Source organism: Cajanus cajan, chromosome 4 (assembly GCF_000230855.2).
Source record: "Cajanus cajan strain Asha chromosome 4, NIPB_CcT2T_4, whole genome shotgun sequence".
Classification (NCBI taxonomy): domain Eukaryota; kingdom Viridiplantae; phylum Streptophyta; class Magnoliopsida; order Fabales; family Fabaceae; genus Cajanus; species Cajanus cajan.
This window is the reverse complement of record NC_138520.1, coordinates 79192044-79252991: the sequence shown is the minus strand read 5'-3', so window position 1 is coordinate 79252991 and position 60948 is coordinate 79192044. Positions and strand designations below refer to the sequence as shown.

The following is a 60948-nucleotide window of genomic DNA, read 5'->3' as shown; positions in this document are numbered from 1 at the left end:
TAATTATTATTACATTTTATTTTCTAAAGTGCAATTCCTTAGAAACTAGATCCTTAATTTTGTCATAGACGAGTGAAATTATTTATTTTATCATCTAAAATGAATCGCTCATTTAAATGTTTTACATGGCTCTATACCCCATAAAAAGCTCAAGCAATATCTAATTCAAAGGTTGATTTCTTGATCAACTTCACTCATAACTATAGAACACTTCATAGTACTCTCTCTAAGTCTCTTTCTCTATTTCATTTTCACGAAAAAAGGAGCAAAAATCCAGCATATAATAAACTCGTTGAGAATTTTATCCAATACAATGATTTTACATGTTTCTAGGTGTTAGTGCAGATCAAAACCAAGGTCAGAAGCAGGGGTGATATCACGTAGATGGCTCAATTCCACATGATTCTCCGCTATCATAACTATGTAAATAAATAATTTCTATGAGGAACTACAAATAAAGGGAAGCTGCAAATACAATGTCCCTTTTGATTTTGGACACGGCTTCTTCAAACTTTGCCTCAAGTTGAGTTTCCCCAATTGACTTTGCTGCTTCTATTAATTGTTGAAGAACTTCCTCAAGTCGTCTAATTGCTCTGATCAAGCTACCTTCAAAGACTTGTGTGATTTCCATGATCTCATAGAACTTTGAACCTTTCGCCCACGCATACACAGCCTCCATAATGTCAGGCCTAAACGACTTAACAAAACTCTCAACATCAACTTGCACCTGATTAAGTAGATGAAAGAAAAAAGAACTCGTTAATGCATTGTACAACTAAAATAATGAAGACACTTCAAAAAGCTACGGAAAACGAACAGATAAACTGAAAAAGGCTCTAGGTTGAGCAAACTCTACGGGCTTCAAGGAAATGAAATCAATTGGACACTAAGTAGGGCAAAAAGAATGTACTCCTATTCCTTTTAAGTCACATTCTCAAAACTTTAGTCTATCCTCCATGTAAGTCACTTTTTAAAATCTATGAAGCAATTTTTTTTTCCAAGCCTAGCCTTAATCTCTAATTACATCATTTTTAATTACTCTACTCTTTCCTCCAAGTTATTTCACTTTTCCAAGCAATGGACTATATCGATAGTTACTAGTATATTGAAATTAATGGTATATTAGAAAGATAATTAAGGTGGAGAGAGACATTAATAGAATTGATGCATTTTTAAATAAAGGTAATTTTGGAAAGTTTAGATTTTTTTAAAAAAAGTCAAGAATCAAGACTATTAACTAATTTAAACAAACTTAATCTATATGAATTAGTTTAAAATGATTTATAATAATTAATGCAGGGTGTATATAGAACGGCAAAGACATGAAAAATGATTCGTTAGTTAAATATGCTGCAGTTAGGAGGGTGATTTTGTAAATTTTAAATGAAATGTCAGATTTTAGATCAGATTTTGTGGACATAAGTGGTTTGGAAAGCATACACCTGAAGGATAGTGATGATGAGGTCGAGGATGACCTAAGAGAACAAGAGGAGTTGACCAACATTTTCCCAAAATAAACTTTCAACACAATATGTGCAGTTAGATGCCAGATATCCAATGAATCGGTATTCTGTCATTACCTTGCACTCCAGCTGAAGTTGGGCCACTCTTCTAGCCGTGTCTTGTAATTGCATAAAAAGCAGATCAAGTTCTTCCCGTGGTTTGGCAGCATCATGAATTTTTTCTTGCCAGACAAAACAAGAAAGGAGAGAAACCATCTCCTCCACCTTTATGTCCTTTAAGACACCATTGAACATGAGTTCTGTTAGGGTCAATTCATCTGCACTACTAATTTCACTAGCAACCTTCCCCTTTAATTCCACCACATTGTCACTTGTAGCATATCTGCAATGAAGATCTGACGTGAATATTATTTCCATCAACAAAAGTCAATCAACTGGGGCCACTGAAATTATCTGATAGAAAGAATATACAAAAGCCATAAAAAATTTTGATAAATCCACAAATTGGACATCAAATGTTGGTTCTAGTTGATTAAGATCTATTAGATGGTTCTGAAAACTGCATAAGAGTATTCTGACACCAAACACATGGAACAGTGGATATAAAGATGATTTGATCTCTTTAACTTAATGGGGGTTAAAGCAAAAAAAAAGTACAAACAAAAAAACAGTAAACCATTATGTACCGATTTAAACATCCACTCTGCTGCACTTCTTTAGGAAGGAAAAGTAAAATGATATTAGAAAAAATAAAGAAAACACAAAAGTAGAGGATGACTAATCCACCATAACAAAGGCAGATAGAACTTCAAAATGACAAAGGAAAAGGACCAAACAGTATTTTGACGCATTTGTGCACAAAATCTAAGATGATATTTCAAGGAAACAATTAATTCCTTTCAGGATTACGTAGGTAGAAACTTATGATATATAGCAGCTCAAAACAGAACAAGAATAGTTATCCAAGTCAAAACTTCAAGGTCTTGTGAAACATAAAAAAAAAAGGGATGGGGGAAAGAACAGATGAACTAAAGAAGATTCATTACCCAAGCCTCCGAAGAACCCTTTTTCTAGCCTTAAGTTCATCCTTGAAAGCTAAAGCAGAAGAAGATCTTAATGTTTTCTTAACAGACTTTATCTTTGCAGTCAATTCTTGCTTCCTCTGTAAAACTTTCAACTTCTGCTTTATAAGTGGTGACTTTGCAATTTCATGCTTTTCAAATAGGCTCTCTAAAGCCTCTATCCTACGAGATGCTTTTTTATATGAGCTGCTTTGAATCTGATAAAAAAATAATCAAAATGGTGACTGTAAAAAGGAAAGATTCAAAAGGAAAATATGAATAAATAGATGAGCACAATACTTTCATGTCTTCTTCAGGATCTAGAAGTGGCAATCCTTTCTCACCAAATCTAGAGAAAGTTTCCAACACTTTCTTCAGTGTGTTTTCTCGAGCTTCCAATGGCAAAAGATCCTTTGGTATATATAGACGCAGACTACTTATTGTATTGATCTGAGTTAAACAAAAACAATTACCAATCATCATTGAACTTAAAAGACCTATACAATTCCATCAAAATCAACATTTTAACAGATTGAATAGAGCCTTCAATATCAGATCACAAATACTTAATATAAATCCTATGTGAGCTTCAAAGGAGCTAAAAAATAAAACTTAAGAATCTACTGTCAAATGTGTGGTTTGTTATGATATATTTATTTATAGTGCAAGTAAAATGATAGAACAACACAAAGTTACTGTCCTAATTGTGTTTATTTTTATTATATAACTCTTTCAGTATAACACAAAAAATTGTCCGCCTTTCAGCTTCCCCCAAAACTCCACTTTCAAACATACCCAATAAGAAATATTCAAGAATAAAATGCACTGTTAAACTACTAATTAAATAGGAAACTTCTGTTGGCTGAGAGAAACTGGCTATGTTTAATGCAACCCAAGAAGTGAATGGCATAAAAGTCACAGAAAGTGTCCCAGTATTGTTATTAGAGGTATAAGATCAGTTTTGAACTGAAACATTATGAGTAATAGGCACTCCTCTCTGCATAAAAAAGTTGAGTTGTGGTTACAGCTGTGACACGTGGAGTCACAGGGGTGGTGGCTGGTAGTTAGGCATCATGAACTGCATAATTTACTGAAGCTAAGGAAGCCCATAGAAGTTTCTGGAAATTTTACATGTCATTGTTATTCCACTTCTTATATAGGGGTATGATCCATTCTGCATTCACATTGTTCTGAAAGTGCTACTACTAGAGTACAAATAAGGTGGGGCAGTTTAATGGTTTTTCTCTTCATTGGTTTTTATTGTTGTGAAAGATGAGCTAATTTGGCCTTTGCTGTAATCTGATTCTGTTTACCATAGAGATTTCTATTCCAAGTCATTGATGAAACATTATGATCTCTCTATCTCACGTTTCTTCCATTATCCATTTCTCTGACATTCTTGTTTGTCAAACATAACTAAACCCCATAACAGACTTGGAAAAATCATATTCTGTTGAATATCAAAATGGAGTCCCAACTTTGCAGATATATTACATCATTTAACAGTTTAGAAGACTTTACCTGAGAGAGAGGAACTGAAACCACTATAGGTTCTCCAATTTCTTTCAGAGGAACAATCTTAATAGATTTTTTTCCAATTTTATCTTTCCTCACCACACATCTTGTAAGAACATCAACATTGTAAGATGCGTCTTCTGGTTTTATTCTTGTATCATCTGAAATTTTTGTTGACATTTTTTATAAAGAAACTAAAAATTTAATACACAAAATTATTTATAAATCACCAGAAGCAATCAAGTGTTCTCACCTTCAGAAGCACTCTTAACCCTATCAAAGTTAATGACCAACCCCCAAGTCAACTGGTCCTCAATAAAAATGGGGGGCAAGTCTTCATCACTTGAAGGGCATTCAATAGAAACAAGCCTCCCAGGCTGTAAAAAAGGTAAACAGTGCCTTGGAGATAGCACAATGTCACGAACCTCCTTATTCAAACTTTTATGCTGCTCCAGTAGATTGAAATAATCCTTCAGACTGTTTTCTTCTTCAATAACAATTGATTCCCTCTCTTCTTCAAGAGCCTTTATTTGTTTCTGTATATGCAAAAAAGAAAAAAGAAAGAAAAATTATACCTTTCTTGATATAATTTCCAAATCAACAATACAAGGAAAATTTATTTTTATAGAAATTCCGAGAAGCAACTTAACATAGAGGGTTTACAATCATGCAATTTCACAATAGCTCTTCAGATATGAAGCATGGACAAAGCAAGCGCTATCAAGATTGGAGGAGGCAAGGATAAAGCTCTGACCATTTGATCAAAGAGGCCACCAAGATACCAGGTCAAGGACTTAATCAACATCAGGGATCAATTCAATCAATAAGCTTAACAAAAACAGACTTATATCAACTCAATCTAAAAGCTTAACTCTGATAGGTTTAAAGAACAATAGCAAAGGAATATACTACACAGATTGCTATCACAGAAACCCCTTATCTTTAAGATGAGAAGCTCATTTGTTCATGGTGTATAGCTCACTTTTTTTTTGACAAGGGCTTTTGGAGAACCATGTATCACATCACATCACATCCTAGGGTGCATAAGATTATAGAGATAGAAAATGGTCTGCGTTCATCCAATTATAGATTCCCCTCCCCCCTCCCAAAAATCAAACTACTCATTTTTAGCCTTCATAAATTTAAACAAACCTCAAGATCAGGAATGGCACGATCAGCTTGGAACTGAAAAAAAGAATTACGGAGCAAATTTTCAGGATCACCATCTTCACACCGCATTTGGTTCAAAATCATGTTGTAGCTTAAATGAAAGGCACTGAAATGCAAGGGGAAGGCAAATGTAAATTATGTAACAGAGATAACAATTTATTTATGCAAGCTACAATATGAAAAACAGAGAACATATTTCTTTTGGAGGATGAATATCATCATACTATCGAAAGCCAACCCAGCATAAGACAGCTATCACGTTATCATGCATTAGATTTTGAACAGTCTCCCTTATGGGATCGTTTATTATGTCACAAGTTACATTATCATCACCAATCAGATACTCACATGTATGATTTCCCAATTCCTGATAAAACCTATATTACACTACACATAGTTTCATTTACCAAAGAAAGTCACTCTATAAGCTGTCAGTGAAGAGTAAATCTTGGCATCTACAATACAGTGTCAGATATTTAGGTATGTTTCCATAATTTTAGTTTTTCATCTATAACTTTAAGTGTTATTATTTTAATTATTTTGAATATCAGTAAAAGCTTATAAAAAAAAACTCTCTAGATATAATTCAGAGCAAGGTCTGAATAACATGAAAATAAATGATTAACAAAATATAAGACATCAGCAATGATTTAGAATTTCCCTGCATTTATTTAAAAATGCATAAAACAAACATAATTTGTTTTATGTAAGAAAAAAATCTTCAATACAGAAGAGAAGATGATTACAAAGAATTTGGAGGATATGAGACTCTCCTTAAAAAAGAGAAGGAAATAAACAATAAGAACAAAGTAAACATCAAAACTTTACTCAAATCCAGTATTAACCAGAAACACCAAAAGAGCTGTGCCACTAATAAATACTGGATAGTCAAGAATGTCAAGAAGAATTATGTTTGCAAAGTTTCACAATCATTAAGACTCCCCAAGTCTCTAACAAAATGGCAAGTCAACCATAATCTAGCAAAACCTTGTATGATATGAAACTCTTCAAAATCAAATTAAACCAACATTTTACCTATTTAAACTATCAGCTGCCCCTTTAACCATATTTTTAGCAGTAGAAGGCTCCATCTTCTCATCAACCATGAGGATACATATTCCACGTTCATCAATGCCACGTCGACCAGCACGACCACTCATTTGAATATACTCTCCGCTGGAAATCCACCTAAACTTGTCCCCATCAAATTTCCGGACATTTGTGAAAACGACAGTTTTTGCAGGCATGTTCAAACCAATGCTGAATGTCTCTGTGGCAAACAAACACTAAAGAAAAATATTTCAGTAGTTTGAATTGCAAGAATTTATAACTTCAATCAATAAGGATTGTTAACTGTGTCAGTATTAAGATAATATTATGAGATATATTTGCTCCAAAAATATAATAGTAATCTCAGTAGGTTAAAAAATAAGAACAAAATGATTGAGCAAAAAAGAAGACAAGGAACCCCTGACTAATGAGATTTTAAAGTAATAAAATAGCTCAATGAGAAAAACAATAATTCTAAAAAATGCTCTGTTTTAAGTGGGGCCTCGGATTTATATAATATAGGGGTGGATTGAATATGACTCCTGCAAGCAAATTGCTATAATTGCCACTAACTAACCAATTATTATTGCTAATAAACTCCTTTACCAGCATGTTAACATAGGGGTGGTAAGTAATTTATACTTTTAACAAAGGTGTGAGCATCCAGACACATCACAGGTTCACGGCTTATATACAGATCAGAAGAAGTATCTTTTCTCATGATTTCTTTCCACATACCTTGATTAGCCCTTCTTGAAATAATATCTCAATCACTTCCTTTAGAATTGGGAGTAAACCAGAGTGATGTACTCCTATTCCACGTTTCAGCAAGGGCAGCATGTTGGAAACCTGAAAAAAAAAATCAACAAAATAAAAGTCACCTTAAAAGTGTCACAAATGCAACTAAAACAAATCAGAGTATTTCTAGACAGTTAGTCAGAAATCAATGCAATAGCATTAAGATATGACAAGCTTAAAGGTCAAACAATTGAAACAAGTTTTGGGAGGATTCCAATGCAGGCAATGTCTGTTGCTAGAGGCTTTCCCCGACTACACAATCTTTCTACTATCAGCATAGTTCCCCCAAAAACAATTTTCAATAATCTCATTCAAATAGGAATATTCATTTCAGTAGCAAGAGGTAGATGAGTTACAATCTTTACTCGAGTCCAACACTTGTCTGCTTGCCCGGACAATATCTCAGGGCCTGGACTCTTCTGAATTTGTTCTTAAACACTTCACCAGATCCTCACTTCCCTAACCAGAAAAATATCCTTCTTGATAAAACTATCAAGATAGAAGTCCAAAGCTCCAAGGCAGTGGCACTGTCTGGACAGCAGTTTTAACAGGACTGAAACAACAATTTGCTACAGACTAGGTGTGTGTTTGGTTCAACTTCTTTTTGAAGAAATAATCACTTATTTTGAGAGTTTTTGAAAGCATAACCAAACATGCTAAAGCACTGACACCTTTTTGTGAAGTAACCCTTTCTGGATTTTCCATGAGCACTAGACAAGTCTGCCTACCTTTGAGCAGTTCTACTTCTAGCTATTTTGGCAAAACCAAGAAGGTATTTTTTTGACAACATGAAATCTTTGCCTTTTTTGGTGCTTTTGGTTAGAACTGAAGAAAGGACCAAAAAGGGAACAATATCCTTGCACTGAAATTTAATTTAGTATTGAATTGTGTTCTTAGCTTCTCCTAGGTGCTCAGAAGATGATTATTTCAAGTGTGTTGTCATATCCAATTTCAGAAAGGGAAGGAGCTGATTTACTGGCAATGTTGCCCCTGACTTCATTGCTTCCTTTGTTTTATTTTCTTCTGTTTTCATTTTTTTCTGTTCTTCACTCTTGAGGATGTAGGGATATCACATCCTCACCCTGGCATACTTCTTTGTTCTGTTGAGAAAACAGAAATTGCAGTTTAATTATAGGAACAGGGGTTAAGGACTGAACACTGGCCACTTGGTCATAGGAGGCTTTGATACAATATATAAGGTTTGAAAAGAAAGCTGGAAACAGGTTACAATGTTACATTGCTTTTAGCGCAGGTATGTATAGATAGATTTACATCTTTTTGATTTGAATCAACAATTTATCCACACTATGCAGTATGCACAATCTGAATATATGATCTTAAATTTAGGAACATCATTGTCCAATATATTCTTTTGATAGAACACATTTTTTTTAACAGATAAAAAGGAAGAAAGCACAACTACAACAACAAGTCTTATCCTACTAGGTGAGTTCAACTACATGGACCACATGACACCATTGAGCTCAGTCAAAGACCAAATTCTCAGGGAGGAAAGTGCAACTACAAAGGGATATATCCTTGAAACAACCATGATCAGAGCACCAAAGGGAAGCCAAAATTAAAATGCTTAAATTGAAATATAATCCGATATCATAAATGAGAAATAAAATGGTTGAATTTTGAAACACAACTACAGCAAAGCTTGTCCAGCGGAGATTAGGTAAAGTTTCCTAATAACCCAAGCCCAATAAATCTTAACCCCACCACTAGTTCTGTGGAATTCTTGTTTTCTTCAATAGTAGGGTGCAACAGAACTGACATGGAAATTGAGTTTGGCTTCAAATCTTTCCTCCCCAAATAAGAAGGAACTTAAGTTAAATCAATAAGAACCACTACTTATTTTGTAGAATAATTTGAGAAACAAGAAGCACTAAAACTCAGTAATCTGCAAAAGCAGAGTGAGGAGGGAGGGGGAACCAAAGTTAAGGAAGTATCTTGCCTGGGGCAGTTTCTTATCATCGTCTGAAAGCATGTCCATAGCACTACAAAATATTTGTTCTATGTTGTCCTTCTCATTGTCCCCATTAAGATCCATTTTTGCCATCTACGGAAACAACAAATAGCATTACAGATACAATATCATACACGAAAGAATGAATGAAAATAAATAGATACTTTTAACAATAAGCAGCCATTTGGACGTTACCTGCATTGCAAGAAGCTCACACTCCCTTTTGCTAAAGCTGAACAGTATCACAGGATCATATTGACGCTGAATGATCATTTTCACCATCTTGAATATATCACTTTCTTCACCAGCTCGACCCAGCACCAAACCCTTTTGCCGCTTTCCATTTTCTTTTTTCTTATCACCCTCAGTGGCAGGAACAAGAGCATTCAAAGCTTTCTGAAAACTGTCTTCACGAAACTTTCCCCTTTCATCCACAACCAAAAATAGACCATCACCTCCAGAAGGGAAAATATAATGCTGAAGGGGAGTTGGTCGGTAATCAGTATAAACGACATGACAAGGTTGTTGGTGAACCTGCAAGTAAGCTAAAGCATTAGAGCAGCGGTAGCAGCAAATAATAATCCCTCCCTTCTACCCACACCCCACAAATTTAAGGTAATAAAGAGCAACTGAATCAATGAACGACCTTTGCCACCCAATCAGCGAATTCCTTGGCATTAGGGACAGTGGCAGAGAGAAAGACGAAGCGCGAATTCTTGGGCGACAAAACAATGCTCTCTTCCCAAACCACGCCTCTCTCACGATCACGCATGTAATGCACCTCATCAAAAACAATCCAAGCCACCTCCCTGGTGATCTCAGACCCTTTGTACTGCATGCTACGCCAGATTTCTGTAGTCATGACCTGAATCAAACATATTTGAGTTTCGAGACAAGACATGACTCATTACGAAGGAAGCTAAAAAGAGCAGAGTGGCATAAGGTTCTAAAAGACATTCGAGGAGTGCCTCGGGAAGGGCATACCTACCAAGCAAGAAGCATTGGGATCAATTGTGACGTCTCCGGTCATCAAACCGACGTCAGAGAACTCCTCCTTGAATTCCCTATACTTCTGGTTGCTGAGAGCCTTGATAGGGGAAGTGTAGATGACGCGCTGGCCGTTTCGGAGGGACATAGCAATTGCATACAACGCCACCACGGTTTTCCCAGCAGAAGTGTGTGCAGACACCATGACGGACTCGCCGTTTTCGAGACAAGTAATAGCCTGAGACTGAAAGGGGTCGAGAGTGAAGGGAAAGGTCTTGGCAGGTTCCGCCTGAGTTCGATTGGGAGGAGAAGAAGGGTGGACGTAACCATCTGGATACGAGACGTGGTGCACGCAATCGTGCAGTGGTTGCCAAGTTGAAGAAGCCTCTTCTGCCAACTTCCTCTTCATTGTTGCTTAGTATTATGGGTAGAGAAGAATAAGCAACCAAAACCCTAAACCCTAACCAACAGAAGCAGTAGCAGAGAGAGGAAGTAGCACCTGGACTCGACAGCGATTAGTGAATCATACTATACCCTCATCACTCTTCAACTATTTCTGCCTTAATATAATATTTATTTATATATATAATTTATTATAAATTTAATTATATAATAAATAGTTAATTTATAAAATGTTTAGAATAAAATATTAGTGCTTTTTTTAATATTCATATTTTTATGCCAAAAATATATATCATTATTTTTATAATAAAAAAGCCATTAAAATTTAATTTATCAAAATTTATAAATAAAAAATATATATTAAAAGACTAAGATAATTATTTTAACTTATATATAGAGAATACATTTCTATTTATTTATGTCGAATGTTTTCTATCGGTATTTGTTAATTTAAGCGATAAAAAATTCCATTGTCTTTATTGTATGAGTAGTTGTACCTCCTTGATACTATTTTTTTCATGATGAAAAAATCTAATAGAAATTTCTAGTAATAATTCAATTATACATTTAAGACAATCAAAGACTTATATTTTTAATAAAAACAAATAAAATATAAGACTATATGTGTATAACACAAGACTAATATTTTTTTTCTTTTACTAATCATAGTAATAAAACACCTTATAAAAACAACTATCAAAGTATTTAAAGTTTTGTCTATTAAGTGATTCACCGGTGAAAATGTCTTCAAACTTCATTCTAGATGGTCTACTAATACAACAACAAAATATGTAAAACTTAAAAAATTAAATAATAAAAATTGTAAAATAGTAAGATATGAGTGAAAAAAAAAAAAGTAATTAAATCTAATACAAATGAAGAGATGAAGTACCGTATCAATCATTTTCTTTTTTTATTTTTTTCCATTTTTTTTCTTCTTCGACACCCCACCTATTAGTTCACTAATTGTTTGGCTTATATCTCGTAATCCTCTTTGTTTGATAATCAACTATCTTCTATAAAAGAACATTTTTTTTATAATTTTTTTGATCATCAAAATCAAATTTAATGCAAAAAATTTAAAAACAGCCAAAGTATTTTGTTCAATCAACTAATCAACTTAGTGAACTTTAAAACTCAACTAAGATGACGACAAACAAGATTTAGTTTCCCTTTCATCCATGTATCTTTCTCTACCTTTAAGAAAAGTGAATAAATAATATTTATACAATATTTTGTATAATATTATTTTATAATATTACACAAATTATTGTAACGTGTATCATTTAAAAAAAATATATTAAAAACTGCATAAATAATGAGACAGCAAAATTGAACTATCCAAATATAAACATTGTAATAAATTCAGTCGGTATTAATAATCATAATCTTTTCTGAATGAAAAGCTCCATCCTCATGACCAGCCACTAGTACTCCTTTCCATCTTATTTTATCAGTAATTTCTTTTACTTTAAGAATTACATCTTCCTCATCTCTAATGATAACAGTTCCTTTGGGACGAAGAATGCGATGTATCTCCACAACAATATCACTAATATCACACCTACAAGAAGCATTATTATATATTAATATAACATAAATAGCTATATATATTACATACATAAAAAACACTTATCATTTAAGAATGCAAGAAAGAATTGTAAATCTAGATCACATATTTATATATTAATAATCAAAATGAAAAGTTAACTACAAGACATATAACTACTTAAAAAGTCATGTTCATTTATTTATTTTTATTAAAATACTTTTTTAGTTCGTATGTTTTTACTTATTTTATCTTTTAAATTTTATAGTTTAAAATAATATTTTTAGTTCCTATATTTATTTTATTCAATTTTTTAAAATTTTTATAGTTTTAGATAGATTTTTTAGTTTATATACTTATAATTTTTTAATTTTTTTAAAATTTTTAACGTTGTGTACGTATTTTGTGTTAGCATGATAGATGTCTTTAATTTTATGAGGGCAAAAAAGGACATTTAACATCACAAGTAAAGATATAAAAAAGATATGAAACATCAAAAAATCCAATTTAAAATAACTCTTACAAAATAAATTCAACATACAATATATATTGACACAAAATTGAATTAATACTTCTGACACATTAATTTAAAAAGACAACATTAAAAAAAATTAATAACAAGAATTAAAAGGATTAAAAAATTAAAAAGACTTAAAAAGATCTATCTTAAACTATATAGATTAAAAATGATTGAAAAATATATAAAAACTAAAAAAAAATATTTTAAATTATATAGATTAAAAGGTAAAATAAATAAAAGTATAACATATAAAAACTAAAAAAATATTTTAACCTTTATTTTTTAATCTTGATCATCTAAAAGCATTGATAAGAAAATAATGTATACTGGTATGATTAAGCTTACTTGTCCTTGTACATGGTGAATATACCACTAGCATGTATCAAGTCATATGTTCGTGGGTATGTCGAGAAGGGCTCACACCTGTAACCAAGGAAATGTTGTTCCTTCATTATTTCAACCTCAAAATTACATACTCAAATGCAGACAAAGACCAAGTATATGCATAGTAAAAACGAATCACCTGTCGAGATGTCCAAATTGGGAGATACTAAAGGATTGAAAGGACAATATGCAAGTAACTTTAGATTGAAGAAAAAGAGGGAAATGAAATAAAAACAGAAAAATCCAATTTAGTTTAGAAGTCTTTGTAGCTTATTATTAAATATATATCACACATTAGTAATCATGCCACATCACAAAGTAAATGCATTTTATTTTAACTTTACTCCAATTTACTTTACATCTTCAAAACCTTATAGCAAATCAGACCAGTATAGATATTTTTAAAGCAGAAAGTAAAAATAAAACCAAAATTGAAAAGATTTTTCAGAAGTTAAAAAGGAGAAAGTAAAGATGAGAAGCTGTGCATACCAATCCATGTATGTTCCTATAAGGCCTCGTTCATAGATAATGCCAAGATTGTTGTATTTTGCATCAAATGGAACAACATTCATGACCCAAACAGGATATTTAACCATTGCAGCCGCAAATCCTCCAAAGCCAGCATTCATATCCATAACATTTCTATATTTACCTGAAGAGAGGGAATTAAGCATGACCCCATAATTGGACACTCTCCTTTTCCATGTCCGATTATCTTCAATATAGGTTTGGAGTGTCAAGCCATCATTATTTTCATTTCTAACCCTTGGTGGAACAGTGTTCAACCTCATAGGCCATTTCTCAAGAACACCACCAGATGTATTATGGACATATTTCACGTCTGGAAGAGGAAAAATGCATGCAGTCATTTTGGTATACCTGTTGAATAGTTTATACCTATGAAACATGAATATAATACAAGGGAAAATGATCTAGACTATAAACAGATTATGAAAAAACAAATCACATGATGCCATTCACCTCAGTTAAAGACCAACTCTCTAGAAATATAGTATCCCTTTTAACAACTTTTTCTAATGTCCTTCTAAGTCCTCTTTTTACAGGAGTTAAAATCATGTAATCTACTTTTTTAACAACAATGGTAATTTAAAATGGGAAAAAAGTTACACCATCATTCAATCAGAAACCATTATATATAAGATATTTGTTGACTTTTATGATAAGTACTTTAACAGTTATAACTTTTGAGTAATTAACAATGTAAAACTTTCTATACAGAGTACAAATAATGCATGACTATTAAACCTAATTAAAATAAAGAAAAATACCATCCAGCGTCAGGGTCAGATGAGTTGCAGAACGTGGGGGATGGCAAAGTCTTCAGCTTCTGTATGCAGCTACTATGATCTATGGGTTTTTGCCAGACAGCAATGTTGTCTCTCTCAGCAACTTTTTCCCAGCACAGTTGCATGGCAAGGTCTTCTAAAACATTTTGCTCCTTTTCCAACACCTGAGGCTCTGTTTGCCACGCATTGTAGTTTACCTTCCAATTTATGGGTGGCCCAGACAGTACCCAAAATCCACCAGGACGCAAAACCCGGTCAATTTCCCTTAGGTAAAGCCCATCTTTAAAAAATTAAGCAAATATCAAATAGTAGAATCATAAGTTGAAACCAAGTTCTCTACAATGAATATGCTGAATAAATTTGTGACATTAAATGAAGCCGAGAGTTGTTTCTTATATTGAAACACTTGATTGTGGCATTAAATGAAGTTCCCAACTGATTTATATTTATATAATATAAACCACATGGGGGTATCTGTATTACCATCTTAGTTCATTTTAAAATCAATTAAGTAAAAAAATGTGCAATAGTTATAAATACTGCACCTCATTAATTGAGATGTCAATAGGTGATGTAGTGAAGAGATTAAAGTGATTAAAGTAATACCATAAGCAGTCCATGGGACGAGGCATCTAGAGCAATGAGCCATATCAAATGATCTTGAGGGGAATGTTAGTCTATGAGTGCTTAGTACGCCAAGCATTGCTGGAAGTCCCCTTTCTAAGGCAAACTGTACTTGAGCATCGTGTTCATCACTTGGTGCAATTGACATTGTCAAGATATCATAGTCCATCAGAGAAGCTCCAAAGCTTGCAACCTACAATTATGCAACAACATGAAAGGACAATCAAATCCTAGGTTCTCGGTTGCAGAAGGGGAACTTTAATCAAACAAAGTGTAGTCTAAGGGAGACATGGCAACCCAGAGTCCATACAATTACATAAAGAAGAATAATAACAATATATGCACGGATAGTAAAAAATATTTTATACCGTCATTTAATCACAAATTGTTAATATGGTTATTGATTTTTATATTAGTTAATCTTAAAAGTTATATCAGTAAAAAAATATACTGATAGTACATACTAATTAAACTCTAAAAAGAAGGCAGTCCAAGGGGTTTTTTTTTTGTTTTTTCTTTATTTTTTTTTTAAGTTGTTTTAATAAACTAAAAGTTGTGGCGAAGATTTATGTAGCAACAAATCCATGTTGGATATCTGTTGTATGTGTAAAAATACTTTGGGTGGATAGGAATTTCAGTGCTGCAAATGAGATTAGTTTCTCAGCCATTAGTATTGGGTCAGGAATACTAGCTTGTGGCTGGAGAAAAAAAAAACTCTTCATTATACATAAGCTTTCATCTTATAAGAGCTTATTTATCGAATACTTAATTAAGCTATTTAACAAAAGACATCCTAAAAAGCCTCTCTGTTTTTCTTCCACGAGAAACTCCTCAAATGGTCATTTGCAATTGCATTGACCGCTAAGTCTGCAAGCTAAAAAAGGACGAATGACCAACTTTATTTTTCACAATGATAACAGGCCAAACGGGAAAGGACAAGAAAAAAAATAAAGATAAGGCACTGAAACAGTTCAAAGAAAGAGAAGAGAAGAGAAGGAAAGATAGAACATAGCTAAACCAAGCTCACCCCACAACCAACATCAAGAACGGTTCTAACATCCCCAGATTCCAAAGGCACAGGAAGAAGATGGTTTAGAGCATCAACATAAGCCTTAACTCCTTCCGGAAACGAAGTGCCACCACCGGGAAACACAAAACGCTCACCCTCCAACCTAACCCAGTTCTGCGACTTCTTATACTCCACAAGCTTGGGAAAAGGCACGTTGCTGAACCATGCACTGTCCTTACTCTGAGGCCAAGGAAACGTGGTTTTGTACCCCAATGGGGTTGGAACGAGGCACCTCAGCCTCTCACTGGTTTTGGGACAGTGACGCTCTTTGCGGAACAATTTGGCTTTGGGAAAACGTTTCTGTCTTCTGGGGTCTTGACATGGACAATGGTTGGTGTAGTTACTTGGACACAACTCAAAGGGTGGTTGCAGGTGCAAGTGCAAATGTTGGTGGAGATGAGGTGAGGTGAAGAAAGAGGAGGCAATGAGGATGTAGAAGAGAGAGGCTAGGAAGAGAATTGAGAAGATTTTGAGGCATGGAGTGGTCATCATCATCATCAACTTTGAGGTGAGATGTTTTGCTTTGTGTTGTTGACTTTTGTGAACTTGCAAAGTGTGCTTCTGAGATAAGTCTAGTATTTATGGATAGATATTATAGAAGAGGATCATCCTATGTTTTTGTTTGTGTTGTGTGTGTGTGAATGAGGGAAGAATCTTGGTGTTAATATTTTAGTAGAGAAAATAACACAGCAGAAGGCACGCAATGGAAAGCGCTGTGATGAAAAAAATAAATTAGGATTAGGAAGGAATCATTGGTGGAACTACCTGCTAGGTTTTTGGATGCCTATTATGCCACGTGAAGTGCTAAACATTACAATTAAGTGTTTTGGTATAGTTATGTATTGGATTTAGGGTTTAGGTCAATAACTAAATATGTTCATGTATTTAAGCACGAGAGAGAAGGAGAGATTTTGGGAAAGAAAAATTCGTTTACATTTGAGTTAAGAATACACTTTTTATAAAAATTCACACAAAAATGTTTCTAAGTAACCCTCTTTCTGATCTCATATATAAGAAAAATACATAAATTTATACATATCGAAGAAAGTTGTTAAGTTTATTTAATTTTATTTAAAAATTAAATATTTTTTTTAAGCTATTCTTAATAATATTTATAAGGAACAGTAATTATATTTAATTCAAAAAGTATTTTTGAAATGATAATATTGAATAAAATTAAGTTAGTTAGAATTTATTTATATTTAAGTAAAAAAAAATTAAGTACTTTTTTATTATTTATATATGATTTCAGAGAAAGTAAATGTTACACCAAATTAAACATGCAGTTTGATTTGGTGGAGGATGCCGTAAAGTTTCTCTTAATTATATGTTAATTTTGATTAGATATATATAAAGCTTTTATTTAGATATTCTTTTATCAGTAAAATATTATAATGATAGTAAAAGAATTTGAATTTAAATTTTGTATATATTACTTTAACTCTTATCACTATATTAATATGTAATAGTTATTTTTTTAAAATGTAAAATCATCTTAATATTATATTTTTATACTATCAACAAATCAAATTTTCTTATATATTTGTTAAACTTGTGTATTTTAAACATTTGAGGTATATTTATAAATTCATGTAAATATATAAATTTTACTAATTATTACATTGTTTAATATTTTGATTATAAGAATGAGATATTAAATTATTTTATATTAATATAAAATTTTGTATATATAATTTTAGAATAAGAAATATTTAATTTAACGACAAATTTTAAAAAAATCACATTTATTATAAAATTATTAAATAGTATAATAATTGATATAAATTATACTAGTATTATTTAAGCTTTTATAATATATATATATATATATATATATATATATTATATATTATAGATATAATTCTGTTTGAATCCAATACAATAAAAGATTTTATAAATAATAAAACAAATTTTTATGTATTAAATTAATATAATTACATATTTAAAATTCGAGAATATTAATAGTTTTTCTTAAAATAGTTGTAATTATAGAATTTGTCGGAATAATCTGTTTTGGGCTTGGATGGGCATTATGTCATGTGGATTGGCAAATATATATAACAAGGGGACATTTATTTTTATGGTAGTGTCATGCCATAAGAAACTTATGCTCGAACCAGAGATGTAAAACCTTCTTAATTATTGCATAACTCACAAATTATATAACTATTCTAAGAAAGAAAGGTGGTAAGTCATAACTGTAACATTATCTCGTGCATCGCATGAGTTTATAATTGAGATATTGAAATATACAAATTTAAAAAATATCTAAGGAAAATTGATTTGTTGATAATAAAAAAACTTTAAAAAGTATAAGTTTTTAAAACATTTTATATTAAATAAAGTGATAATTATATTAAAGACCCAAGAAAAAATAATTTAATTATAATTTCTCTATAAATTATAATGAGTTGCGTTATTGTTTAAAAATAATAATACAATCATTCTTTATAATACGCCATTCTCTAAAGCTGGAGTCAATAAGACAGATGGGATTTTGATTTACTCTATATTATTTTATAGATTTAATATTTTATGAAAATATAAAACTTGATTATAGTGTGTTAGTAGACTTTGATTATCACAAAAAGTAATGTGACATTTACCATCAGTTTAATTATGCATTATTTTTAAGTAATTTATATTATTATTGGACTAATCCATTAGAATAATTTAATAAACTATTACATTTAAAAATTTACTTTCCTTTTATTGCAAAAAAATATAATTTTAAGGAAAATAAAATTTTACTCATCACTCAATAAAGATGTAGCATTCAGTGTAACTGATACGAAAAAAGTAACATTTAAACTTGAAAGTACCTGGTTGTAAAAGTTATTAGATGAAATAAATAACATTTAGAGATAAGAGATAAATAAAACTAAAAAAGAAGTGACTTTTGAATGGAAGTAGCATGGTTATTAACTTATGATTCAAGGCTTGGTTGGGCCTATCTGGGCCTGAGAGAGACAAATCATGTTTGGGCCCTTTCAACTTGCGGAAGAGGCTATGACCATTCATGCTGTGACATATTGTTCAGGAAAGTGTGTTTATATTGTTTAACAAATTTATAATATCATAAACTAATTTTAATGCTCATCTTCGATAATGATTTACTACTACGAGTGAATATATTAGTGTTTTTTTCCCTCATTCAATAACTGTTTTGACTCTTAAAACTATTTTAATTTAGATTCAGATCTGGCATTGGGAATTGAGTCTCCACTATCATTCTATCACGGCACACAAGTCGCCAAATCCTAAAAATTTGGATTATTTCCATGAATTTTATATCCAAATTTAATTATCCTCGTAATAAATAAATATTAAAAAAATTAAGTATTTTTTTCTTCAAATTTTTACTTTTAATTATTGAATAAATTTTATTTAATTTTAGACTATAAAATCTTCTTTATCAATAAAAATTTTGACGTCAAAAATAAAAAATGCTAACATAAAAAAATCATATTTAAAAAGAGTATGTAATAAAATAAGTGGCGCGAAAAGAAAAAAAAAATTAGCAAGAATAATATTATTTATATATTAGTTATTACTTGTGTAAAACTAATAATTTTTTTTTTACTAATAAGTCAATTGTTCGATTGAGACTTAAACTCAATCATTTTAAATAGAATATCATATTTAAATAATGTAGATAAAAAATAATATGACAAAGAGGAGAGATTCTATTAAAAAGAATAGTTAACATATATTAATCATTGAGGAAATTGTTATACATTTTACTATTATACAAAAATAATTAATTAAGCATATTGTATGATGGTCCAACATCTTTTGGATGTGGAATTTTGCCCCATTAAGAGAGAACCTGAAATGAAGAAATAAAAAGTAAAGTGAAAAAACAGCGGAAAAGAAAAGGGAAAGCACGTTACGCGGCTGAAAGGGGATGTTAACCATTTAGAGTAAAGGAGAGCATAACTTTGTGTACACCACTTTCTTCTATTAAATTCAAAAGCAACCTCACATACCCCTTTTTTGACTACATAAGTCAAAAAGAAAACCTATCTTATATCAATGCAAAATTATTTTTCACAATAAAATCTTTTTTTTTTTAATTTAAGAGTGTATTTTTGACATGTGTAAAAAAATGTACAAATAAAATATAGAGTTAAACAATGAAGTATCAATAATATAAAATAGTTTTATAATAATTATTTTAAAAGTTACATAAATTATGAATTTTGATTAATTGGTTGTGTCAATTTTTTTTAATAATAACAGTGTATCATTATTAAATTAGGAAAAGTATATGAAAAATTAAAGATACTATCTTATGTAATTTTTTAATGGTCAAATTAATAGCATAATAAATACATATTTTGGACAATGATGGTTTACCATAGAGACAAAAGGAAGTTGATAATTAGGGACCTTAGGAGGTGATCCACAAAATCGGTCCCACTAAGAACAAAAGAACAAAACGCAATGTTGATCCCCTATAATAATAGTAAGTGTAAAGTGTTATTTAAATTTATTCCATTCAAATAGTTAAGAAACAAAATATGATTTTTAATAAATATAATATTTAGTGTTATTTAAATTTTGTTCAATCCAACAGTAATGATAGTCAACTGTCAAGGTTCTATTTTCAGAAGGGTACCAAAAAAATAGCCTATATAATATATTAAAATAAAATTAACATAATTAAATTAGAAAGATATTCTGAAAATAAAGTAATTAGGAATAATCAATTAATTGTTAGAGAATGTTATAACTTATCAACAAAGATCTTTTTATAATTTTGGAAAATTCTATCCATAATAGGAAAATATAAATCAATAATATAAGATGTATAGAGAAAATATGATATATTCTTAATTTATTTATTTTATATCTTTTAACGTGAAACTTTTTGATAAATAAAAATTGTCTTAAATTTACTATCTTTTATTTTATTTCAAAATTTTCTAATTTTCTAAATTATAGTCTCTTTTACTTTGTTGAAATCTTGAAATCAAACTACCATTAAAGACTTTTTTTCTTATTACATAATGGTCTCCAAAAAGAACTAATAACCTCATACAGTATGTTTAATCAATTTTTTTACAGACAAGTGTGTTTTTAGTTAATTGTTGTTTACACTTTTGAGTTTAAGAATTATAGTCATGTGATACTTAAATAATCATGAGCAAATCATTTTTTTTTTCAATTCATGTAAATCAACGAAATAAAATACTCAAGGTCGACTCTGCTTATCGTTTTGAAAAATTTGATTAATCATTTTTTATGAAATTTTTTGTTCTAATAATATTTTATTTATTTATTTAATAAGTTCAATGGGAGACGTTAGTCAAATGATTAAAATCAAGAGCCACGCATGCCAACAGTAAGCATAACCTGTTTTGTTAATTAAATATTAAGTTCAAAGCTGGATAATTAAATTATGTGAAATTATTTGTGTTTAAGTACGTGTGAATAGGCTGATTCACAAACTTTAAAAAGTACTACTATTTATTTTATACAAGGAAAAAGAAGAGAAGGTGCAACACTCCTTACCAACCCATCTAAGAAGAAGAGGGAATCCACAGCTGGAGAAGGAGAGTTCAAGATAAGCACTCTTGCTGAGTGAAAATGTCAATGAAACTTCTAAATTCTTTTTATTGTAGAAGCAGATAATTTAAATATTATATTACTTTTCATAAAATGAAAAAAATGGCTATTAATAATTTTGTTTTTTTATTTTATTAAAGTATAAATAAAGAGAATTTACAACTGATTTGAATGATTATTTTATTGGATACAGTGATATCTAAAGGTCAATGGTGCAATCACGCAAGAAGTGAAAGTGATTGATTGGACTATGCAGTGAGTGTCAGCAATAATTGACGGCTGAAACTCAAGACGACATTGCTTCATATGCTGTTTAGTTTCTGCTCTTTCACTTTCTCAACCACCCAACACAACACAACACACATTCCCTCCCTTTCTTCTAATCTAATTAGAACAAACACAACAAACACCCTTTCAGTTGCCAAACCAAATACCATGTTCCATTTTCGCAGGATTTGTACCCCAAAAACGTTAATAGGCCTTGGCTTGGGACAGTTTCTTTCTCTTCTCATAACTTCCACCGCTTTCACTTCTTCTGAATTGGCTAAAAAAGGTTTCATCTATCTCCTCTTTTGGTTTCATAATTCTATATGCAACTATTGTTATTTTGACTCATTATAAGTGCTGGCCAATTTCTCAGATTGCAAGTGTGCCTTTTGATTTATACTTTTATAGATTTGGCTGCTAAGTTTCATAGTAGTATTTTTGTACCTCCTTGTGTGTTTTTGGACCAACCTCTACATGCTTATTAATGACTCAGACGATTTTTCATTCTTTTTCTTTCATTATCGTAGGAATTAATGCTCCAACTTCACAGTCGTTTCTGAACTATGTGTTCTTGGCGGTTGTCTATGGAAGTACTCTCCTATACCGAAGGGAAACACTCAAGGTTGTACTATATAGTTGCTTCACATATTTGTGCTCATGAATTATGATGCTACTTATTGTCAATAGGATTTTTATTATATGCAAAATATGATGAAAAGTTACTCTTTTTTTTTTTTTTTTAAGATTAATTTCGTTATTGGACTGAAAGAGATTGGTGGCTAGAATATTTCCTCAGTTTCTGTAATATCACTGTATTTTATTAAACTTCTGATGCCTCTTTGGCATTGTAAAACTGGTGCTGTTCATTGAATGAATGAACGAATATCAGTTGAGATTGACAGACTGTTCTCCAGATGGAAAGAAAAGATTCTTTAGATGCCTTATTGGGAAAAATCCAAGTCCCACATCGACTAGAGATTAGGCAATTAAATAGTATATAAGTGGAAAGCAACCCTCACCATACAAGCCGGTTTTGTAGGGTTGAGTTAGGCTTAATCCACTATTCTAAGATGGTATCAGAGCTATCCTAGATTCTTAAAAATGGGCCACCCACCATTCATTGTTACATGCACCATGGGCATGAGGGGTGTATTTCAAGTCCCGCCAATCCTAGATCATTGAAAAAGGGCCACCTACCATTTATCCACGTACCAAGCCTAATAGTGCTGGACGTGAGGGGGGTGTATTGGGAAAAACCCAAGTCCCACATCGACTAGAGATTAGGCAATTAAATAGTATATAAGTGGAAAGCAACCCTCACCATACAAGCCGGTTTTGTAGGGTTGAGTTAGGCTTAATCCACTATTCTAAGATGCCTGGATAAGATTCTAATGTTAGATGCGCCAAATATTTAACCAATCTGCAAATTTTTACAATATTTTTGGGTTGGGTAGCAATTCATAAAAGTTTGTAATGCATTTTTATATTGACCTTTTGCTTCCTTTTTTTTTTTTTTTTTTTTTTTTCCAGCAAAAGTGTTGATATTCTTTTGTTTCTACTTTAAGGAGAGAGTGTGAGAGTGCTTCCTTTCACAAAGATCATCTGTTCTATTTTTTCTCTGTTTCCATCGCAACTAAAACATTTAATGTCAGCTTCACTCACTTCATTTGGTTCTAACACAGGCAAAATGGTACTATTATATAGTTCTCGGATTGGTTGATGTAGAAGCAAATTTTCTTGGTAAGTGTTTCATGATGCTGGAGACATAGTATTACATATAGAAAACATTGGTGCAATTAATATATTTATACACGGTCTGCTCAAACATTCATAGGTCAGAGCACAATTAAAGTATAATGACTAACCTATATGTCCCAAATTTAAATTACTCGAGTGTGAACTTTCCTTGTATATTTATTGGACTCTTAGTATTAAAATGAAGCAAGTCATATGTTTACTTGCAATTATATCTAAACTAATTCTTATCTACTGAACAGTTGTGAAGGCGTACCAATACACCTCACTTACAAGTGTGATGCTGCTTGACTGCTGGTCAATCCCATCCGTTATGCTTCTTACATGGCTTTTCTTGAAAACAAAATATAGGTTCAAAAAGATTACTGGTGTAGTTGTTTGTGTTGCTGGCCTTGTCCTGGTTGTGTTTTCTGACGTCCATGCAGGTGACCGTGCAGGTAGGGGACTTTTTATGTACTGCATACTGCCTGGGATCAATATCTTTTATTTTTTACTTGCACACATATATACACCCACTCAAGCACCATGTGTTACATCCATAGTGCATTTTTATCCTATTTTTAATATCATCCATAACATGCACAATTCCATTTATGGTAGTTTTCTGATGTCATGTTCACTTGTTATAGGTGGAAGCAATCCTCGTAAAGGGGACATTCTTGTTATCGCTGGTGCTACCTTGTATGCAATCAGTAATGTCAGTGAGGTAAGCTGATTATACTTCTGCTTTAAAGTATTTTGCAGCACTCTTGCAGTTGATAGCGTGGCACAACACAATAAATACATATGATATACTCACTAATTACTATTCAAACATTGCACTTTCTGTCCTAAATGTAAATTGATTAAATTCTTATTAGGTTAGTATTTCACAGTTTGCTTTCCACTAGTTTGGGCTAGTGCCTGCTTAACTAACTGCTTACATTGGTGTTTCGTTATGTGTAATCTTCCTTTTGTTGCTGTTATTTCTTTTGCATTGCAGGAATTTCTGGTGAAAAATGCTGATAGAGTAGAGCTCATGGCAATGTTGGGTCTCTCTGGTGGCATTATCAGTGCTATTCAAATGTATCCTTCAAAATTCAAATTGTTCTTATTATGAGGAACATGGGATCTTTCTGTTTTGAATCTTTTCCCTAGCTTACTTATGTCTGAATATTTACCACAAGGCTCTCCAATTAAATTTGCACAGAGGAATCTATTTGGCAGCAGGCGCCACTTGCCAAGGCTCAAACATTCATAGCTTAAGCATCTAATTTCAATCTTTGTGCCAAATAATATTGGTTTGCTCAATGGTTAACAAATTGTTCTGTGTCATAATCATGTTGTACCAAGGGTTTTGATTTGGGAATTTACTTCGAAATGTTAAATTGATTGAGGAGTTGTTACAGGTGAACGAAATGCAATTTTAATTAATAACTTATTTTTTGAGTGTGGTGAGATTTTTTTTTTTGTTGAATGAAGAAATAGTGATTTTTATATGTAGTTACATTAATTTAGTCAAGGAAAAACAAAAACTTATGCCCATTGATTAGAATTATTACATTTCTTTTTCCTGTTGTATCCTTAATAATTATTACAGAAGCATACTTGAGCGCAATGAACTTAAATCGATTCATTGGTCGGCTGAGGCAGTAAGCTCTCTTTATCACTCTCTACTATGATTGATTAAGTGACAGAATTCACTTTTACTAAGATGCCTGCATTGCAAGGCTAGAAGTTTATGTGAAACATATATGATATACCTTTAGTCGACATTTTTCTGTAGATTTAAGATGGATAGTTATTTGTGTTCCCTTCCTCTTTGCCCCTCAAGAACGAAGTCAGTGCTTATAATTGTGATTACATACAGAAAGATGTGAATTTAATAATGTTGGACTATTATAATATCTGCCTGATATCAAGTCATATATGTTTTCACAACATGTCAATTAGTGCGATGTGAGACCTGTAACCATTATTGTTTATATTAATTTCTTTCAATGTTGGTTTCAGGCGCTTCCTTTCGTTGGATTTGCAGTGGCCATGTTTATGTTCTACTCTTTAGTCCCTGTTCTGCTTAAGGTGTGGATTCAAACCATAGCAATTCTGAATATATTTTTTAAGAAATTATATTCGATATTGAATAAAATGATTGAATAAATGGACCAAAAATAAAATAGATGGAACTAATCAAAATAATTGGGTAAAAAGACTCTAGGATGCAGTCCTTTGGTTTTAATCTCTCTCTCTGAATGTTTATCATTTTGGACACTGATGTTTATTTCTGGACCCAAACAATTTAATAATTGTGTGGCACTGAAAAATTTATCACGATCACCCATTGAAGTTCTTGAAATTCTTTCCTAGCACTGGAGAAATTTAACTTATTCTATAGTCTATAAATGTCCAACCGGCAATAGCATCTTTATCTTTCTCATGCCACTCTTAAAACATTTTTAGTATAGTTTAGCTTAACAATAGAGACGTATGATAATATCCATTATCCACTATCCAGCTTTCGCTTAGATGTAGTATTTTTAAATGTGCTGTGTTCTTTTGTCACAGATCAATGGTTCTACCATGCTAAATCTGTCTCTGTTGACCTCAGACATGTGGGCTGTCTTAATTCGCATTTTTGCTTACCATGAGAAGGTCTGATACTAATGTTGCATCCTTTTATTTTTTTCCCTCATAGAATTTCCTGCTAGGTGCTAACATCTCTAGGGCTAATTATGCTTTCCAGGTTGATTGGATGTACTTTGTGGCCTTTGGTGCCGTAACCGTTGGACTTATCATCTATTCTGGGTATGTATTGTTGCACTTTCTTCACATATAATTGATGAGTAATGTTATATGTACAACACCACTTTTGTGACTATTTTTCTCTCCATCATTTATAATATTTCTCCATAATTAATAAGTGATGGAGAGAGATGACATTGTACAATTTTTGTTATACATGTAGTATTACTCAATTAATATTTGGAATAAACTTATGTACAACACCATGTGTACTGTTATTGTTGTTTTTCAATCAAAATTGGAGTTCTACCTCGTTAATATGCATGAATGTATATTATTAAGCCTACATTTAATATAAATGCATATTATCAAGATAAAACATTAATTTTGATGAGAGATGGTGATGGTATTGTATTTGAGTTTTATCTTTGATATTTTGTTGGGATGTTGTTTCATGAATTTTCTAAAATTGAATGATTTCTAAATTCATTTATTTGATTCTAGCATCAGTAGCATGTTAAATTGAGTACTCCTATCAATGAGCATGAATCCCATTTAAATCAGAAGCATGTGTATCCTTTAATATTTCTAATAGACTATGGTGTTTCTTTTTATTGCAGAGGGGACAGAGATGAGGATCAGCACCCTCCAAATGCTGCTGATGATCTTCACCCTGCAGTCAAACAAGATGAGGAAGCCAATTCAGGAAATCATAGCAAAGGAACTGTGGCTGGAAGCTCAAAAACATGGGTAGCTTAGTATAGACCTACAGGCTCATACACCAAAAACCAAGAGGAAGAGTCTCCATCAAGAAAATGGAGACTCTTCTAAATTTATTTTGTATTGGTAGCTCCTCCAAGAGCAAGAGGAAAAAGTTCCTTCAGATGCTACTCTTGTTCACACGTCTTGTAATTTAAAGGATGCTCTAATTTTCGTTAGATGGAGTTTTGAGAAACTCTTCATTATGTAGAGATCAATAGGCAGTTTTTTAGCCAGTGTGTTGCTAATTTTATGTTATTTGCCGAAAGAAAAATAATCTAAAGAAATAGAAAACTTTTGGAGACAATTTAGTAGTAATTCTATGTCCTCAATTAAGGTTGCCTTCGATTATTGGAAACTGTGAACTGAACAAAGAATGAAGAGAAATGGATGGAAATATGCGGGCTTTCTTTTTTCATGTTTGGATGGGCGAAAGAAAAAGAAATGGAAAAACAATTACACAACTATAAAAAAAAATCCCTGAACATTTGATCTATAATAAGGTAAAAGAATAGGAAAGTATGAAGATATAATAGAAATTCCTGAAAATACAGTGGCGGATATAGTTGTTTGTATATAACAAGGGTGGGTTTGTTGTTTAACTTTTGAAAAGAAAAAAAAATAATATACATATTTTTTTTTTATCTTTTATATTATTTATTAGTGTCAATTTAATTTAATTTTAATTAATTTTAATTTTATATTTTTAAAATTTATCTTGATCTTTGCACTTTTTTCGTTTAAATACTTAACAGATCTGACACGTGTTATGATACGACATGACACGTGTTATGATATTGAGATACATTTTAAAGATATGAAATTAAATTAATTCAATTAATTAAAATTATACTAAATTGACACTAATAAATAATATAAGAGATGAAAATATTTTTACCTTAATTATTTATATCGAAAGAGATATAATTAATTAAGTAAAGTAAAGGGCATGCGTCCCACGCGAAAGGTGTGGTATATATTATCCTTCATCCTTGGGTAAGGAGAATGTGTGCATAGTGAAGTAAAGGAAGATGGAGAAAGTGAAGGTGCTCCGGCGACTATTGGAGACTCCGGGGGTTCACCAGGGCCCTGCATGTTACGACGCTCTCGGCGCCAAGCTCATAGAAGCCGCCGGCTTCCCTTACTGCATCACCAGTGGCTTCTCCATTGCCGCTTCCAGGTTGGCTCTTCCCGACACTGGACTCCTCTCCTACGCCGAAATGCTCGATCAGGGCCGACTCATCACCCAAGCCGTCTCCATTCCCGTCATTGGCGACGCCGACAACGGCTACGGCAACGCCATGAACCTCAAGCGAACCGTCAAGGGTTTCATCGCCGCCGGTTTCGCCGGTATCCTTCTCGAAGACCAGGTCACCTTTCTTTTTCTTACAAACACACAATTGTGTTAGATTCCATATCCTATAAATCTTGTAGTATCAGTGTGTATGTTGTTAATTGTTGTTGGACGGTGATTGAATTAGGTTGTGATGTTATTTGTGTGAATTGGATGGATAGGTGGCGCCGAAAGCGTGTGGACACACGCGAGGAAGGAAGGTGTTGCCGAGAGATGAGGCGGTGATGAAGATTAGGGCGGCGATTGATGCAAGAAATGAGAGCGGTTGTGATATTGTGATTGTGGCGCGTACGGATGCTCGGCAAGCTGTGTCGTTGGAGGAAGCGTTGATCCGATGCAGGGCCTTTGCGGATGCTGGAGCCGATGTTCTTTTCATCGATGCACTTGCTTCCGTGGAAGAGATGAAGGCTTTATGTCAAGTTTCTCCCCATGTTCCAAAACTGGTATCAATATCATGAGCAATAGCATCATTGCATTTGCATTCACTAATGCCCCTTTCATTTCCTAATTACTCATCATTTGTATATTGTTGAGTTGTGTAGGCTAATATGCTTGAAGGAGGAGGCAAAACGCCTTTACTTAATCCCAAGGAGCTTCAAGAAGTTGGTTATAAACTTGCTGTTTATCCACTTTCTTTGGTTGGGGTTTCCATACGGGCAATGCAGGTTACTTTTCTTTGCTTTCATCTCTTAATTTCCTTCACTTTCATTCTTAACTAACTCGTAAATAATATCTGTAGGATGCACTTTCTGCTATTAAAGGAGGCGGTATCCCTCCTCCAGGAAGCATGCCATCTTTTGAAGAAATTAAGGACATCGTAGGTTTCAACTCTTATTATGAAGAAGAGGAGCGTTATTCTACAAGCACCAATAAGTAAACAGCAACCAACCCTTTTACCCAGTTCATTGTATTCTAGTGTCATCAGATGCTTCTCCAACTACTTTTATTTTTGCTGTCTTTAGAATGGAACTTCTAATCTTAAGGATATGTTCCAGTTCGATATCTATCTGGTTAGTATTTTATCAAAATAATCTAAATCCGTCTAAGTAATCATGCATTATATTCACAAAATTTGGTAAGGCCGTCTTTGGAATGACCTCTGTGATGTGCGTCAACCACCATAATTATGCCCAATAACTAGTTTGCCATTTAACTGAAAAAGAAGCTACAAAATGTTTTTGAAAAATCACTAAAGAATCATTTTTTTTTGGTGAGAAGTCTGTGTATAGTTTATTTTCATTTGGTTTTGTAAAGAAATAAAATGGTGTAAAATTCATGTTTAGTATATATAATTAAAAATAAATTATTATATAAATGAATATTATGTTTGAATATGTGAATTTTATTTAAAATTTGAACAAGTAGATATTTTTATATTAATTATTTTATATTCATGATAAATAATTTATACTATAGTTTAATTTTTTTTTGTAAAGATAGAAAAGATTACAAAGATGGTCGCAATGAGGATTGAATCTTGGTCCTTATGTTTCTAACTATCCTAACCATTAAACTAATTTTAGTGGTTAGTTTAATTTTTTTCCTGAATAATTATTATAAAAATAGTAAAATTTAACTTATAAATTATTGTTATAAATAAAAATTAAATCAGATATGAAGTTGAAAGAATTTTTAAAATAATTTTCATAAAGAAAAGTTTGTAAAAACACAAGATATTTGTTATCTTATTTTATATATAGGAGTTTGTACTTTATATATTGGACAATGTTACTATAACAAATTGAACAAATCAAATTTAATTCACACAATTGTACATAATGTAGAATTGGATTGCTGAGGATAATGTTGTTTACTGTACAAATTTAATAATTTCAATTTAATAATAATATACATTTCAAGACTAAAAGATGATAAAAATAATTATATATATATATATATATATTAATAATAATAATAACAATTTTCTAAAGACATAATAATAACGTTAAATTTTTGTGAAAAAAATAATAACATTGAATATTATAGTAGTAGTTTTATAAAAAAGTTACATACATTTCAAAAAATTATTTATTTTTATAAATATGAAATATTAGAATGACTTATAGTCTTTTTGATTAATTAAGGATAGAAATTAATAATTGTATTTTTATATAATAATAATAATATATATTACTATGCTAAAATATGATAAAAAAAATATAGATGACCTATCTATTTTGGCATTCACCATACCTGGTATTTCATAATTATATAAACCACATGCATCTTTACTTGTATAGTAACATAAATCAAAATTTGATATCACTGATTATGTAAATTTGAAAAATTATTTTATAAAATTGAACTTGAATTTCAGAGTTAATGTATTCACAATGGAAAATGTCGGAAATTGAGGTGAAAGAAGCTGAGGTATTTTTATTTTTTATTGTAAAGAAAGAAATTGAGGTATCAATAAAGATTTAAAGGTTATTATCAATTTTTTGTTTTAAAAATAATATAGGATGGTGTGTACCAAAAATAAACAAATTATTATATACCGTGATATTGTACAACACACACACATACACATATATATATATATATATATATATATATATATATATATATATATATATGAGTATTCATTCTTTTCAAAGATAATATTGTCGATTTTCTTATAAGTAAAATTACATGAAAAGTTAAACAGATAGACATTTAATTTTTTGAAATTCAAATCAATGGATGTAAGACATTTTTACACTGTTATTTAATTATAATTCACTATAAATAATAAATGTGTTAATTTTTATATTAATTATCTAAAATATCATCTAAATCATAACTTTTGATTGATGGATTGTGAAAATTTTTTTTAGATGGACAATGTCACCATAAACTCTATTAATATATACTTACAATATGAAGTGTTTCAATAATATTTAGAGATTAGTCATTGTTTTAAGATAGATATTTCATACTATAGTTAAAAAAAGAACTAATATACTTCTTTTAAATACTATTTCAAGTTTGAATTTTATGTAAAAAGAAAATAAATGTTGAGAGACATTTTTTTTTCTATCTGTCTTTAAATGGATTCACCAATTTGAATTAATTGAAACTCAAAGCATTTGAATATTAAGAGTTACTAATAAAGAAATGAGTTGAGTGACTGAGAGGTGGTGTTTCAAATAATCTTCATAATGACTTCTGTGACAAGTGCATTCAATAAACATTTAATTTTTAAAAAGTTATATTAATACATGTGCATTTAATAATATTTAATTATCCAAGCGTCAAGTATTATTCTTCTTTTAAGTACGATTTTAAGCTTGGTTTTATGTACAGAGAAAATAAATGTTGAATCCTTTTTCCCCTTTTTAAATGGAATCGCTTATTTAAATTTGAAAACCAAAACAATTGAATATTAAGATAAAAGATAAGATATATAAGATTTTTTTGACGTTGAGGGAAGGTAGTGTTTCATATGATATTTGTGCTGACTCATAACTATATCTAAATTTTACATTATACAAGTTTCACTTATAATTTTAAAATTTAATTACCTTTTCGCTACTTATAATCTTATGAACTTTATTTTCGGTTCTATAATTAAAAATGTTTCATTATAATTTTTATACTTGTCATTTATGTTTTTTTTAGATGCATAAATTTTATATTTTAATGTGACCAATAAAAATAAGTAATAGATAATACAAGAGAATAATGATGGTTGTTTATAAGTAATTTATTAATATTTAATTTTACTTTAAATAAAATATATTATGTGATATAATTTAAATTTTTAAAAAAATAATACTACATTTTTATAATTTATATTTACACTATATTTTTAAAAATTTTAAAAAATAATGTAATTATTATAATTAAATATTAATTTAACTAAACATAATAAATAATATATATTTAAAAAAGAATTTGTGAGAATGATATGAAGGATTGGAGAAGTGCAGTTGAGTTGGAGAAGACAGCAATGAAGGTTTCAGCGGTTAGCAGTCCCAGCTTCACTGTTGGTGTTACCCGCGTCCCTCACCGATCCCAATCGCTCTCACCAACGTTCAAATCATCACTCGCCATAAGATGCTCCTCCGCCGCTCCTTCCGCCAAGCTCCTCCGCCGAATCCTGGACTCCCCGGGGCTCCACCAAGGCCCCGCCTGCTTCGACGCTCTCAGCGCCAAGCTCGTCCAGGACGCCGGCTTCCAGTTCTGCTTCACCAGCGGCTTCTCTATCTCCGCCGCCAAACTCGCTCTTCCCGACACCGGCCTCATCTCCTACGCCGAAATGCTCCAGCAAGGCCACCTCATCACGCAAGCCGTCTCCATTCCCGTCATCGGCGACGCCGACAACGGCTACGGCAACGCCATGAACGTCAAGCGAACTCTCAAGGGATACATCGCCGCCGGTTTCGCCGGAATCATTCTCGAAGATCAGGCAAATAGATCTCGATGTCTCAAGTGAAAATGATTGTCGATTACATATTAGTAATTAGTAGTTAGTTACGTTTGTTGTTGGATACGAATTGGATAGGTGTCGCCGAAGGCGTGTGGACACACGCGCGGGAGGAGAGTGGTGTCGAGAGAAGAGGCGGTGATGAAGATTAAGGCTGCGGTTGATGCGAGAAGAGAGAGTGGTTCTGATATTGTGATTGTGGCGCGTACGGATTCTCGCCAGGCTTTGTCGTTGGAGGAAGCGCTGGTTAGGTCGAGGGCTTTTGTGGATGCTGGAGCTGATGTTCTTTTCATTGACGCGCTGGCTTCCAGAGAAGAGATGAAGGCTTTCTGTGAGGTTTCTCCGCTTGTTCCCAAAATGGTATGTTTTTTCTTTCTTATTTTTGGGAAATGCATTGGTGCTGCTTGGGATGATTTGTTGCGTTGTGTAGGCTAATATGCTTGAGGGAGGGGGCAAGACGCCCATACTTAATCCTATGGAGCTTCAGGAGATTGGGTTTAAGATCGTTGCGTATCCGCTTTCATTGATTGGGGTTTCTATACGAGCAATGCAGGTACTTGCATTTCTTCTTTTCCCCCTTCGTGTTCATTGCTTGATATTATATGTGCTCATAAGTTCAGGATTGAGATCGGACATGTTATTAAGTTCTTGTTTCTGATTTTGTTTTTATATTCACCTCCCAATTCCAACTCACAATTGCGGCTCATGCTAAGTTAACCAAAATGGCTCACAATCCTATCTGTCGCAATAATATGTTTAGCAAAATGGTATCCCAAAACAACTTGTACTTTTCTCATATAATAATGTACCGTAATATCAGAATGCCTGAAGCTTTAAAGGAAATAAATGAAAGCAACCTGTATAATGGGTCCCTACCAAAGACAAAGCTACTAGGAAAGAGTGCAACTCCTGATAACCAGTTACTACTCAACTGCCTGTAGATTTGGATGAAAAATATGAGAGGGGTGAGTTACACAAACTGAGTGAGGTCATTAGATGAATTATACCTTTACCTTTTTAACTCCTTTATAACAAGCCATGATGTTGAACTCATTATTCTTAAAAGTTATTTCACCCTTTTCTGATGCTTATTTGAAGTATTGTTTACATTTTATTATTTGTGGATAAGTAATATCTATGATTGCATTTGTAGGATTCACTCACTGCCATTAGAGGAGGTCGTATTCCTCCTCCAGGAAGCATGCCATCTTTTGAAGAAATTAAGGATATCTTAGGTTTCAATGCGTACTATGAAGAAGAGAAGCGTTATGCTACAAGTACCAATCAGCAGCTTTCGAAGAGTGGTAGGATAGACAGATCTTAACTCATAAATAAGTAAATAGTAACCCACCTATAAAGAGACATTGTTGCGTAATGGCAGTAGTTTTCTCAAAATCATATGCAATCTATGCCTACTTTTGTCTTCTTGTTAGCTGCCAATTCATTATCTTTAACAAATTAATTCTTAATGGTTGACTTCAACACTTTACTTTCATAAACATGTGTTGGGCTTGGGAGGGGTTGGTTGATGATGAATAATAACCTTATCATATGAATTCAACTGCACGTGGAGAGAAGCTTTTGAGCTCTATTAAGGTCTATTAATGTGAAATGGATATGTTCAACACTGAATATCAAGTTAAATATTGCTTTAGTGTTTTATCAAAAGATAAAGAAAAGCAATCTAATTAATCATAGATGGCAATGACTTTGGGTTCTGTTACCGTCAATGTAATTCCGATGGATTATAAAAAGATAGTCATGACTCAAGATTAAATTAGACATCTATCTTTTCATCTGGGATTTTCTATGTTTTCTATGTTTCAGCTCTAGGGGAGAATCAAAGACACAAGTAAAGGCCTCATGTTGATATTCACATTGTAAATTGTGCATTTCATTCTTGCATTCTCATAGTAATTAGTTATTTGTCAGATATCAGTAGCCTATACAGTTTGCAACGGAGAGACCAAGTTGATAGAGAGCAGACAAGTCAAAGTTTCAAAGATCCTGTTGTGGAAGTTATAACACCTGATGATGTGTACAATAAATATGGTGCAGATAGTTCAAGGAACCCTTTTTCTGGTATCTGGTCTCGCACCCTGAGAGTAAAAATAACTGGCAGAGATGGATTTGAGAAACTCGATCTTAGGATTCCTGTAAGTGATCACAACTTTCAGGTGCACTGAAAAGCAAAAATAATTTATTTGTATTATCTGGTCAAACCTCATGAACTCCTCTAGTCTAATTGAACGATTAGTCTTGAGAAGCAGAACTATCAGATATATTGAATTCAAGTTAATAATTGAACTAATCCATTTGGAGGATGTCCCAGTTTCCTGAATTAAACACCTTTCCTCCATCACTTTGTGTTTGCCCTTCTTGCCTGTTATTTGGAAAAAGAAAAAGAGACACGGAATGTACACATGATATTTGTTTTGTGAATGCCAATCTGCAACTTGTTTCTTTTGTACTGCATTCCCAAGCTGCGGTTATGCATATTTTCTCTGGGGTAACCCCTCCCTTTGTTAATCAGTTATTCATCTTTAAATTATGTGTATGTTCAGTTGAATATTGCTCCAATTAAGATTTCGTGTTTCCTTTTCTTATAATACATGTAATTTGTTATATACAGGCTGGATTTCTGGATGGAATTACAAACATAGTTCCTGGTAATATTACTAAACAGAAATCATTATAGTGTATAAATAGATGTCTATTCCAAATTTGTGACTCAAGGTTTCTTTTTCACAATTTCTGTTGGTTAATTTTGTCATAACTCTACAGCTTTGGGTGGCGTAAACATCAAAGAACTGTTGGATGATGCAACTGAGGAAGTTGGGGGAAAACTCTTGTTAGACTTTCAAGACAGGATGGGTGACAGGATTCAAGTATTTCTGGAGTGATTCCACATTACTTTTCTCAAGTCCAACGGTAACTTGTTCTGGAATACTGTTGTTTTATTTGAGATAAAAGTACGTTACAGAGAGATTGGAGAATAATAGATCCTACTAAAAAGGAAATCAAACTAAAGATAAAAAAAATCAGTCGAGCAAAGATACTCACTCCCTAAACATAAATATATGTTAAGGGGAACCTTTTAAAAAGTTCACGAGCTTTACACCAACTAGAAGCCAAATGCCGTATCCTACAGAAGCTGCTCACTCAGATCACTTTAAAGACATGAGAATCATACTCCAACCATATATATGATCAGTTACTGAGCGAATGAAAAGATTTAAAAGTGTTACCTTTTCCTACTAGTAGGTTTTCTGAAACCTATTATGCAATGCTAATAAATCATCTAGTTCAGTTTTGTGCTTCTGATATCTATTGACACAGTGGAATCTTTATTTTGGCCATGAATCGATATAGCAGATCAGAAAAGATAAATCCTCTATTCATATTTCTTATTGACCCACTATCCAACAACTTCCCTTACCATAAATTTTTACATTCATCTCTTAGAGATTTTCTTCTATATTGTACATTGATATAATGCTTGAAAAAGCAGAATCCAACAAGAAAACTAGATTGGCGCTTCCTGGTTACTATTGCATTTTCCAATTTTTAATTTCTTTTCTCCCTTTTACTGTGGTACCAATTAAAAATATATTTGTTCTCTGTAAAGAAATAAAAAAAATTCAGGCTGCGTGTGGATAATATATAGTTTTTTGTTCTTTTGCTTCCTATGTTTTTTGTTTATTCTCGTCTTTGGCATAACATAAAGAATTTAACAAATAGAAGGATTCATGATTGTCTTTTCTTTCATGTTTAAGTAATTCCGAATTTATGAATTGTATTATATGACAATTGGCCATCATAATTATTTTACTTTCAAATTTCTTTACTTTAGTGGTATAGTAATAATATTTAGTTGTTTAGATTTTTGTGCACAAATTTAACTGTTATTTATATTCAAGTACAATGTTGGAATAAGTTGGCTTGTTTAATCGCATTTCTGAACAACCATTAACTATTGGGATGCCATACCCTAATCTAAAGTAGGGAGTTTGAGGCCAGTAGTGATGGGATGAAGGAATTTCCTACAGTAACATGTGAGGAACAGTTGGATGAGAAAGCTTTGTTTCTTACATTCGTTGATGATGATGTTCCAGGAAGTTGATGGTTCATATTGATGAAGGTGATAACATGAAGCTAAGGGTTAAACCCACAACAGCATGGTGGTTGTTCCAAAGGGCGGAAGCCGGACGTGGTACAAACATGGTCCTTTTTGTTCGTGTCGTCGGGAACTGGTAGTTTAAAATATCACATGGATTTATTATCCAAATACTGTAAAAAAAAAAAAAAAAGTTGTTACAACTATAGTCAGAAATGGGAAATTTCTTGAAAAATAATATTTCAATATTAGTGGTAATTTTGCCCCTTGTTAACCCATTTTTATATTTCTTTGTTCTGGTAGGGAGAAAATTTTTCATGCTTATGTGTTGAAACTCCCAGTATCATGCAAAACGTCATGTATATGGCTAGCTATTTACACTTACACCGACTACTTTCACTCCACCTAATACCAAAAATTCTGATAAATGCCATAAGATTGGATTCCCATTATAATAAATTATATTTGACTGACCTTAAATTTTCAAAACGCAGTTACGTAATTGAAGCATAGTATCGACGCCTATTATACAAACTTGGTGTTAAATAATTTTGAAAAAGGAGATCAAAGTTGAAATTTGGTAAAAGGAAATGTCGGACACAAGATTCTGGTGTCAACACGAAAAGCATGGCATCGGATTCGTCACCCGAAGTCCAGTGTCCAATATCTAAAGCAATTAAAGCAAACAATATGACGAATGTCCAACACCAAAAGCATGGTGTCAACACCATTCACCTAAAGCAACAAGAATCAGATAACTTTAAACGAAAGTATACAGCACCTAATGCATGTATGCACTCTGCATCTTATTTTACGTGACTTGTTAATGTTTCCTTTTAGCAAAGCTTGATTTCCTGTGAGCATACTGGCATTCAGATTATCCAAATGAATATATGCTTAAATGGGTCTAATAGAGAATATTAAGAAAAACACTAGGAAGCCACTAACAAACTCGGGTAGTTAAGAACACTCGCACTCACGGAGATGGATTCCGCTACAGTGTCCAGTAGACTTTAGTTACAGTTGGGTTAAAAGCACTCTAAAATAGGAAAAGGTATAACACTATTTAACAGGGTCAAAAGCGGCATAATTCAGAGTTCAGCAATAAATTAAAAAGCTTAAAAGAAAAACCGTTGAACCTGACAAACATAAAAGTACCATGGAAAAAATATATTAATATCAAACCACCTGTCGGTGTTCAAAAAATGAGGAACAAGCAAAATAAAGCAATAACCCAAGTAAGGTTATTCTATCCAGTCACTGGTACACGACATTGATGCTCAAAGCACCTATAGAAGGAGGGTGACCCGAAAAAGAATGGTAACAGCATATTTATAACAAGATTACACATACATCACACTGGATCACTTTACAGAAAATTGCATCTTTAACGATGTAGACTACTAATAGTAGCACTGGTATTGGCCTTTCTTTTTCTCAACTTGTAGCAAAACAATCAGTAATAATTCACCTTGCTATCCAAGGCAGTGTTCAATCTCATCGGTAGCCACCATATGGCTGTTGACCATAACTACCTAGACCCATCATGGAGTTGTTATAATTACCTGGCATGTTGGAACCAGGCGGCATTCCAGTTGGGGGTTGCATTTGGTATCCTTGTCCCATACTCATTCCTCCCATCCCACCCATTCCCATACCCATACCCATACCCATTGATGGATTCATACCTCCATAGCCTCCCATACCCATACCAACACCAGGACCATTACCCATACCCATACCAACACCTGGACCATTGCCCATACCCATACCCATACCCATTCCCATACCAGAACCCATCATCGTGTTTTGAGGAGGCCTGAGAGAACCAGCACCGGTCCGACCCATACCTGAGCCGGATCCCATAGCTTTACCCATAGTTATAGTTGATGTTACTGCTTGGGTAGTGGGCTTCTCCATTCTCTTTTCCTTCCTATTAATGGCATCAAAGTCCACCCCAATATCTGCTAATGGATTTGTTTTAGCTGCATAAAAAAAAAAGTACTTGTTAAAAATTTGTCCATATAAGATCATCATTCTAACTAAAGTATGCTGTAGAAACTGAAATGCTACAAACAGCTGAGTTTGAGGAGATCTAAGCACTCACGTCCGGATATATTCAAATTAACAAGTCCCCTACTCAGAGTATCCGCCCAAACTGTTGATTTTGTGTCAAACTTGTCCTTGGATGGTTGAGAAACTAAAGCAGTTGTTCCTGTTGAAACAGCATACGGTGAAGCATTAGAAGCGAGTGATTGATTGGTAATTGGTGAGTTGAAGGGGGCTCCATTCCCTTGTCCCATAAAGCTCTGACTGTTAAACTGTGATGGTTGATGTGTTGGAGAGGGAGAAGACATATGATGGGGAAAGTTGGAGCCCTGTGACAACTGCCCTGTTGGAGCTTGGGGAGCCATGTGTGAAGCAAAAGCTGCCGTAGATCCTTGGGGCAGGAAGTTCCCACTGTTCATATGCCCATTATATCCATTTTGGGATTGAGGAGACATGGTTGAAGCTCCTGAAGTAAGAGATCCATCCTGGGAGTGAAATCCACCATACATACCAGGTTGTGCAGGTTGGCCACCTTGAGAAGCAAAAGGTGATTGGGCAGGTTGGCCACCTTGAGAAGCAAAAGGTGATTGGGCAGGTTGGCCACCTTGAGAAGCAAAAGGTGATTGGGCAGGTTGGCCACCTTGAGAAGCAAAAGGTGATTGGGCAGGTTGGCCACCTTGAGAAGCAAAAGGTGATTGGGCAGGTTGGCCACCTTGAGAAGCAAAAGGTGATTGCGCAGGTTGGCCACCTTGAGAAGCGAAAGGTGACTGTGCAGGTTGGCCACCTTGAGAAGAGAAAGGTGACTGTACAGGTTGGCCACCTTGAGAAGCAAAAGGTGATTGTGCAGGTTGGCCACCTGGAGAAGCAAAAGGTGACTGCATATGCTGGCTAGTTGGCGATGAAAATGCATGCAAACCAGGTTGACCAGCGTGAGATGAAAAGGGTTGTTGTGCATATTGACTGGTGGGAGATGAAAAGGATGCTTGTACTTGTCCTGGTTGGCCATTAGGAGCAGAAAAGGATTGTTGAGAAAGTTGATCTGTAGGACCTGGAAAGGTTTGTGCAGGTTGACTGGTTGCAGCTGAGAAACCTTTCTGGTTATATTGGCCTGTCTGTTCAGAAAATGGTTGTGAAGCCATTTGACCAGATGAAGCTGGAAAGGAAGGTGAAGATGGATGGGCAAAAGCAGGTGCTGAAATGTTCTGCTGCGAAGTCATCTCAGGCAAGGGTGCAGGAGGAAGAATGTCTGCAAGAATATCTGTTTCCTGCTGCTGCGATGACAAATCTTGAGACAAAAACTGGGAGTTTGTAGAGAAAGGTTGAGTGTCAGAGGCAACAGGTGCAGAGTATGGTACAACAGAAAATGAGTCCCCAAACCCAAAGTTAGAGATCGTTTCTGCATTATGGCCATTTGATTGGGATGGTTCAGTATTCTGATACGCCAGGGGTTGAGCCGGAGCAGTTTCAGCGGAAGTAAAAGCCTTGAACGGCGAGTCACCAAATGGATCTTCAAAAGACTGCCAAAAGTCAAGCCAACAAATATATTATTTTAACAAAGATTAACACAAAGAGGAACTGTTTTATACATGAAGATAAAGATGTATTTAAAAGATTACTCGATGATAAAATCTGAGATAGATATGCCCTTTCTAGAAATAGAAAATAATTTTCAGAATTCTGTCCAATCATTTTGGTCCACAAACAGGGTTAATATAAGCAATATTGTACAATTCTTAAAAACTCTCCCACCTACTAGTTACAGTTACACATGCTAGATAAAAAAGGACAAAGATACAACATAAAGCTGACAACTATAAGAATTTCAAGTCAAGTACAAATCCGTTCTTTTTAGTACAATGTCAAAACATAGAGAGAAAAGAGGTCAAAACTTCTTTTCACTAAAAAAGTAAAAGCAATGGAACAAATTCCTACCTGATTGAAATTATTGGACCCAGATGATGGTGCTTCAAAGGAAGCTGTTGATCCAGCATTTGCAACAGGGGCTGCAGTTGCTGATTCAACTGGTACAAGAGACAATGCATTTGATGAAAATGAGTCTGAGAGGGAACCAAGCAAGTCCACTTCAACGTTATTGGTGGCAGCTGGGGTGGCTGGGACAGCTGGGGCGGCTGGGGCAGCTGAGAAGAAATATAAAGATATCATGAGTAAAGGGCTGAGTAAACATTTTTTTCAAAGAAAGCAGTCTTCGGCATAAATGCAAGCTCTTCAAGACCACTAATGTTATGTTTGTTTAAGCATACTTTTTGGGAAACCATTATTTTTTTAAAAGCTCTCTCAGGTAGCTAACAAGAAAAACAATTATTTCTCCAAAGTAAGCTAGTCCAAACAATTATTTGTAATGAGAGGCATGTAAATCAAATTACAAATGAGGCATATATTAATATTCCAACATTCCAACCCAACAATTAAAATAGCAAACCCCACCTCCACATATGAAATTGAGAGAGGATCAACTGAATAATAATTTGAATTTTCACATGTAAATAAAAGTATATATTAAAAAAAAATCAACTCAAACATGTAAAAATTCTTCAAAAATAGAAACAAGGAAGAGCTGTTACAAGCATACAGATTACAGAAGACCAAGTGACCAAAATAATACTATAAATAAAGACCTGATGAAGGACCACGTGGGTCAAAAAAATCATCAGTTGCCTCAGTTTCCTTAGCTCCAGATGCAGCAGTAGTTGCTTCAGTTGGATTATTGTTTACAGGAGAAGATTCTGTATGAGCAGAGGTTTGACTAGGATTATCATTTACGGGAGAGGGGTCTCTTGGAGCAGATACTGCTGAAGTTTCCACATCTCTGCAATCAAAATAATATAAGTAACAGATTCTGCGGTGAATAAGTGCTGTCTGTAGTATAAAAGTTCATACCTTTCACTGTGTACAGGGCTGCGAGATTCGCCAACAGCTTCTTCATAGCTAGGAGGAGCAGCTGCATTTTGCTCAGATAGTTTCCGCTCAAGCCTGCCCATTTGCATTGTGCATTATCAACCTTAAAAATGCCTACCAGCAAAATGCATACATGTGAGAGAAAAGGTGTATTTCTATGACAAATTTACCTTGCTTCCAGCGATTGGTCTTCAGCTTTAGCATTGCTTCCTCTAAGAGATCATTGCATAAAAAGATTAAGTTAGAAGATGATTCTCATCAGAAATAAATAACATCACATTACTCCCCGTCTTCTCGTGATAAATGGGAAGAAAAACTGAGTAAAAAAGGACTCGCAGCTTCAAGCAAACTTCATTACTGCTACTGAAAGATATAAAACAATAATACTTACATTCTTTGGTTCATTATTAGAGCCCCAAGTAAAAGTTTAGTTCCCAACTCTCTCTCTAGCATTTGAGTACAAGAATCAAACTAAAGCCATATTTTTATTCTGACAATTAAATAGCCAAGGACAAGCAAATGTAGAGCTTTTTTGAATCATTCATAAATTCTTATGCATAAGAAGATAAGACTTCATTCCATTATCTATATCACCAGTTTCAAAATCACATGCCATTTTTTTTACCACTGTAAAATATAGTACTTCTATACACCTTACTCTTTCAATGACAGTTATTGGAAATGCTACAAGTAAGATCCCCAATTCACAAATTAATAACCAAGTCAAGTTTCAAATATAATCAAACATTCTTAAAGGTCTGTCTTCATTGGTAATTAGAGTTTGCAACTGAACAGTAAACTATTTAATGATTTAAATTAAAAGCAACAAATTTAAGCAAGATGGAACAGCATAAGAATAAGAACAACAACAAATTACTCAATCTATATTTTACATTTTAAACTAATTAGAACAAAGATCAAAACCACATAGGTCTTAATAGTTTAGGTTCTCCACAACATCTGCCAAAATTTCAAACTGAAAAACTTGAAAATGTAGACCTGTTTTCTCACTGAAAATTATTAGTCACTAATGAACAACCTACAATTTATCAACTTGAAGCAATAACGTCAAAACAAACATGATGAGTGAGGACAAGAAGATCATGCTGCCAGAACTAAACAAACTTCTAGACCTAAATATTAAACAAAGGATCATGCTTGATGCCCAAGATACATGTGCATTTCAAGTAACAAATTAGGGTAAAAACCTTAACACTACATTAGACACTTACTGTATAAAAGGAGGTTGACACTACATGTGCATTTTATCTTTTTCAGAATTTGTAGATAAAATAATAATTAATTACAGGTATTATATCATATAAGTTCATACCGAGATGAGTGTTGTCCATCATCATCATAACGATCTCTATCAGAGCTCCTGCTTCTTGACTCCTGTTGGTAATCAACACTTCTACTTCTTCCCCTATAGTCATCATCTCTGTAACCATCCCTGCCATAACGTTCTTCATAATCTCTGCCATAACGATCTCCATCACGACTATTGCGATCATCATCTCTATAACCCCATTCTTTTTCTCTTCCATAACCATAGCCATTTCTATCTTCCTCTCTGCTCCCATAACGATCATCATCATATCTGTCACCATAGGCTCCACTACTTGAATAAGAACCAGGTCTATACATTCCACCTGGTGCATTGTTGCGAAACCTGGTGAATCATATAAGACAGTTAACATCATCTAGAGATTCAGATACCCACCCATACATACACACAAATCTCACATACTCTACTATCTATTTTAGATCTATAATCCAGGAACCCAAAAGACATACAGATTATTATATTCTAAATCTCAGGAAATTTAAAAGAAAATATCTACTAATGCAATGTCTTATGCTTGTTAACACAAGGGGGTATATATAAAATTTATGTTGCAACTGGAAAATAACAAATTACAAATATCAATGAATTATCCGGAGGAGACTTACTTGTCCCTGTTAGCAGAAGCCTTCTGCCTTGCTTCTATGATTCTTTCTTTATCATTCACAAGGACAACCAGACTTTGAGATTTCTTCCTGACATTGTTTCCTTGATCTCTTCCACTGGAATCAATATATTGAAAATCGGACAATGTCTGTTCATATGATGATTACAATGTTATCAGATCACATTATAAATTTTAGATCATCTCAACAAAACTAGGGACCTGCATGGAAATTAACTAAGTAAATCAATTTTAAGCAGGGTTCTAAATGGGCATTACTGATATTTGATAAGCATGTTCTCTGATCTCATCTATGACTCGCTCTGACCCATGAGCCACCAAGTACTCTAGTACTGTCAAAGCCTGTTGTTGAACAAATAGCAGTTAATATAGAAACACATTATTTAAGAAAGTAAGATCAACAATAAATGCAAAAGACAAAAAAAAAAAAAGAAGTATTTCTTAATGTACAAGAACCCATCATTATTGAAAAGGATATAAACAAGTTTTAAGGCACAATTCACAAATTGGTACTTGTAGTTTGATGGTGACAGCTAAAAATAAACAAGATTAGCAGCGTCTGCTATCTAAAACATAAAATAGTTTGGTCAAAACCTTGTAGACGTGCCGCCAGTTCTTGCCTGTGTCATTAATTCGCTTCCAGATTACTGCCATGATCATCTGGTATTCATGACTGCAAGAGTACTTAAAAATGAGTCTCTATGTAGTAAAGTACACAATGTGTCAAGCATACAATTAAGAGTCCAAGCTTACGGGTTTCTGGTTGCCTGTGCAATATCTGCAAGAAGAGTTCCATGAGGACCCCATGGTTCATTGCTGGTAGCATCAAGAACCTAGAAGAGGGGAGAGGAAACATTGAATCTAATTTAGATTTTGCAAAATAAGACCATAATACATAATTCAAGGATAGTCATCATATATTCCATGAACAAGCATTGCATAAAAATAAGTCAGACTTTGCACGAATCATTACAACAATTAGCCATAGTTTCATAGCAAACTTTAAAAAGAATTACCTTCTGTTCAATCCCAGGAACTTTCAGCACTTTCTTATTTACTTCTCTTTTACTGCAAGAATACAAATGAAGAGTACGACATTTAGAAGATACAATTGGCCTTTAAAATAGATATAAACACCAAAGATAGCAATTGTATTTGTATACGTGACACATCAAATCATGTGTTAATAAACAAATAATAAACAGTTATACTTACAGGTCCCTAACAGTTTGGCCAATAACCTTCTTCATTGTAACCGGTTTTCCACTACAAGCTACAAACCAGCACCAACGGCCCTAACTGCAATGCACAAATTAAATAAGGCTCACGTCAAAAAAATTTCACGCATTGATTCAATAAAAGCCATAAAGTTTCTCAACAATATAATGGTTACTTGAATTCCAAAAGGATATTTTCAAGCATCATTCTCTGATTGTTGTAGTGCAAATACACCAGTTTACATTAATTTTCAGAAAATGTCAGCTAGTCAGAGACTTTATATATTTATCAAATAAGCCAGCGAGCCAGAAGTAATAAGCAAACATCAATGTCTACAATCGGCGCGTTACAGCAACAAACATGAATAAAGCCATATCATAACCTTGACTCTCAACGAATATCCAAAAATTCAAAGGCAGTTATATAAGATCACACAGAAAACTTAAGCACAACAACAAAGGAATCCAAAAATAAGTCCAAGCCAAACACGATTTTTCCGAGATCAATCATAATTCTGAAACGTCAATAAGAACAGGCAGATAGCATCATTTTCCTGCATCACATCTCAAATCTCATCAAACTACAAACAATCAAAAAGTGCACCGTAACGCATTGAACGAAACTCTCTCATTGAAATCGCATAAAATAACCAGAAGATCCAAAAAAAACATCCGACCAAAGCCGAATCCGAAAGAACATAAATAAAAACCAACAGATGCATGAGAGCTAAATCAAATCCAAATCTAGCGATTCCGATAAAAATCCTCCACAAAACATTGGCGAGCTAGGAAAAAACAAACAGATTAGGAAGAAATAAAGACAGAGACGTTATGAAGCACAGCAATGCGGAAAATGAAAGAAGAAAATGAGATCGAAGAAAATCGAATCCAGATCTGGGAGAGGGAACCTGATCCAAAGGAGGAAATTCGTCGGCAGAGAGGTGAAACGAAAGGCCAACTTTAGAGAGAGAGAGAGAGAGAGAGAGAGAGATTGCAAAATTGCAAGAACTCTCTGAGTTGTTATGTCCCAAAGAAGAATAATAATAATATTACGTTGCGACAGAGAAACACACAAACACAAACCCACTCTCTTCTCTCTCTCTCTCTCTCTCTACAATTTCGGAGTTAATCTTAAACGGAAGCAAAAAGGACGAGCAAGACAGCGCAACTTACACGCGGGGAAGAATTCAGGAGCATTTACCTTTTTTGTTTTTTATTTTATTTTATGTAAATTAATAATTACAGCTAAAATAATATATTTCTTTTTTATTGGCTATGCTTTATTATTATTCGGCATTAAAATTTGAATATTGGTATCTACTTTTGAAAAAAAAGTATATGGGTAATAATAATGATGTGAGTGTAGGGGGCATTCGGGAAGGTGGATGCTGAATGGCTTCGACTCCTTGTCTCTGTTGACACTAATGTCCCAACTTATATCTTACTATTATTTCTTGCTTCATCAATTATGCTGTCTTTCTATTTTTTATTTTTTATTTTTATATAATTGAGACATATATCTATTTTAAGAGTAAAAATATACTTGTATGTAAAATTAAACTAATTATACTAATAATTTTTAATTTTTTTTTTTTTACTTTACCTTGTTGATTTTGTCAAAATAATTAGGCGTACGTGTTCAAAGCAAGCCAGCTTGTTGACACTTGACACTAAAGAAAATTTCTTTGTGAAAAACTCAAGCATCTTCTCCATGGAAGTATTCTAATTGATATTGAATTTGAATTTTTTGGATACCAACTTGATTAAATAATTAAAAGAAAAATTTTATGATCCATAATAAACTTAATCATATCGACTCAAAAACAAACTTTATTTGACTGAAATAAATTCTCTTATAATAATAATATAAAAATAAATATTGGCGAAGTATGCTAATTTTGACCCTTAAATTTGTTATTAGGAACTCAGATGAGCTATGAGGTCAAAATTATTAAATAGCTTATAGCAGTGCTCTGTTTTACGCACCGAACTAGTGTTTTGACGTTTCTAGAAACAGTTGATATGAACATGAATATGTGTTTTCTTCATAGAATACTAGAGTAAATATGGTTTAATGATGCACCATCGTTTATTTCACCAGGAAAAAAATAAACTGTATCATATATTTGTTACATGTATAAAGAATGCGAATAAATTTGGGTTAATCCTAATCTAATAAAAGAAATTCGCAAATTGGCATAAAAGTTGGAATTGTATAACTTTTTTGATACCACCGCCAAAACAGGCAGAGAATAAGAATTTAGGAAAATAATAATAATAATAATAATAATAATAATAATAATAATAGTCACTATTTAAAATGTAAAGAATAGCGGATGACAGCGTACGTACACGTTTACCAACAACTGGTTCAAGTTCAATCGATCTTTGTGGCTGAAATGCAGAAGTGATTGCAGAGTTTCTTTCTTTTGGAGTTTTGTTACTATTGCATTTTTTTTATTATCGTAAGATTTTTTAATAAATATTTATGAAATCATGTTAAGAATTTATTGTTATAAATAATTGATGTAATTACAAATAACACCCCTGAAATTTATTGTAATTACGCATGCACCTCCTCCATTTGAAAACATTACTTTGGTACCCTACTCTACTATTGTTAGTTGTCCATCTACTTTTTTTAATTATTTTTTGTTTGGCGATTACATATATATATTAAAGCTATTACATATGTACACCCTAACATTACGAGGTTTACACATGTACCTCCTAAACATAACACCCATATAATGTCTCACTTCTTCGCATGAATGTTAATGGGAATTTATTGAAAAGAACGGTTCAAATTCAAATGCATGGCAACATATTAACAAAATAAAACACAAAAACCATTTGTGAAACTCAATCTAAACAATTAACGAAATTCACTTAAACAACTAAATGGGTTTAAACATTCTTCACGAATAATGTGTATATAATTCCTTCTGGATTATTTTGACGGTGCCAAATTTTAAATGAAGGAAATAAAGATAATTTTGTTCTTGAATTTCATTAAAAACCACGTGAGTAAAAAAATAAACGGAATTAACTAAGTTTGTATGGGAGAAAGTGTATATATAACGAGTTAAAAAAAGTTAAAGTATTTTGTATAATATTAAATATAAGATCAAGTCTTTCAGATAATATCTAAATTGAATTCTTGATAAAAATAGTTCTTAATTAAATTTTATTTATCTTCGATCGAGTTACATTAATTTAAGACGAATTTTTAGAATATTGTTGCGAAAGAAAAAAAAGTAGAGAATACATATATAATATTAACAAATTTTAAGAGATATTAATGTAATTTACTCTAAATAATTTATCGGATGAATTAATATAAAGTGATAAATTATCATTTACTTCCTTAAAGAGTATACTCGCTTGAAGTTTCATAAAATTATACACATTATTTTATCTTATAATAATTTATAATTTTTTACAACAATAATCTCTTAATTGTTTAAAAAGCATTAAACATTCATTATTTAGGCATTACATTAACCTTTTAATTAATTCAATAAAAAAATTATTTAAAAAATCATATTACATTGTAACTCCAAAACTTACTATAAACATTATAAAAAAAATGATCATGTATTTTATAAAATTTTATAATTTCTCTTAACTTTTTTATCCGCTCGTCCCTTATTCCACTTATTCTTTAACCTTAAATTAAAATAAAATCATTAATTTAGTTTTGTTAAAGTCGATATTAGCTATTTTTTTCTCTGATATTATTTAACCTCCTTATTTTTAACTCAAGTGAAATTACTAATTTTGTTTTTCATTAATGCGTAAATATTAGTTACAAGAAATTATGATTATAATAATTTATCTAAATATCTAAATAATACAAAAAAAAACCACAATTATTTATTTTTTTCTATATCGTATTCAGGGATGTAGTCATGTAGAATAAACTTATATAGAAGGTAGGTATTTTCTAGAATAATTTCAAATTTGATATAGAAAGGTAATTTTTAGATTAATTGAGAGTCAATTAGAAAATGTCCAATATTTACATCAATTGAGGTGAGAACCAATTTAGAAAAATAATTTTTTTAGAAAATAATTTTTGGTACTACTACCAGGTTTTTTTTTTATATAAAAAAAAAACAGTACCGAAATAAATAATTTCCCTTAATAAATGACATAACATAATTACACCTTTAAAGATAATTGTTACACTTTGCCAGCCAATTCCACAATATAAATATATTTTATATACATTCATTCACATAAAAAAAAAATACATTCAAGGCTATATATTTTCATTTACACAACTATTTTCAAAGCTATACATTTGTTTTAAAATAGTTAATAATTGAACACAACAATTAATTATTTAAAATTAGTTAGTATGTCTTTCTATATTGGTTTTACTTAGAGATATCTGAAATTACAGTAACTTATATACTTTGAGAAAAAATACGAACTAGATTTAGGGGATATGCAAATTATTAAGTTCCATTTTTACGTCAAAGTATATTGACAACTTTATGGCAAACAACACAAGGAATATAATTAAATGAATTTTACAATAATTTGAATGCAATCATACATGATCGAATATATTAATCTACAAAGAAACAAATAAAAAAGAGATCTTGCTAAAAGTAGATTGCATCGCCATCAACATTTCAAATCTTGCTTTCTCATTTTGATTTGTTTCTCACTTGAACTTAATAAGCACATGATGTATACAAGATGGCCACGAAATAAATAGAAGCAGCCTCATTCGAATCATGAAGATTGTAGCTTAAAGACGATGCATTCATATTCTTATTCAATGAACTTGGACAACAATTTGATGCTTAACTCTACTCAAAATGAAACTTAGCTTTATTCCACAATGAATACTAGAACCTGAAATAAAAGAAAAGTTTTCAATACTCAAAGATTTATAAATGTACATCAAATAGGTATTAATCAATTTTAGGATTAATACCTTACATGACTTATCGTGGATGCATAATTCAAAGCTTACTTATTCCACAACCACAAAAAATGACTTGTTTGTCAGTGGAGGATGGTAACCCTTCATAAAAATCCATACTAATCGCATCCCTGACCTTAGAAGGAATAGGTAAAGGTTGCAAGAGTCCAAGATATGCTGTCAAATTTGGATTGCATCTCTTTGACACACATCACACTTGCTAACATAGTGCTGAATATCTTTAGACATACCCTTCCAATATTAAAGAGATTTCACCCTTACTACAGTAACTTCTTTTATTGAGTGTCCACCAAAAGGAGAGTCGTGTAACCAATTGAAAATCAATAACTTCAATTTTTGGTCAGCCCCATGACAAGCTTTCCCTATCGTCTTAGTCACCCCTATGACAAGTGAATTTGGGGTGAGAATGGGCATCTTGTTGTAACTCAAAAACCAACTTCTGCACACTTAAATTTGCACTCCAAGAAGCTTTGATTTTCTCTAACTACCCTGTTTGAGCATTATCTAACAACATTGGCAACAACTCAACCCCAATATTTCTAAACAAGGCATCAACAACTACATTTGCAACACCTTCTTTACATTGAATCCCAAACTCAAACCCCATTAGTTTAGACATCCAAACTTGTTGGAATGGGGTATTAAGCCTCGACTCCAAAAGGAATTTGATGCTTTTCTAGTCAGTTTTAATGATGAAAGGTCCCTACAATAAATGAGCTCCCCATTTTTGGATTGCATACACAATGGCTAACAATTCCATTTTGCTCATGTAAGCTATAGGATGTTTATCCTGCATCAAAATTACCCTAATACCTTTTGTAGAAGCATCAGTCTCAACCATAAAGGTTTTGGAGAAATTGGGGAGAGCTAGTACAGGTGTTGTGATGAGAGCTTGTTTCAAACTATGAAATGCAGTAATAGAATTCTCATTCCAACCAAAGTTATTCTTTTTCAACATGTCTGTCAAGGGTTTTGCAATTTTGCCAAAGTCCCTCACAAATCTCTGATAATATCCCACTAATTCCAAAAAACCTCTCAATATTAGTAGTCAATGGCCAATCACGGACTGCTTGAATCTTGGAAGGATGGACACCCCCACTCGAGTGATAAATCGACCAAGATACTCAACCTTGGTAGTAGCAAAACAATAATTCTCCTTCTTGAGATAAAGGTGTTCATTTATGAGGAGTTGGAAAACAAACTCTAGAGGAATCACATGATCTCCAATTGTGGAACTGTAAATTATTAAAACATCATTAAAAAAATGATAACAAACTTTCTTTAAGAATGGATGAAAAATGTGATTCATTAAGGACCGAAAAGAAACATGTACGCATTAGTGAACTCAAAAGGTATCACAAAATGCTCAAAATGGCTCACATGAGTCTTGAATGCAGTTTTGTGGTCCTTTCCTCCTTCCATAATTGATTGATGATAGTTAGACTGAAGTCTAGTTTTGAAAAATAGTGGAGTCACCTAATTCATCCATTAGATCTTCAATAAGAGGAATGAAAACCTGTCATTGATAATATGTTGGTTGAGCCTTCTATAATCAACACACAATCTAATTTACACCCCAAATTTTTTGTTACATCTGTTGGGATTCATCCCAAGTCCCACATCGGTAAAATGAAGGAACATTGGCTAGTTTATAAGTGTCCACCATTCCACATAGTATGAGGCCTTTTGGGAAGGAGCCCAAAAACAAAACCGTGCGGGCTTGGGCCCAAAGCGGACAATATCATACTATGATGGTGGAACAGGTGGACTATCGGGCGAACAACATCCAAATCTTGGAAATGATGTGTACTTGTGTGTACTTCCACTATCCAACAAAATATGTAGTTGTTTTTTACTGTGCATCCCAATAACTGTCATGGGTCTTGTCACTTTCCTCCATGTAAGGATTGTTATTGTTGTTAGTTGAAAGGTCCTCGCTACAGTCAAGCATTGAGCATGTTTTTTGTCGATTTTCTTCTCCAAGTTGGCAATGATGGTCATTTGGCTGAGGATAGAGTTGGCCATAGGCAAAGCACCAAGTCGAAGCTCGTGGTACCAATTGTGATAGTTTGAATTTTTAGCGAGGAATCGGGTAAAAATCCTAAACTCAAAGCAGAAGCTCCAATGGAAGAATATAGCTCGATGCAGAGAGAGCAAATAAGTTGCAGAGAATTGTTAGATGGGAGAGAAATGAAATGTAGCACATAAAAGAAAATATGATAAACTATAACAATAAGTAATTACTTTAACAAATTAATATAGCACAGAAAAAAATATATACCGTTAATTCCTTCCAAAAAAAATCTATACCATTAATTCTAGCGTTTATGAGCCAAAATTTCCCAGGAAAAAAACTTCGCAATTTAATAAAGAATTCATATTTGAGGAAACATAAAACATATTTTTGTTTATAGTGTAATCCGATCATATATGCATATATATTAAAATTTTGTTGACTTTTATAATTTTACTTTAAAAGTTTTGCCATTAAAAAGATTGACCACTTGGCAACTGATGAATATTTCAGTTGTGACGATAAACTTTAGTTTCTAAAGGTATATTAGTTATCGAAGTGTGTAATTGAGTTGAATTTGGTTTATTTAATTTAAAACCTAATACGATTAAAAAAATATAGTTTAAGTTGTGTTGAATTCATTATTTTTTAAGTAAATTTTTTATATCCAACTAACATGATTAGTAGAAATATTCTTATATTTTAAATTTTTTTGAAAGAAAAAATCAAACAAATTAAATACAACATGAAATATCAAATAAAAGATGACATTTGGTGGTTAAATCTAAAAAAGGTAAAAGAATGAGAATCCCATTTTAAAAAATAGCTACTAATACATAAATCACATTATAATTATTAATTTATAATTATATATAGTTTGGGCTAAAACTAAAAAAGGGAAAAGAATGAAAATCCCATTTAAAAAAATGAAACTAATAATGAATTATCTCATAACCTACTAATACATAAATCATATTATAATTATTAAATTAATAATATTTGATATAATTTAGATTGGATTAAGTTAATTGGCTTTATTATCAGTTTTTTAAAATTTTAATACCTTGTTAATTATTAATAGCTATGTCAAACTATTAGTTGATTACCAATGTTATTTTAGTTAATTCTCAAATTTTAAATTCTCAAGTTAGAGTATTGAATTTAAAAATAAAAGTTAAAAAAGATAATTTTAATAAAATCAAAGTTTTGAGAGAAACTAATTTTTGGGATAAATACGAGATAGTCTTAATACAATTAAGATTTCAATTTTGACAAAATACATGGATATATGATAGCTTTAATGTAATAAAGGTCTCCAAGAAAAATCTTAATACAATTAAAATTTTAAAAAAGGTTGATGAAGTTAGTAAATATTCACGTTATGTATTACATTGGTTATTAATTATTAATCTAACACATCAATTATTGTTAACTAATAAAGCAATGACGTGATTACTTAGACTGATGACAAAATATATAAATGTTGATCTTGTCATGTTCGTAATGACATGACAATGAAATTAAATTGCATATTTGTTTTTTAAATTTTCTCACATTTCATTAACTAACTTTTTAACTTTGACATGTTTTGCCGGTTAACACCTAATTAATTAATAAAATTGTGTCATATTATATATAAAAATTATTTGTTTATATAACTATATAAGTTTAACATTATTAATATTAAAGTTTTACATAAATATTTATTTTCAATTTTAATTTGCTGATATATATATATAGAGGGGTTATAATAACACCGGTGTAACTTTTACTAAGTGTTATACCGCTTAATAACTTTATATTAAATACGAATTTTGTAAATTCAACCGTTGAATTGAAAGTTAATATATCTTAGATCATATATACAAAATTTTATATTACTCTAAGATGATTTGATATTTCATTTTTATAAAATAAAATTGACGTAATATATTCATTTCAAAATATACTAAAATATGAACACTTTGTCACCTACAAATTGTTGTTCAATTTTTAAAAAATTTGATATACACATATAAAGTGATATGAACTTTCAATCTAACGGTTGGATTTACAAAATTCACATTTAATATAAAATTATTGAGTGGTATAACACTTGGTAAAAATTACACCAGTGTAATTATAATCCCCTCATATATATATATATATATATATATATATATATATATATAATAGATAAATAAGGATATAAATTAAGAGATAAATTATATTATTATTATTATATGTTATTTTTATTTATCAATTTTTATATATTTGAATTTCTTTAACTATTTTTATAATTTATAATTTATATTTTATAAATATGTTATATAAACTACTTTTTTTATAAACTATTAACTAGCTAAATAGCAAAGTTGTGTCAAATATACTATATATATATATATATATATATATATACTTATTTATATATTTGTATAAATTTAATTTTAAAGAATGAAATAATTACATTAACATAATTATCTATTTTTAATTTCATAAAAGTTTAAATATATTTCCAATCTTTTAAATTTTAATTATATTTATTATTAGTCACTTAAATTTGATATTTTTGTTCTTATAATTGAAAAAAAGTTTATTTTTGTCTCTCAAGACCATCAATGAAATCATTATTAATAGTGATAAATTGAGTCAATTAAAATATTAATTAAATTTAAAATGATATTTTTATTAGTAAAAATATTAACAAATGACTCTTTTTTAATTTATTTATTTATAGATTCATTAACAATATTTATTTTTTACATTTTTAATTAAACACAAGTTATTTGAAGTTAGTTTGAAAGTATTTCTATATACGTTTTCACGTGGAGACACTTGAAATTGCAGTAAGTAGTGTATATGTGCTTTATTTGGAGTATAAACACGAATTAGATTTAGGGGATATGCAAATTATTGTGCATTGTTTTTACGTCAAAATATTGACAATTTCATGGCAAACAATACAAGAAGATATAATTAAAAGAATTTCACAATAATTTGAATGCAATCATACATGATCGAATATATTAATCTACAAAGAAACAAATAGAAGAGATCTCTAAAAGCATCCTGCATTGGCATCAACATTTCAAATCTTGCTCCCTTGTTTTCATTTGTCGCTCACTTGAACTTAGTAAGCATAGGATGTGGAAGATGGCCACCAAATAAATAGAAGAAACCTCATTCGAGTCATGCAGATTGTAACTTAGAGACGATACATTCAGACTCTTATTCAAAGAACTTGTATAACAAATTAGATGCTTAACTCTGCTCCAACTGGAACTTGACTTTATTCCACAACGAATACTAAAACCTGAAATAAAATAAAAGTTTTCAATACTTTCAGAATTTATAAATGTGCATCGAAAAATATTAATCTATTGATCAATAACTTACATGACTTGTCGTGGTTGGTGCTTCTGCATAATTCAAAGCTTACTTGTAGATGGGAGGTGGAGGGGAAGCATAGATGTAAACCGGTGGTGGAGGAGACTTGGTTGGTGGTGGAGGAGATTTGTAGTAATAGGGAGGATGAGGAGTGGGAGATGGTGGAGGAGGACTCTTGTAATAATAAGGAGGTGGTGGAGAAGGTGATGGAGGTGGAGGTGACTTGTAGTAGTAGGGTGGTGGCGGTGATGGAGATGGTGGTGGGGGTGACTTGTAATAGTAAGGAGGTGGCGGTGATGGAGATGGTGGTGGGGGTGACTTGTAGTAATATGGAGGTGGCGGTGATGGAGATGGTGGTGGTGGTGACTTGTAGTAGTATGGAGGTGGTGGTGATGGATCTGGTGGTGGGGGAGACTTGTAATAGTATGGAGGAGGTGGTGATGGAGATGGTGGAGGAGGAGACTTGTAGTAGTAGGGAGGTGGTGGTGATGGGGATGGCGGAGGAGGTGACTTGTAATAGTAGGGAGGTGGAGGTGATGGGGATGGTGGTGGTGGAGACTTGTAGTAGTAAGGAGGTGGCGGTGATGGGGATGGTGGTGGAGGAGACTTGTAGTAGTAGGGAGGTGGTGGTGATGGATCTGGTGGTGGAGGAGACTTGTAGTAGTAGGGAGGTGGTGGTGATGGAGATGGTGGAGGAGGTGACTTGTAGTAGTAGGGAAGTGGTGGTGATGGGGATGGTGGAGGAGGTGACTTGTAGTAGTAGGGAGGTGGTGGTGATGGGGATGGTGGTGGAGGTGACTTGTAGTAGTAGGGTGGTGGTGGTGAGGGAGATGGTGGGGGAGGTGATTTGTAGTAGTAGGGAGGTGGTGGTGATGGGGATGGTGGAGGTGGAGACTTATAGTAATAAGGATGGTGTGGTTCTGGCAATTTCTTAGGTGGAGGGGGAGATTGATAATAGTAAGGTGGAGGTGGAGATGGTGATGGTGGTGGTGGTGATTTGTAATAGTATGGAGGAGGAGGAGAAGGTGATGGTGGGGGTGGTGATTTGTAGTAGTATGGAGGGTGTGATATTTCTTTAGGTGGTGGAGGAGATTTGTAGTAATATGGAGGAGGAGGGGAAGGTGAAGGTGGAGGGGGACTCTTGTAGTAGTAAGGAGGATGATATGGTTCTTTGGGAGGAGGGGGAGGGGATTTGTAATAGTAGGGTGGAGGTGGGGATGGTGATGGTGGTGGTGGGCTCTTGTAGTAATAGGGAGGAGGAGGAGAGGGTGATGGTGGAGGAGGACTTTTGTAGTAATAAGGTGGGTAGTATGGTGCGGGTGAAGGTGGTGGGGGAGAGTTGTAATAGTATGGTTTGTGATAAGGAGTAGGTGAAGGCTTCGGCTTTTTACAATCGTAAGGCTTTTCGGGAGCATAAGCAAATGGCTTAGCCTTCAATACAACTTCATACTTATCCTTGGACTTAACCTTCAACTCGGTTCCCTCATTCAACTTGGTGGGTATGTTGCATGGTGAGTCCTTGGGAGGAGCATGGAGTTTGGCCTTGCAGACTGTGGCTCCATATTTGACATAGTCAAAGCCTTCAACACTGATGCTGTACTTTCCATTGCTCTTAGTTTTACCATAAGCCTTTATGGTCTTGCTCCCAACATCACATGTCACTTCGACCGTGGCACCTAACGATTATGTAAAATGTGTGAATCACCCGTGTAAAATGTTTATCTTTTAGTTTACACTAGGTAACATTACTTTGTTTAAAAAAAATAAAAGAAAACTAAAATTAATTAATGTTTTATTTAATGTTTAGATAACAAAAAATTAATTAACATGTAGAAGCTACCCTTGTCACATTGATTGGCTTTTGATTATATAAGAAAAATCTGATTATGATGAAAAAATATTTTTTAACAACAATTTGTACTTATATTGAAATGGCAACTAAAATTATTTACATAAAACTGATCGATTTTCAATTTTAAATAGGCATTAATGGTACGTACTTTAATATGTATTATATGTGTAGGTTATCATTTGCTTTAGTTGGCATAGATCAAGATTCTGAAAATGATATAGTTAAATATTTCTTAAACTACAAACACGTTCATTTTTAAATTAAAATAATAATTATAAAATTTGTTGACTAAATAATACTATACCGAAGAGAGAGAAATATTGAATAAAACAAGTGATATATATAATAACAGAATAATAGAAAAATATACATAAAATATTCTAATAAGAATATTGTATCTGGATTAAAAATAACAGTTATATATAAAAATCTAGTTGAAATTCCATAGGACACAACGACACGCACATGACGATATTGACAGAATTATACAAACAAAAAACATATGAGCCAGACGAGGAACAATTAATGAAAGTAACATAGAAAAGGGTAGTTCACGTCTCCAGATAAATATTGAAGAAAAAATAAATGCAGTTAAATATTACTGAAACATAAAACGTTTGAATCGGAAATGATATTGTTATTGTCCATGTATCATAATGAAATAATAATAATAATAAAAAAGTGAATGTATTGTCTGTCCATACCTTTGAGGTGTTTCTTGTTGTGTGATTTTTCGGGGTATTTCCAGTCATAGCATCTGTAGCAATACACTTTGCCCACAACCTTAACGATCAATGGGTGGTGATATGGGTGAGGGTGAGGGTGTGGGTATGGAGTATACACTACCGGTGGAGGAGGAGAGGTATAATAATAGGGTGGTTGAGGCTTAGGAGACGGTGGAGGTGGAGATTTATAGTAGTAAGGTACATGGGGAGGAGATGGTGAAGGAGGTGGTGGAGATTTGTAGTAGTAAGGCTTTGGAGATGGAGATGGTGAAGGAGGTGGTGGGGACTTGTAGTAATAAGGAGGAAGGGGTGAGGGAGATGGAGGAGGAGGAGATTTGTAGTAGTAGGGCTTTGGAGCTGGAGACTTTTCAGGTGGGGGAGGAGACTTGTAATAGTATGGTGGTGGTGGTGATGGTGAAGGTGGTGGTGGAGACTTGTAGTAATATGGTGGAGGTGGTGAGGGTGAAGGTGGTGGTGGGGACTTGTAGTAGTAAGGAGGTGGTGGTGAGGGATCAGGTGGTGGGGGAGATTTGTAGTAGTATGGAGGTGGAGGTGAGGGAGAGGGTGGTGGGGGAGACTTGTAGTAGTAAGGAGGTGGAGGTGAAGGAGAGGGTGGTGGTGGAGATTTGTAGTAGTATGGTGGTGGGGGTGAAGGAGAGGGTGGTGGTGGAGATTTGTAGTAGTATGGTGGTGGGGGTGAGGGAGAGGGTGGTGGTGGAGATTTATAGTAGTATGGTGGCGGCGGCGAGGGTGAAGGTGGTGGTGGGGACTTGTAATAGTATGGTGGTGGCGGTGAGGGATCAGGTGGGGGGGGGAGACTTGTAGTAGTATGGAGGTGGAGGTGAGGGAGAAGGTGGTGGAGGAGATTTGTAGTAATATGGTGGAGGAGGTGAGGGAGAGGGTGGTGGTGGGGATTTGTAGTAGTATGGTGGTGGGGGTGAGGGAGAGGGTGGTGGTGGAGATTTGTAGTAGTATGGTGGTGGAGGTGAAGGAGAGGGTGGTGGTGGAGACTTGTACTCATAAGGTGGTGGAGGGGATGGAGAGGGTGGAGGTGGAGACTTGTATTGATAATAAGGATCCTTGTGCTCATATGGTGGTGGTGGTGAAGGAGAAGGAGGAGGTGGTGAAGAGTAAGTGTAAGCATCACCTGCCACAGCTGCTACATTCAAGGAAACCAAGACAATGGCCAATGCGATGGCCATTTGTGGCCTAAGAAGACCCTTTCTAGGGTCACAGCTACCGGCGGTCATGAGTAGAAGGACCCTCAATGTTTATGATCAAATATCCTTGTTGATTTAGTGATGACTAAGAAAGCTGTATCAAATGCATATTTATAGTGGAACCATTACACAGAGTGGAAGCTGTAACGAGGGACCAATTCTTATGTCTAGTTGATACCATTTTAATTTTAATGCGTTAAATGAAGCTTCCCAGCTGGCCTGATGACTTTTTTTTTTATATGTACTATATGTTAATTCCATTTTGTTATATTTCTCCAAATGGCTCCATTCCAACTAACTCATCTTTTTTAATTGAAATTCTAACAACTCTTAAATATAAATCAGCGTCTACTCTACACAATAATAAAGCAAAAGGTTCGCAAATAATGCTACCAGCTGCTCAGTTGCCTCTCTTGACTAAGAAATTTCAAAATACATGCATGCTTTTTTCATCCTTTTTCATTTCTACCTGTTTTCTATTATATTGTTCCGAGGAAATCCATGAGAGGGTCGTGCGAATTTGATTTGTTCGAGTAATTGCAGCAGCCATTGCAACTTTTGATAATAATCATGTGTGCAATCCCTTATTTTGCCATTTGACAATGTTCGTGGGGCCACCATGCAGATAAAAGTATAAAACTATACGTTAGAAATATTAAGCTTCTACATTTTCTCAGTTTCCCAAAAGTAACATGGTATTTATGTATCACTTTAATATATAATTTAAACTGTTTATGGATATGTTTGGTTTTGGTTGATTTTAAGAAAAGATTACTTTCAGGTTTTGACATGCCATAATTCAAATACATGAATTAATATAGAGGAATATATATATTTTCAAGAAGAGACATAATTAGATAAGTTAGAACGGTAGCGAGTGCAACTTCATCTCCACCAACTGGCTCAAAAGTGTTTTCATCTCTTTTATCTCTAGCTTTCAATTAATAATTTTCTTAAGCATGCAGCGTGCTATTTTTGAAATGATGGTATACGTGTTCTTGAAACACCAGCATCAAGTGTACTGCAGCTTTTGCAGGTAAATTGACTAACAAACTATTTCCAGACGATTGTTTTTTTCTTCTTCCACCGTAAAACTTAGCTATGCCCTTATTTATCTTCACGAAAATCACACTTTTTAATCATTTCCTGGACCTGCATGTCCAATCATAATTATTATTATATGTATATAATTAATTATCAGTAACAGAGGGTATTCTATATATAAATCATTTCCTTAATGCCTTCTTTAATTGGTCACATGGAAATTTTCTGGACGCGTGCGATCGACAAACTGAAATAGTTTTATTTGCACAATGCATAGCATTCAATAATTGAGTGTCGGCTTTGTACAAGAACGGACGGAACTATTTCAAAATGAACCGTATGTACACACGTCATGGAAATGAGAATGTATATTCATCTAATAATTAAAATTATACAGCATTTTATCTCTCTCTCCCCCCATTATATATTCCACATGTTATTTCACATTCTTCTTTTCTTATCTTTATTATTTGTAAAAAAAAAAAAATGTATAAAGCTTTACTTTAAGTGACATACAATTCAAATTTTTCATATGTCCCCATGTGCGGCTAGGTACTATTACCAATTTACCATGCATATTCTAATTAAGAACCATGTTAGTCCCTTTCTTTCGTCCTCTTTTCTTTTATTCTTAATGCCAGTCAATGCCGTGTAACATTACGTCTCTGGATCAATCGAATTTCCAGCAATAGTTATCTGTGGAAAAGTAAACCATCTGATCATTATATTTGATTTGGGCAAATTAAATTCTTTAGTTTCATAATATTAATTAAATACTATAGTCAGAATAGA

The 60948-nt window shown here is 32.9% G+C and overlaps 7 protein-coding genes and 1 long non-coding RNA gene across 10 annotated transcripts; 3 read left to right on the top strand and 5 right to left on the bottom strand.

The window, feature by feature from the left end:
* Positions 1–262: 262 nt before the first annotated feature.
* On the bottom strand, positions 263–10566 carry MTR4 (RNA helicase, ATP-dependent, SK12/DOB1 protein). Of its 2 annotated transcripts, none has more exons than XM_020363106.3 (13): positions 10018–10566; positions 9676–9894; positions 9225–9563; positions 9018–9122; positions 6998–7108; positions 6245–6495; positions 5192–5315; positions 4293–4575; positions 4046–4200; positions 2825–2974; positions 2510–2742; positions 1581–1845; positions 263–727 (listed from the first exon to the last, which is right to left on the bottom strand). In XM_020363106.3, exons 1-13 carry the CDS (start codon positions 10423–10425, stop codon positions 449–451), a joined length of 2922 nt encoding a protein of 973 aa, XP_020218695.1. In that variant the 5' UTR covers positions 10426–10566; the 3' UTR covers positions 263–448. The 2 variants fall into 2 exon arrangements, with proteins under 2 accessions (XP_020218695.1, XP_020218696.1); XM_020363107.3 differs by having other exon boundaries at positions 10014–10151.
* Positions 10567–11698: 1132 nt separating this feature from the next.
* Positions 11699–16642, bottom strand: LOC109802576 (S-adenosyl-L-methionine-dependent methyltransferases superfamily protein). Its single transcript, XM_020363994.3, has 6 exons — positions 15830–16642; positions 14785–14995; positions 14161–14458; positions 13361–13750; positions 12833–12910; positions 11699–11982 (listed from the first exon to the last, which is right to left on the bottom strand). Exons 1-6 carry the CDS (start codon positions 16367–16369, stop codon positions 11784–11786), a joined length of 1716 nt encoding a protein of 571 aa, XP_020219583.1. The 5' UTR covers positions 16370–16642; the 3' UTR covers positions 11699–11783.
* A 5030-nt stretch (positions 16643–21672) lies between these two features.
* LOC109802577 (uncharacterized) lies at positions 21673–27302 on the top strand. The gene is made up of 11 exons (XM_020363995.3): positions 21673–21995; positions 22237–22331; positions 23392–23449; positions 23707–23901; positions 24094–24170; positions 24447–24529; positions 25044–25095; positions 25457–25525; positions 26009–26095; positions 26187–26248; positions 26806–27302. The coding sequence occupies exons 1-11, from the start codon at positions 21749–21751 to the stop codon at positions 26942–26944; spliced, it is 1164 nt and encodes a 387-aa protein (XP_020219584.1). The 5' UTR covers positions 21673–21748; the 3' UTR covers positions 26945–27302.
* A 634-nt stretch (positions 27303–27936) lies between these two features.
* Positions 27937–29302, top strand: LOC109802358 (uncharacterized). The gene is made up of 4 exons (XM_020363695.3): positions 27937–28314; positions 28460–28741; positions 28841–28963; positions 29038–29302. The coding sequence occupies exons 1-4, from the start codon at positions 27976–27978 to the stop codon at positions 29173–29175; spliced, it is 882 nt and encodes a 293-aa protein (XP_020219284.2). The 5' UTR covers positions 27937–27975; the 3' UTR covers positions 29176–29302.
* A 2870-nt stretch (positions 29303–32172) lies between these two features.
* On the top strand, positions 32173–37081 carry LOC109802239 (uncharacterized). 2 transcript variants are annotated; one of them, XM_020363520.3, is made up of 8 exons: positions 32173–32688; positions 32785–33066; positions 33137–33259; positions 33860–34010; positions 34765–34862; positions 35339–35375; positions 35491–35637; positions 36822–37081. In XM_020363520.3, exons 1-7 carry the CDS (start codon positions 32188–32190, stop codon positions 35607–35609), a joined length of 1311 nt encoding a protein of 436 aa, XP_020219109.2. In that variant the 5' UTR covers positions 32173–32187; the 3' UTR covers positions 35610–35637; positions 36822–37081. The 2 variants fall into 2 exon arrangements, with proteins under 2 accessions (XP_020219109.2, XP_020219108.2); XM_020363519.3 differs by having other exon boundaries at positions 34639–34862.
* On the bottom strand, positions 36944–37598 carry LOC145956992 (uncharacterized). The gene is made up of 2 exons (XR_014433450.1): positions 37298–37598; positions 36944–36996 (listed from the first exon to the last, which is right to left on the bottom strand). It is a non-coding gene; the product is annotated as an uncharacterized LOC145956992 (long non-coding RNA).
* Positions 37599–37972: 374 nt separating this feature from the next.
* Positions 37973–46127, bottom strand: LOC109803008 (clathrin interactor EPSIN 2). Its single transcript, XM_020364453.3, has 14 exons — positions 45884–46127; positions 44974–45057; positions 44775–44826; positions 44512–44591; positions 44353–44431; positions 44017–44100; positions 43742–43887; positions 43122–43460; positions 41959–42000; positions 41771–41863; positions 41509–41699; positions 40805–41010; positions 38931–40389; positions 37973–38808 (listed from the first exon to the last, which is right to left on the bottom strand). The coding sequence occupies exons 2-14, from the start codon at positions 45006–45008 to the stop codon at positions 38321–38323; spliced, it is 3294 nt and encodes a 1097-aa protein (XP_020220042.2). The 5' UTR covers positions 45009–45057; positions 45884–46127; the 3' UTR covers positions 37973–38320.
* An 8694-nt stretch (positions 46128–54821) lies between these two features.
* Positions 54822–59217, bottom strand: LOC109801770 (uncharacterized). Its single transcript, XM_020362898.3, has 3 exons — positions 57872–59217; positions 55325–56991; positions 54822–55241 (listed from the first exon to the last, which is right to left on the bottom strand). Exons 1-2 carry the CDS (start codon positions 59034–59036, stop codon positions 55364–55366), a joined length of 2793 nt encoding a protein of 930 aa, XP_020218487.2. The 5' UTR covers positions 59037–59217; the 3' UTR covers positions 54822–55241; positions 55325–55363.
* Between the last annotated feature and the right edge of the window lie 1731 nt (positions 59218–60948).

Coding starts and splice junctions, on each gene's coding strand:
- LOC109802358 (XM_020363695.3), top strand. CDS start 27,976: ATGGAGAAAGTGAAGGTGCTCCGGCGACTATTGGAGACTCCGGGGGTT. Junction 28,742..28,840: donor CTCCCCATGTTCCAAAACTG/GTATCAATATCA, acceptor TGAGTTGTGTAG/GCTAATATGCTTGAAGGAGG. Junction 28,964..29,037: donor TTTCCATACGGGCAATGCAG/GTTACTTTTCTT, acceptor TAATATCTGTAG/GATGCACTTTCTGCTATTAA.
- LOC109802239 (XM_020363519.3), top strand. CDS start 32,188: ATGAAGGATTGGAGAAGTGCAGTTGAGTTGGAGAAGACAGCAATGAAG. Junction 32,689..32,784: donor GAATCATTCTCGAAGATCAG/GCAAATAGATCT, acceptor CGAATTGGATAG/GTGTCGCCGAAGGCGTGTGG. Junction 33,067..33,136: donor CTCCGCTTGTTCCCAAAATG/GTATGTTTTTTC, acceptor TGCGTTGTGTAG/GCTAATATGCTTGAGGGAGG.
- LOC109801770 (XM_020362898.3), bottom strand. CDS start 59,036: ATGCTTACACTTACTCTTCACCACCTCCTCCTTCTCCTTCACCACCAC. Junction 56,992..57,871: donor CAACAAGAAACACCTCAAAG/GTATGGACAGAC, acceptor CATAATCGTTAG/GTGCCACGGTCGAAGTGACA.
- MTR4 (XM_020363106.3), bottom strand. CDS start 10,425: ATGAAGAGGAAGTTGGCAGAAGAGGCTTCTTCAACTTGGCAACCACTG. Junction 2,975..4,045: donor TTTCAGTTCCTCTCTCTCAG/GTAAAGTCTTCT, acceptor TGTTTAACTCAG/ATCAATACAATAAGTAGTCT. Junction 2,743..2,824: donor ATCCTGAAGAAGACATGAAA/GTATTGTGCTCA, acceptor TTTTTTTATCAG/ATTCAAAGCAGCTCATATAA.
- LOC109802576 (XM_020363994.3), bottom strand. CDS start 16,369: ATGATGATGATGACCACTCCATGCCTCAAAATCTTCTCAATTCTCTTC. Junction 13,751..14,160: donor TCTGACCCTGACGCTGGATG/GTATTTTTCTTT, acceptor ACTATTCAACAG/GTATACCAAAATGACTGCAT. Junction 12,911..13,360: donor ATAGGAACATACATGGATTG/GTATGCACAGCT, acceptor CCTTGGTTACAG/GTGTGAGCCCTTCTCGACAT.
- LOC109803008 (XM_020364453.3), bottom strand. CDS start 45,008: ATGAAGAAGGTTATTGGCCAAACTGTTAGGGACCT. Junction 43,461..43,741: donor GCTTCTGCTAACAGGGACAA/GTAAGTCTCCTC, acceptor ATGATTCACCAG/GTTTCGCAACAATGCACCAG. Junction 41,011..41,508: donor CCCACGTGGTCCTTCATCAG/GTCTTTATTTAT, acceptor ATTTCTTCTCAG/CTGCCCCAGCCGCCCCAGCT.
- LOC109802577 (XM_020363995.3), top strand. CDS start 21,749: ATGCTGTTTAGTTTCTGCTCTTTCACTTTCTCAACCACCCAACACAAC. Junction 25,526..26,008: donor TAGTCCCTGTTCTGCTTAAG/GTGTGGATTCAA, acceptor CTTTTGTCACAG/ATCAATGGTTCTACCATGCT. Junction 26,249..26,805: donor GGACTTATCATCTATTCTGG/GTATGTATTGTT, acceptor TTTTTATTGCAG/AGGGGACAGAGATGAGGATC.